This window comes from Castanea sativa, chromosome 12, assembly GCF_040712315.1.
Source record: "Castanea sativa cultivar Marrone di Chiusa Pesio chromosome 12, ASM4071231v1".
NCBI classification, from domain to species: domain Eukaryota; kingdom Viridiplantae; phylum Streptophyta; class Magnoliopsida; order Fagales; family Fagaceae; genus Castanea; species Castanea sativa.
Window position 1 is genome coordinate 12882718 of NC_134024.1, and position 71481 is coordinate 12954198.

The 71481-nt window shown below is 35.2% G+C and overlaps 5 protein-coding genes, 1 long non-coding RNA gene and 1 pseudogene across 10 annotated transcripts; 2 read left to right on the forward strand and 5 right to left on the reverse strand.

Moving 5' to 3' along the window:
• Positions 1-5077: 5077 nt before the first annotated feature.
• Positions 5078-13589, reverse strand: LOC142620939 (pentatricopeptide repeat-containing protein At3g60050-like). Of its 4 annotated transcripts, none has more exons than XR_012841665.1 (5): positions 11644-13589; positions 10082-10196; positions 6975-7232; positions 6385-6468; positions 5078-5984 (listed from the first exon to the last, which is right to left on the reverse strand). XR_012841665.1 is itself a non-coding variant. In XM_075794260.1 (1 exon), exon 1 carries the CDS (start codon positions 13223-13225, stop codon positions 11762-11764), a length of 1464 nt encoding a protein of 487 aa, XP_075650375.1. In that variant the 5' UTR covers positions 13226-13589; the 3' UTR covers positions 11543-11761. The 4 variants fall into 4 exon arrangements, 1 of the variants encoding a protein (XP_075650375.1); XR_012841666.1 differs by having other exon boundaries at positions 5079-5984; positions 10108-10196; XR_012841664.1 differs by lacking the exon at positions 10082-10196 and having other exon boundaries at positions 5081-5984.
• Positions 13590-15682: 2093 nt separating this feature from the next.
• On the reverse strand, positions 15683-22200 carry LOC142618521 (low-temperature-induced 65 kDa protein-like). The gene is made up of 5 exons (XM_075791468.1): positions 22047-22200; positions 21703-21927; positions 20842-21285; positions 16687-17658; positions 15683-16184 (listed from the first exon to the last, which is right to left on the reverse strand). Exons 1-5 carry the CDS (start codon positions 22078-22080, stop codon positions 16108-16110), a joined length of 1752 nt encoding a protein of 583 aa, XP_075647583.1. The 5' UTR covers positions 22081-22200; the 3' UTR covers positions 15683-16107.
• A 4362-nt stretch (positions 22201-26562) lies between these two features.
• LOC142619721 (protein SHORTAGE IN CHIASMATA 1) lies at positions 26563-37337 on the forward strand. Its single transcript, XM_075792966.1, has 9 exons — positions 26563-26877; positions 27405-27491; positions 27578-27646; positions 27744-27815; positions 29990-31950; positions 32644-32851; positions 33949-34437; positions 35452-37104; positions 37217-37337. Exons 1-9 carry the CDS (start codon positions 26563-26565, stop codon positions 37322-37324), a joined length of 4962 nt encoding a protein of 1653 aa, XP_075649081.1. The 3' UTR covers positions 37325-37337.
• LOC142619719 (uncharacterized) lies at positions 37176-42544 on the reverse strand. Of its 2 annotated transcripts, XR_012841546.1 has the most exons (8): positions 42090-42544; positions 41663-41863; positions 41460-41582; positions 41222-41259; positions 40985-41087; positions 38728-40823; positions 37864-38383; positions 37176-37294 (listed from the first exon to the last, which is right to left on the reverse strand). XR_012841546.1 is itself a non-coding variant. In XM_075792965.1 (7 exons), the coding sequence occupies exons 1-7, from the start codon at positions 42156-42158 to the stop codon at positions 38146-38148; spliced, it is 2868 nt and encodes a 955-aa protein (XP_075649080.1). In that variant the 5' UTR covers positions 42159-42544; the 3' UTR covers positions 37772-38145. The 2 variants fall into 2 exon arrangements, 1 of the variants encoding a protein (XP_075649080.1); XM_075792965.1 differs by lacking the exon at positions 37176-37294 and having other exon boundaries at positions 37772-38383.
• Positions 42545-55923: 13379 nt separating this feature from the next.
• On the forward strand, positions 55924-60414 carry LOC142619155 (transmembrane ascorbate ferrireductase 1). Its single transcript, XM_075792231.1, has 4 exons — positions 55924-56647; positions 58586-58634; positions 58749-58948; positions 59926-60414. The coding sequence occupies exons 1-4, from the start codon at positions 56504-56506 to the stop codon at positions 60223-60225; spliced, it is 693 nt and encodes a 230-aa protein (XP_075648346.1). The 5' UTR covers positions 55924-56503; the 3' UTR covers positions 60226-60414.
• A 5723-nt stretch (positions 60415-66137) lies between these two features.
• On the reverse strand, positions 66138-67951 carry LOC142618205 (uncharacterized). Its single transcript, XR_012841213.1, has 4 exons — positions 67687-67951; positions 67070-67509; positions 66374-66443; positions 66138-66265 (listed from the first exon to the last, which is right to left on the reverse strand). It is a non-coding gene; the product is annotated as an uncharacterized LOC142618205 (long non-coding RNA).
• A 200-nt stretch (positions 67952-68151) lies between these two features.
• LOC142620204 (calpain-type cysteine protease DEK1-like) overlaps positions 68152-71481 on the reverse strand; it is a 3825-nt pseudogene continuing 495 nt past the window's right edge.

Genomic DNA, 71481 nt, shown 5'->3' on the forward strand with positions numbered 1-71481 from the left:
ACTCTTATAGGTGTACTTTTCTCCAAAACATAGATAGACATCTCTTTCTTTCTCACAATCAATAAATCATTTATCATAAAGTTGAAATATAAAATAAAAAAAAATGAAAAAAAAATTGTTTTCATCATATGAATATATGAATAAATCCCTCAATACATCTCTGCTAATATATGATAAGGGTAAGAAACATTACAAATGAAATCATATAAAAAAAATGATAAAACCAATTAGTTATTATCATTATGGAGCAGTAGTCTACAATTGTACGTATATAAAGAAGTAAAATATATAGAGTTTATATATGTAAAAATTCACATTAAATAAATAATATATATATATATAAAGGTTTAAGAAAAAGTATATGCATAGTTTTTATTAACTTGAAAGATAATAAAAAACTAACTGTTAATAAATAATAACTAAAAAAATAATATTATCACGCGCAACGCGCGAGTATGCGACTAGTGTGAAATAATTCTAGAGACTAAAAATTGTATGTAAGCAAAGTAGACTAAAAGTAATTCTCAAGACACCCAATTTTATAATTTAGGGGCCGTTTGGTATGAAATTTTGGGTAACAATTTTCAGTTTTTAAACAATATTACATGTATTTTCACACATTTTTTCACCCACACGTATTTTCAAAAAATACAAACAACGTTATTAAAACAATGTTACCAGGGCCTTAATGATTTGTGCGATTGTGAGTAATTCATATTCTTTGCAACTCATCACTTTTTGTCAATCAATCGCAAGCATACAAATTTGTAAATTGTAAAATTAGGTATACGAATAGATGTTTCCTTGGTATTGCTTTTTTTTTTTTTTGGGTTAAATTCCTTGGTATTGTTGATAAACTTAAAACTAAACGAAAAAGCCTGTGTGACAAAAGGACGAATGTCCATTTACCTGCTTCTCATAATAATCAAATTTCCGTGGTGTGATCATAGTTGTCAAGATGGCCCAGGCATTATAAAAACTATTGGATGCATGGCTCACATCTCAAAATTGAGTTTGCCGACAGAGGCCCCTACAACCATTCGTACTGGTACTTGCTAAAATTGGGTATCACGGTTTTTTTTTTTGGGGGGGTGGGGGGTGTTAAATGTACGACGAATTCAAACATATAAAATCTTTATCTACTCTTCTCCTTTAAATTTAATTAACAATGAATAATCTAACTAGCTTAACAGAAAATTGACTAGTTGGTCAAAGAGAAGACACAGAAAAATAACAACAATAAAACACACTCAGTTTTATAACCAATTTACTGCGTTGTCAACTTAGGATGAAAGCAACATTTTTTTCACTTAAGTCCATCACTCACACAACTTATTATGCACTGTTCACAACTTGATATATTAGTTTTTTTTTTTTTTTTTTGGATAGAAAGACCGAATTCATATTAAATCAAACAACAGAAATTGCATCATTTGCGAGATTTTGTGCCTAGTATATTCTAAGAAACAAAGGCTCTCCTAAATCCAAGTTATATGGTGCTCAACATATTGACCATGTTAGTTGAATGTGAAATTAAGTGTTCCTAATCTTACTAGAAAAACAAACATGTTTGTCATCATTTTGTCTCATCAGGCATCAGAGTATTCCTTTAATATAAGAACAGTGGGCCAGTTAGACATCAATAAGAACAGTGGGCCACTTAGATAATGCCTAACTGCCCCCACTGTCATGTTAGGCAGCTCAGCTGGGGTGACTGGAATACCAATGTCTAAAGAGTAAAGACTCCTTTTCTGCATCATTCGAGTATTATCTCCAGCGTATGCTTATGCTAGCCAACAGTTCTATACCAGACAAAGCGTGCTGTTTCAGATTCCCAATCACATCAAAGCCAAATTTAAAAATCCAACAGAGTAGTAATGAATAACAATAATGAGACTCTAAAACATAGTACATGGTACATAGCCACTACTGGGAAAAATTATCATTTGAAGTTAGAGCAACTGTTGTCAAACCCTTCAAAAGAATAATGGAGTTTGTCCAACATTGCTTAGTAAAAGGCCTTCATCTAGAATTTCCCCTTCTTCAAGAATCTATGTTGTTATGATAGGGGTGCAACATGGGGAAGGTCTTAAGATCCTACCTAAAACATAGTACCTTGTACATACCATTAAGGGTTACATAAACTATACACGTTTGGTTTGATCCATGTCCAAGAAAGTTAATATTTTGAAATTTTTTATTTTGACCCACCTCTACATAATTTGAAGTTATACATCTGATAGCAGTAAGATTTATGGAAATGTCTCATGCATGTGTGAGAAAAGCCGTCGTTTATGACCACGAATAGTTTATTCAAGATTCTAGAAATCCATTTAAACTACCAGAATTGTGCAATGCATGCACCTATAAGTTCATAATTAATTAGAGCACTTGCAGCAGTGGAGCTAAATAACTATATAGTTATTTTAGCTCCACCAAAATACAAAAAAAGCGTAAAGAAGTGGAATTTAAATTTATATTTTTTAAATATTCTTGCACATCTATAGATAGATGTGCACTGTTCATAAGAGCTAAAAAAAATTAATTTTTTATTTTGTATTCACATTACCTTTTTATTGTGGTATTTTTATTGTAGTGAGATGTATTATTTTATTGTGGTAGATATATTATTTTATTGTGATGTTTATATTATTTTATTGTGTTGAAAGCTAAAATAGATCCACTGCTGCAGCATGTGTGTAGGTAAAATAGATAAAGTAACTTTTGGTGGAGCTAAATTGCTAAATTTTTAACTCCACTGCTGTAGATGCTCTATTAGGCTCCACAGCCAATACACAACAAAATTATACTTCCGTATTACCAATTAAAAAGAATTTCCCCCTGAAGCATCTCTATAGGGACAGGAAAGCTTTTAAGAGTCATATAAGAGAGAGAGGCTGTTCTTTGTTTTGTATTTTAATTTAGGCCTCACAATTAGGTTATTACTAGCCTAATGCTATTTCAGTCATAATGGATCTGGTTTTCAGTATGAAATGAACATGATTTATATTGTAACTCTATTTGAGAGAGAGAGAGCTGGTGTAAATATTTTACAATATTATATTACTCAATAACCTTCCATTGGATCATTAATTTTCCAAATGCACCATTAGATTACATAATCTTTACATGTTCATCATTTTTAAAGATTAAGGATCCGTTTGAATACCACTGATTTTGATGAAAACTGAAAACACTGTAACAAATAATTTTAAAACGCTAGCTGATTATTTTTGGGGCTGACTACTGTAGCTCAGCTAAAAGTATTAAGCACGAGTTTTTCTCTCTCTCTCTCTCTCTCTCTCTCTCTCTCTCTCTCTCTCTCTCTCTCTCTCTCTCTCTCTATTCATTCCTCTCCCACCCTAACGCCTGTGTCTTCAAGAAGAGAAGTCCACGCCCACCAGAGAAATCCACGAGGAAGACAACCCAGTGCAACGCTAGCAAAGATCGGGTTCCCTCTGGTGTACTCTTCCTTCCATAAACCCATTTCACCCTCTTCCCCAATTTCACTCCTCTCCCACCCATGGGCCATGGCAGTACTCCTTGAAACTTGAAATGAATGGCAGTTGGGAACTAGGACACATATGAAAGAGAAGCTGAATTAGCCTAAGCTCAAAAACCAAAAGCAAAAAAAAAAAAAAAGCGAAACCCACTTCCCTAAGGTGAGTGTTCTCAAAAAAAAAAAATTCACTATTTTCTATCCTGTTTTGTTCGAATTTCAGTTCTTGTTAATAGGTTTCTTTTCATTTGCTGGAATTTAGTTCATTTGATTTGATAGAGTGCAAGTTTAGTCCTCTCTATTCATTTGCTGGAATTTCAGTTCTTGTTAATGGGTTCATTTGATTTCTTTTTACAAAGTTTTGATCTTTAGGGCACATTTTGATTGATTGAATTGCTAATAGTCAGTCAGTCAGCAGTAGTAAATTGGATGTTGTGAATGTGAATCTATAGCCTAGCCAGGGGTTCAATTTCTAGGTGCTACACTTGAACTTTCTTGGTTACTGTTTTTGTCATTTTCTCCACTGAGCTGAGAGAAGGTACCCTTTGGTTTTTACTTTACCACTTTCTTGGAGAATGTTTGGTAAAATTCTGATTGAATATTTGATCTTTCAATCAAAAATTGAAATTGTTTGCTTGGGAAGTTGTTTGCTGTTGAATAAAATTAAGTACTCTAGCAATTTTGAACGTATCCCATCATTTTACCATGAATTTCTCTTGAGACTAATATTTATTAATGGTGAATTTGGAATGATTACATAATTTCAATGGGGGAATTCGTGGGAGAGTAAAGTTCAAATAAAATTTGAAAAGAGATGGGAGATTTTTGTAAATTGATGATAGATTAAATGAGATTGCTTATTAGGTTGATGTTATTTAGCTTTCTTATTTCTTCAATTATATTGAATACTTACATATGCACCTTACCTCTATTTTTCTTTTTCAAGAGAAAAATATGCCAATGTCGAAAATGAGTAACTATCTCTCTAGCTCTTATGGCCATTTTTGTGACGTTGACAACTGCATCATTAGGAATTCTCTGAAACTTCATACATTTGGTAGGAGGTTTTATAGTTGTCGCTATTGGTCGCAAATAAGTACCATATCCAAGTATTGACAAAATATTTGTGTTATCAAAAAATCTTTATCTTTACAGAAATTAGATTCTCCAATACTTTTAATATACATATACTATATAGTATTAGATTGTAAGGAGTTTGCCTTTCTATCTCATATACTTTATTCACTATTATAATTCAATTATTTTCCATCAAAGTATATTAATTATAGGGCACAGTCAAAATAGAAAAAATATAGCAGAAAGATGAGTATAATTTGTTTCTTGTTTTTGTTGCTATATAGTCCCTAAACATACAAACATACTTAGCCTTCATTTAAAATTTTATTTTAAATCTTGTAATTGAATTTAGTAATATAACTAATAAAAATAAGAAAAACAGAAAAGAACTTATATATTTTCCAATTTCAAATTTTAAGCATTTTGTAGTCAAGAAAACATAATTAATAATAAAAATTATTTTATATTTTGGAAATTAATCGAAAGACAGAGCATGGAGGGAGGGGGAACCCTGAGGTGCTGTTGACACCTGAAGGAGTTAAAAACACGTCTCTTATAATTGCTTCCACCCAAGGGTATAGGCAAGGTAATCAGACCCAAAAGAAGGTTACCCTTCCAAACTCTATCAACATCTGGCATATGCATCCAATGCCCATCTCTTAAACAGCATGAAAAAAACTCCATTCCAAAGGAAAACAAAACTTCTCTTTTTTGATAAATCAGTAAGATTTCATTAAAAAAAAAAAAAAACAGATCCGCCACAGTTGAAGACAAGGCTCAACAGACAATTCCGACACAATCAACTCAACTAACAAATATGCAAAAGAAGAAAACAATATCCAACTCACGACTCATTTTTCTGCTCTAAGAGCTGAGACTACACTTTTTTTTTTTTTTTTCACAGTATCCACCAACTTCATCACCAACTACCATGGGGTTATAGATTGCTTTTGGATTGAAGAAGGGAGAAAGGTGATCCCCAGATGGAGCAGAGGACTCTGTTTAAGGTTGAACAGTAATCTCCTCCAATATAGGAGCAACACAGTTTGCATTACCTAATCAGAATTGTTGTACTGAGAAATTAGCCGTTGGAGACGACAATCCAACGCGCGCCGTGTCGTTGTGATCAGAGCTTCTGTGTGTTTCGTGGGTGATGATGGGTGTAGTAATACCAAAACGCACCGTTCAGCCTCTTCTCAAGTAGCAACGCGTTTCTCCAACAGAATTGGGTCATGAACAGTACACACATGGTTTGTTTTATTGAAACGGTGCACTCAGGAAAAAAAGCTACACCTTTTTTCTTCAGTCTTGGCGTTTAATGCATTGCTACTGTAGCGTGGGTCCCACCGTTTGGAAACGCCTAATGCAAACGCATAGGGGAAACACTGTATCCAAACAGATACTAAAACTGCCTCATTTAGAAAATATTCAAAAATAAGTTTTTCTTGTAATATAAAAATCTACTAAATCTATGAATTTTAAATTGGATGGTAAATGATACTTATTATAAAAAAAAGGATGGTAAATGATATCCGATTAATGTAGACTTTTTCATGCATGATGAGCACATGAAAAGAATTTAATCCAACTGTAGACTTGACAAAATATTAATTCTAAACAAATTTTTTAATTGATTTAATATTACAAAGAGTCACATTAACTATAGCATGAACCCAACGCATATATGTGTTTGTGTGTCTGATCGTCTACATATATACGTCTGTATCTCGAAAACAATTTCAGCATATGTTTTGCAAGTAAATTCTAATCCATAGTTACTAATGTTCATTGGAGAAAATATTCCTGACCTTAAAACCACATTATTGCTGACTCAATGGCTCAAGTAGCTGCTTAGCCTTTTTTGCCTATATGTGAGAAAGTGAGGTCAAACACTGCACAAGCCAACAATCATGTAAATTCCTTCCATTAGGTCATGATGTAAAAAATAAAGAGAGCTCTGGATTGGAACTTAAGACATGCTAGTAACTCAGTGATAAGTACATATTATATAGACTTGAATGAATATACTAAGTCTTCCATGCTTTTCCAGGAGGGTATATAGCTCTACAAGACAAAACTCATTACAATTAAAACAATAACAGGACATGGTCACTGTAATAGTGGATTTGTATGGACATAAGATATCAACCTCACAGATGCTTATGGGTAAGGGGACAACTAGCCCATATTGTGTGGCCATTTGTTATACAACAAATACACCTTAGTTCCAAAATTTTGGGGTGTCAGCCATTTGATATATTTGAATTAAAGATACTTCTCAAAAAACAGCAACAACATGCCATGAGAACTCAAGCTGGCAAATGACTGAAGCCATTTGTTATCTTTGGATTAAAGAAACTACTCAAATAACAGCAACAACTTGCCATGAGAACTCAACCTGGTGAATGACTGGAGATTGTAGCGGTTCAATGATCATCTGGAATATTAGAAGTGGAAGAAATACACTCAGGAATCCTTGAGGTTACAGGGCAACAAAATGTGGTAGACATGCATATGCAAAGCAATAGCCAAAGGGTATCCCCATCCCAAATTTTCAGCCACAAATTTTAAGATTCTACAGAGTCAGATGCTTGATTCAGGATTGCAGTTCACCAATGATGACTGGGTTGATGCCACTGGAAAATAACGCATTGGCCTGAAATATCCCAGTTGATTTCAGTGTTAGTGGTAGCACATCTCATGTAAGAAATAGAGACTCACTGCACCTAATAATCTCTTACTTCTATTTTGGTCACATAAACTAGAGAAATTAAACAAAGGTAATACAAAAACAACAGCTTTAGAGATTTCCAATGCCATAGATATATATATCAATAATACAGGTTTAGTGTATCATACAATCCTCAGCCTTTAGTGGGAATGCTTTCTCTCTCTCTGACAAGATAAAGTTAGGAACTTTTATTGATCAACAACATGTTTTATGCTAGACATAGTTCGTACTTAGTAGCATCAATTTGTTGCATGAGTCCTGCAATTATTAGTATCATTTCCATTTGTTTCAAATGGAGAGGGATAATAATGGTAAAAATTTAGTCTTTTACAATATAAAGGTGTACATTATATGCTGCCACATTGCCCCATCATTTAAAAACAAATACCATCCTTATTGGGTGGAATGCAATTGTTAAATGACATGGCACATATACACCATCATGCATTGTCATCATCAGAAGTATCGACACCACATAACTTCCATCACTACCATATCATAACATGGTTCTCCACTACCAGCTCTAACTCAGACTCTGGTACCACTTAACTTCCATCACCACCTTATCATACCATGGTTCTCCACTACCAACTCTAACTCAGACTCTGATACCACTTAACTTCTATCACTACCTTATCATACCATGGCTCTCCACTACCACCAACTCTAACTCAGATTCTGACCACAACTGCCTCTGAATTACTATATTACACATAAAACCATAACTATTGCTTCACCTATGCTATGCCACTGATGCCACCATTTCTACATTAGAACCACCATGATGCACGCCACTACCACTACTAGTGGGACCAATCTTTGACACCATGCACCCCGCACCTTCATAACAAACTCCACTTTAATTCTATCACACTTTACCCCAACAACCAACAGCATCACCCTTATCCTACCCATGCTGCAAAACCAAAACAACCTTAATTGCTTTTCAGTTTACCTCTACGTAAGTATCATTACTAAAAAAATCTTAGAGAGAAGAAGAAGCAAAATCTCAATCTTTTAACTTGGGTCATCCAAGAAATTAAGACTTAGATATCACCAGTAAAGAGCAGGTGTGTATACAAATCATTGCACACAAGGATTTAAGGTCCTGGAGAGGACATTAATTCATGGAAGTTTGAGGAACATAAGCTCCAATTTGACTGAACCATGAAGTTAAACAAATTCATGAAGTCTAAAGAAACTTCATACAAACTAATTAAAGTTACAATCATTAGTAAGCAGGTAGATTCATAAAAACAAATCAAAGTATATCCAATTTACCAGCCAAGGCATTAATGGTGGGTAAATATCCCTTACAGATGACCAGCAAGAAAATGGTGTAATTTCTTCCTTTTGGGAGAACAAACTGGGGTATTTGAGTGGAAACTACCATCAGCAATTGATGCAGCCATAGAAGATTAATTTGTTACTACTTTTTAAATTCTTCTATTTACAACTTATTTTATGGGGCCCACATGTGAAGCCCAGTAGAAGTAAAAGTCTTGTAGTTTTAAAGGACTAGTTATATATGTCATAAGCTAACATTTTTTTTTTTAATTTTGGGTTTTATTTAACAAGTTATGGTAAATTATGTATTATGGGCAAGACCATATTTTCAACAATCCCTGTGAATTAAGGGTATTTAATAATTTGTTTGAGTCTAGAATTTGTTATCTCAAGTTTTATTTTCTTTGAGTCCAAGTTAGTATTTTATTAGCTATTACCTTATTAAAATTTTAATTTACTTGTCAAACTAGGATTCCTGACATTACAAATACAAGAAAGAGTCCTTATATATTTTTGGTGATGTGGAACCTCACCAAGGAATAGCCCTTTGGACCCACCCCTAGTGAGTAAACCTCAGATACAGAACCCCACCCATGATAATAGGTTGAGTCCTTATATACATGTTCAATGTTCTAGAAGAATAGATGGAGTTAATTATTCAAAATATTGTGTGTTTTGAGCATTGAGGCATGTTGGCCTTCGTGTGTTCTTTTCTCACTTTCTCCTCTCATGTCTTCTTCTCTTTCTTGTACTACCATTTGTGGATACTGTTCAGTGTTCATACAGCCCTTGAATGCCATCCATTACTCTCTTTTCCTTCATCCTCACAATCCCAAGTCAAGCCCTTTCTCTTGCCTATCAAAATCATAAAAACCACATATTTTCTCTACCAAATAACCATTAAAAAAATTAATCAAACCGTAGCCAATCTGAGCCTTAACCTTTTCTCTAGAACTCTAAACCCTTGATCTACAAATCCTCCTCAAGCCACCACAGATACATGTGGACAAATTCCCCATTTTGTCCTCAATCGAAAATTTTTGGGCTAGCTTTTTCTCAATTTTAACTTTTGAATACATAATCAGCTTTAGAAGATATTTCACCATCACATAAGAATGAAGGGAAAGCCAAAAGGTTCAAAAGATTTCCAACAATCCATGAAAAGTAAAGATCCTAAAGTAAGCGTCTTAAAATATATTCATTATAGCTACAAAGTGACACAAGACAAAAATGCATGAAGGTCAAAAGGAATGGCAGTCTAATTACACCAACACAACAAAGAGTAACAGAACTATACTAAGCAAAATGAGCAAACAAGAACAGACGGTACTAAATTTTCCAGAATAATACTTATAACTTGACACAAAAGGTGAAAAACAATAGTAATCACCTAGCTACCCACTAGACAACAAAAAGAAAACCAAACGGTATAAGACCCATGGAAAAAAAATGCAGAAATGGGAGAGGCATCGGGTGTCCAAGATTACCATTTAACAATATAACATCAACTTGCCTTCTGCTCTTCTCAAATGTCAATGGCCGTGTAATTGACTGAATGATGAGAGGCTATTCGGAGCAATTTTTGCTAGCATTGAACAGTAACTAAAGTTTGGAAACATAAGACAGAAGCATTAGTCAAATCAGCATAGCACCCACTTCAGTCAGATTTCCATGATTAGGTAACAACTGCTTCGCGTCAATACTTCTAAATGTTTCAGATACTTAACAATGATACGGTATTTCTTTAGATACTTCCATCACATCACATGCTTCATAACCTTGAAAATACTTTAAACAATGAATACATATGTGATACTTCAAGGAAAGTACGGCATAAGCATCAGGTACACCATGATTGGTAGGATGTGACCCATTCAGGCAAAGAAAAGGATATAATTGTAAGGAGAAAAAAAGGTATGAAAGGTTTAGAACACATGATTAGGCATGAAAAACTAGGGATGTTGCAGCTTAGAATATCACTTGCACAACAATAGTAAACCAAATTAAAATTTTAACAAAAGATTTACACACACACACACATATATAAAAGCTATGTTTTTCTTTTTATTGCTAAGCTACACTTGTGACGAGTCAATCTTGAACCCAGATTTTTATGGGGGGAGGAAGTGCTACTTGAGCTAGAGCTCATTGGCTTAAACTACATACTGTTTGTCACTAAATCCTTGCTTGTGAAAATAAAGCAATATTTTCATAATAGAAGATGAATATAGTTCTCATTAAGGCATTTTCACGGTTTCACAAGATGTATTAGTTGAGCTGCAGAAATGTTTTTTAACTATTTGAGCAAGTCAATTAAAATCCATACTACAAACATAGGTATTTGAGCCAGAAACTTTCGGGTGGAAGGATTTGTTTTTTCATAACAGAGTACCTCTTTTTTTTTTACAAGTAGTAGTAGAGACCTGAATTTTAACAACTGACTAGTAATAAATATTCTACCTAATAGACTCTGCATGCTTCAGACAAGCAGGTTGTTTCTAATTTTCCTTTTAATTGTTAGATTTAATGTTTCTTGTATTTTATGCGGAGAGATAGATAAGTGGACATAGTTAGAGAAATATAAAGTTATCACTTCATAAGAGTTGCTTCATTATTGGGATTCAAGCGCAAATCTTCCATCAATATCAGCTCTATTATTCAACTCCTCCCTAGAAAATGTTCATTATTTCATGCACTAATGATCAAACCTTAAACTGTAGCTATGGTCAAAGGATGAATGTTTATCTACAGCTCTTATTGACTCCTGATAATACCAGAAAAAACGTAAGTGATAAGGAAGAGTAATAACTGAAAATACATCTACAGTATGTATAGAACTTGAAGGAACTGCTGATTTTCAAAGACAATGAAGCATAAGAAATGAATGACTATTTCAACTCAGTATTGATCCAATCAATCACATGAAAAGAAAAAAAACTCACAAATTAAGAAAGCATGGACCTACTCGCTCTTTTTTATATATCAATCACTAAGCATGGAAAAGATAATCATAACAATATTAGGGGAAAAAAAGTTGTGCAAACTTTACTCTTTTTGCTTCTATGACTGAAATTGCCAACAGGTACATGGTGTCTAACTGAGCTGGATGAATAAGTTATGTTGCTATGAGGTTACATGAATAATCTCCAGATACATAGTTTGCCACTTTAGCATCTCCTGTATTTCTTGATCTTTGAGAGAAGATGGACATATTGTCCCTTGTCCACCATATGTCTTATTACTTGATGAGCTTCAGAAAGCTTTCCAGCATTTCGCAAATTACTCACTAGGGTACTGTACACAAGGAAATTTGGATTACAACCTCTAGATTCCATTTCCTTAAGCATTGAGCGCGCCTCTTCAAATTTTCCAGCCATACAAAAACCACGAATCATGGAATTGTATGTGAATACATTTGGAAGCTGTCCCTTGATTATCATCTCATCAAACATTTCTTGAGCTTTCTCTAGCTCCCCGGCCACAATATATCCTGTGATCATTACAGTGTAAGAAACCACATCTGGCATACACCCATTCTTTGTCATTTCATTAAAAAAATATCTGCAGGCATCCAAATTTCCAGCCCTGCTAAGTCCATCTATCAACGTGGTGAAGTGAAGAACACTAGGATCAAAACCTACTTCCTTCATGTGATTCAAAAGATTAAGAGCTGCAAGTGGCTTGTCACCTTTACCCAAGACATGAAGAAGAATATTATATGTATGAAAGTCTGGAGAAAAACCACTCCTACCCATTTCATCAAGCAGTCTATGAAACTGATCCAACTTCCCCAACCTATACTTTGCACACATGACAACATTATACGTTAGAATATCCGGAGAATGACCCTCAACTATCATCTGCTGATACACCCACTCAATCAACTTGTACTGGTTAACCGTAAGAAGGGAATGTAGAATCGCATTGTATGAATGTTTGAATGGCCTAAAGTTAAACGTCTTTGATTTAATGAACCTCTCCACAACCTTCCTAGCCAATCCCGCCCCACCACAAGTACATATAAGTATATTAAACGTACGAGCTGTAGTTGGGAACCCATTCTCAATCATCTCATCAACTAGCCTCCACATTGCCTTAAACTCCTCACAATCTGCAAATATCTTCATTATTAAATGGTAAGAGTTCGCCGTGTGCCTATAATTCTCCCTCTGACCAGACCACACGAAAAACTTATACCCCAATTTCGCACACCGCATCTTATTCGCATAATTTACATTCCTCAAAATTCCCAACAGAACTTCCCTCACAAGCAGCCCCGAAACCCTTATACACAACTCTTCTAGAGCCAATTTGGTATCGAACCCCGGCCCATCTTGCTCAAGAATATCAAGAACCCTATTAGCATCACTCTTTACATTATCAAAAAAACTCTGCCTAACCGAGAAATGTCCCCGGATGAAACTCCCATCCTCACTGGTATTGGGTTTTTCATCCAAAATGGGATCAGAATCCGAATATTTCCACATTGTTTTCAAGGATTCCTCAATGCATCCAAACCCATTATCAACCTTATCCCCATCAAAACCCCGGTCGCACAATTTCCTCGAAACGACCAAAAAACATGACAACTTGTGAACTAGTCTTGGACCAATTAGGAATATAGAGTTCATGAAAATTGAAAGTAGCCAACAAATCCAAGAAACCCAGTAACAGAAAAAGAATTCTTAGCATATAGAGCTCCAAAAAATGAGCGATAGCCATTAAAATGAAAAGACCCAGATACACAAATGGGGTTGAATCGAATAATAAGAAATGTTCATCGAGTGAAGCTCTTCCTTGTGAAGTATATGAGTTTGATTCGTTGAAAAAAAGAAAGTACAGGATTGAAGGCTGTGGCGGAGGACTTACTTGGAATTAAGCTACAGTCACTTCGAGCTGGCTCTAAAAGTCCCACCTGAGTTCTGAGGTTTTTGCTGGGTATAAGAGAAAGAGAGGAAATGGAACACTCTATTTGGGAGAGAAAGCAAAAATGCCCTTCGTGGCACGGGGAATGGGGAGGTGATTTTGGTATTTCAGCAAAATTACACTGTTTTAGACCCTGGTTTTACTTTTAACCGCAGTGTTAATTATGCACACACGCCTTACATTAGTGAATTTGAACTGAAATTGTGAGTTAAATGCACAATTTTTAATTATAGTTTTACCTCCAAAAACAGATAATTACACTCATTTTAAGAAATGTAATGTTATCACTGTATACTTTTGGCGTGATAATCACTCTATAAGTATAAGTGTATTTGTGAGGTGTGGAGTAAAGGTCAGGGTTCAAGTTTCTAAGGGAAAATTTCACACACATATATCCTTAGATGAGGCTAAATTAGAATTTCTATCTTATATAAAAAAATGTTATCTTCACAATATTTTCACAACAAATCTTACTCAGCATGTTGGTACTTAGTGTTACTATAGGTAAAAAAGTAATTTCAAAAGTGAGTTTAATTTAGAACAAATAATAACTTACTACTTAAAATTTGTTGCGAAAATATTGTGAACGTACTTCTCTTTACTTTTGGAAATGAAAAATTACACTCATATCCAATTTCACAATATAACATACTTGACTTTTTGGGTGTAAATTTGTGAATAGTGCACAATAGCTTTACTTTTTCACCAACTAATAGTACTAAACCCAAGTGTAATGAATCCAATTATAAATTAACACTCAAGAATGTTATAAATTAATCCAAGGTTTCTAAAAAAAAATCCAGGCAGCACTTATTTTTCTCCAACAATTGGCATCATTTCACTTTCGTGAATATACATTTAGTATCATTTTATTCTTTAATTATCAATTGTTAAATTTTTCCATCAATTTTAAAACTAATTAAGTTAATTTTAATCTTAATTAAGCTAATTTCTTAATATAAATTGACACAATTGAAAAATGAATTGACACAATTGAATGTATAGGGACAAAATTGAAACTATGACAAATATACCAAAATTAGAGTTTGACCTAAAATTAAAATTACGAGTTTTCTTTTAGAATCTGTTTTTTTTTTTTTTCATTTCAAAAACATTTGTGTGAATAATTTCTAATTATGTGATAATGATAAATGATTTTGGTACTAAATTACAGCTTATCATAATATGCATATTTATGAGAATTTGATCAAAATATTGGAGTATAATTATTTTCTTTGTTCATAATGAATAGTAATCTTAAATTTTTGGGACTAAAACATAGTTGTTGTTGTTGAAATAATTATCTTATATATTAAGTACATAAATTCCTCTTCTACAATTTGTAGGCCCCACAAGTGAGTTATAGATTTTCACAATGTGAGAGAAAATATGCATATATATATATATATGATAATACCTTATAGTTATTTTTCCAAAAAAAAGACTACTACTAATGAACTAACTTATAATTTCGAAGATTCATGATTGTGAATATATATTAGCAAAAATAGAATTCACACTATAAATTTGGTCAATAGTCATTTTATATCACTAAGTTTAAATATTGTCACTTGGGTACGTTTGGTATACTGTAATAGCTCCTGTCAGGGAATAGTTATTCATGTGTAATAGCAATTCGGTTATTTGGTTGTTCTTTATTATATGGATTAGTTATTACATTAGAATAATTATTCTTTAAATTGAAGAATAGTTATTCCTCTTTAAAATTGATGTAATAGTTATTTCTTAGTACATATAATAGGTTTCAAAATTAATATATTTTCAAAAATATAAAGTTTCCTTATACATCATCATTTACAAGCTTTCTATATGTAACAACCAAACTTATAAATAGTAATAGTTATGTCATTACAATGTTTTTTTTATTTCCAGTAATAAAGATGACTATTTCTAATGTAATCTACATTAAGTGTACCAAATGTAACCTTAGCCCATTAACTTTGACAACATAATCATTTTAGTCATTTCCTCCATTGTCATTAAATAAACTCCATTAAGTCTCTTAAAACAACGTTGTTCTGTGTTTGTAATATTCAAAAATAGGTTAACCCGAATCTCCCTTCCTATTCCAAGTCCTCTCCAAATCAAAGATCAGTAATTTATTGATTATTATTACTTAACTTACATTTGGAAAATGAAAGTGTTGTCAAAGCTCCTTAAAAATATCATAGTCAAACAATAAAATTCTCAAGTCTCATCAAAGCTCTAATAATCACGAATACAAATCCTACAGGAGATTTGTATTCAATAATCACAAGAGATGATGTTTGAACAGTATGTGAAGATACATTATTGGCTGCAAGGGAAATATGATCAACGAAATTTGTTAAACTCGACAAACACATGCACAACACACTCATCAAAATCCACATCTCAAACCGGATTCAGGAGTATTACACAATGCATACACAATTTTACAGAATCCAAATCCATTCATACATAAACTATAGCTGCTACAACTGCATTGTCCATAAACTTATTACTATTCCATGCACACCAAACCATACATTTGATTTTAAAAACAGACTTTTAAAGGTCAACTCTCTTCTCATCAGTTGCTCGACTCTTAGAGTCTTCTTCCCTCTGCCGCATGGCTATTGTATCCTACATTTCCAGTAGCAAAATTGGAAATACGATCAACACCTGTAATGAAACACAGAGGAAATCAAATTATCAAATTAACCGGCCAGTTCCAACTCCAAAACAAAAGAGCACTCAAGTGTGTTTATCTACATACATATTGCTTTAGTACCCAAGACTAATGTGATATTTTAGAAACACATTTCAAACATGCTGATTTCTCTCTCCTAATATTTTTGTACATGTCAATCTCACAAAACCAATTGTCAACAGCTTTGTTTGGATCCAAAAACGTAAAAGATTTAACCGAATTATCAAGGTTAAAAGGAAGAATGTCACTAAACTTCACCACTAGAATATACCACTAGAAAATGGAGAAAATGGAGGGCATTGATTCTTCTTGTTAGTGTACATTGTCTATGCATATCACTTATTTTACGTTTTAAATATGGACATGTAAAAATGGGTGCATGGTGAGTTAAATTATGGAAGCTATGCATATGAAATGTACAAAACGAGCATGAAACAATTCTTTCCGAGAAACAAAAATGTCTCAAATAATTACCATGCGACTGTTGAGGAGCTTGAGACTGGGGAACTTGAGATTGAGGATCTCCACTTAAGCCAAACCATGTACCAACAGCACCTCTAAGCCTGTCCACCACACTTCCTTGCGCCTGGTTATCCAAAAAACTCTCTTGCATGCTTTCCCCACAATTCTCATCCCTCTTTGTCTCCAACTGTCTCGACACCTCCTCTGACTCCGTCACCTTCCCCATAGGCCGCTTCTCCGCCTTCTCTGGTTCTTCATTTCGCTTATGCAAAGCATCTGAAATCACTTCAGAAAGCACCCTATCCTCATCACTAGGCCTAAACTTCTCCATAAAATAGTCCTTCACTGACACTCCTTTGTCTTGCCCTTCAACCACAGTAGTACTCTTTGATTCAACGACATTCCCAGTAGTACTGTCAGTGCCACCGCCATGCACTTTTGACATCACATTACTACCTGCTTCAGCCACCTTCTCATACACTGGGGTCAATTTCTCAGTATCTGTTTTAGCAATTTTCTTTCCATATTCCACTGGTGAAGCTGATTCTAATGATGACTTGGTATAATTTCCACTCTTATGAACTTCACTACTCATTTTGTTGTCTTTCTCACCGTATCCAAGCTTAGAAGCAACGACATTCTTTGCTGAGACTGCTTTGTTAGCAATGGCAGAGGTAGCAGAAGAGATTTTCTCAGTGTAGCTACTCTGGTTTGAGGGTTTCTCGTATATGTAGTCCTCTGGTTTGTTGGGGTCAAAGCTTTCTGGGAGTTGAGAATTGTCTTGGATGGATTGGGCCTCTGGGGGAACTGGTTCGGGAGAGAGCTGGTCATGGCTTCCAGTAGGCAAATTGGTGAACTGATTATGAGTTGTAGTGGTTAAGTTATGGTGTGTTCCAGCAGATTCTGGCTTCGGTTCATCATAGACTTTCATTTTGTCAAATGACTGAAGTATTGGGGTGATTCCTGCAGCTTCCTCACCACCTGATGCAATTGGCATATAATAATTCATTTAGTTAAGAACTTTAATCAAGTTCCCTAAGAAAAGGCAAATAAATTAACTACTGGAAATGCCCATCACCTGTGATCTAAGGCACACCATGACCAATGTCATTAACAAAGATAGCAAACCAAATGACAAAATATTGGTCTCTCGGTTATTAATAAAAATTCAAAAGAGGGGCAAGGCAGTATGTATGATCACTAGGAAAAGAATATGTTGTAGTCATATTTACAACATTGTTGCCTTTGAAGTCCAATTTAATCCAATTTCATATCAAATTAATAGCATATACCCCATTATTATTACACTTAACTTAAATGTTCCTATATATTTTTTTTTAATTGGATTAAGAAAAATTTGCCTTCTCATAATACGGCACAATGTTATATAAGAGATGAGATTTTAGTACTAATCATTAGGAAAGAGACAGTTTAAATTAAAGAACAATTTCTTGAAAATTTATTGTTGCAACTAGTATTGCAGTATAGAAAATGGTTTGACCTGTGCCTAGGGATGGCCATGGGTAGGGTATGGGTATACCCGATCCATACCCGACCCGAAAAACTTACCCATGGATACCCGAATATCAATATCCATTAATATCCATACCCGAATCTTACCCGAATTATTATCCATGGATATCCATACCCTACCCGAAACCCATTTATTATTATTTTTTTTATAATAATATCCATACCCGAAACTTACCCGAATCTTACCCGAATCATTTTAACTTAAAAACTAACCAATAGCTTTATCTTAAAAAAGAAAAAACTAATCAATAAAAAATTATTAAAAAAAATTAGCATAGACAGCAGGTCTCCTTATCTTAAACACCATGAGGCTATAGAAGTAAAGCTTGACACAATAAGTAATACTCTGTAACACATTGATACATCCAACAAATTGATTTCAAATCACACAACCAAGAAATTAAAAACAGAATATGGGCAAGTACAAATTATCAAACCCAACTGCAAGGACTATTAAAAAAATGCATAAAATCAAGATTTAAACTAAATCGGAGTCAACTCTATGGATCCAAAAACATGGAGTGGTTACATGTGAAGACTCTTCTGCTAATGTCATTCAGTGGTACAGGTGCAACCATCAGCACATTCAAAAAAGGCCTTGCTTGCTTTAGGCCCTTCAATCTTGGAGATGACACAACTCTTCACCACACTTGCAGAATGCACCTCCACTAAAGTTCTCTAGCTTTTGATTCACGTTCGAGTCCCCATGTACTGTCCCATCTCTGCTATCAAGAAATAAAGCATCAGTATTCATCTTGTGTAGGATTCACCTATATGCATATCTTGATCCAATTATTATGTATTTGCATACTTATATTCTACCCAAATCAGTGCTCAAACTTATATTCTAGAAATGTGACTTCAAAATGTAAGTAAGAAAATTAAGAAATATAACATACATTAATATAAAATGCTAAATCAAGGGGACAGGATGCTACACTGTGCAAAAGAAATTGAATAACAACTTAAAAAAAGTATAATCTACTTGAACAATTTTGATCAGAATTTTTTCCCCATTTGAGAAGTACTATACTTTTGTTTTACTGTGATCTGAAGGCCCTAACATACTGCCATTTGTACCACTTCTGTTTCACCATTTGTCACATTCAACTGACATGGGATTCCACTTGCCATTGACAAAAATTGCCCTCTGAAGATGACAACTCTGGCCTTAGGAAAATGACACACAGACCAACGGGCCTGAATTTTGAAAATTACACATATAAAAACAAGTTCGACATGCTCAAGGTTCTTTCTTGGACTATAATAATAGTACTATTCAAGGGAATGATTAAAATAACATAAAACATACTTGACTATCATAGTTAAACAATAGTAATGCAATAAAACAACAGGAAACAGCACCTAACACAAACATATAATAGTAACTCCATATACTAGATATTTATTGAACCCATGACGGGTGTGCCTATTAAGTTACAGAAATCATTTCCAAATTCAATATGTAAAGACATCCATCATCAATGATAAAATAACTGGGAGAACCTAAAGGTATGAACTATACACATACCCACCACCATGTACCATATAATACTCTTTATCACCATCAATAAATCTATGCTCTCTATACACAAAAAACCTGACCCAGCTATATCAAGCAGAAAGGGAATCAAGATGACAATAAGTACAGTCCTATTCTGCTCAAATATAGTATAATTATGCAAAGGGTGCAATCTAATCAAAGGCCACTTCAAAATATGAAAACGCAAGAAAATCTGCTCTGGCCTAAATACAAAAAAGTTAACAAAAAGAATAGGAAAAGGCCAAAATGATATCATATACTAAACATGACTGGTAGTTGGGGCAGGCAAAAATCTCAAAAGGGAATTGCCATCATCCAAAACTAAGTAACTAACGACAAATCCAAGAAACCATGCTAACAAAAATCAATCCGAGGTGATCCAAGCCTATACAATATCATGAAGAAAGGTATACTAACTTATACTAACCTATACTAACTTGTCACTATGACACCATAACTCAAAATCTGCGTACAATTGCTCAAAATCTCAGTAAAATCAAAATACACAGCTCATAGAGGCATTTCATCGAACAGTTAATTGATTGCATTTCAGTTAGACAAACCTTGAACTCTGAAAAACATAAAATCTCCAACCATTCCTTAACAAAACTAAACCAACCCAAGCACCAAACCTCGTTATTGACACTCCCAGCCTTACCAATAGATATAGACCCATATGGCCAAATCAAAACAAAACAAAATACCCATGAAAATTTCGACTACAGAATAGAAAATACAAAACCCATAGACAAAAAATTGCAATGTTGTTTTGAGAAGGCAGAAGGAAAAGAGGGCAGAGAGAGACAAACCTGAACCAGTGCGGTTGATGGTGGTATCGGCTTCAACAACACGGAGTCAGAACAGAGAGAGAGAGAGTGACGGTGAGAGAGAGTGACGGCAGAGAGAGTGTCTGAGTTAGAGTGAGACTGTGAGAGATAGAGATTTAGGGTTTTTTTTTTTTAAATACAGGTCGGGTATGAATATTATCCATACCCTACCCGAATAATTCGGGTAATATCCATATCCTACTCGATTAAGTTCTACCCATCAAGAACCGGGTATTACCCGAAATATTTGGATCGGGTAGGCTGTGCCCGTAGGATCAGTGACTTTGGTTTGATAATTTGGAGGAGTACAACCTTCAAGTCCGTCCTTCGGCGCATGAGGATCCTCCTCCAAGCCCATTGGTCTTTCCAAATTGACCTTACGTTGTCCCATCCTTACTTCTTGGCCAGGAATAAAGGTTTTGGTTGGGTCAGTGACTTTGGTCCCATTAACTCCAGGAGCAACAGGGGTATTCTGTGATGCGTGCGGTTCTTCTCCCAATGTCTTTCCAAAGTTGACCTTAGATTGCCCTGTATTTTCATCATGCCCAGGCACAGCAAAGACCATAATTGTCTCAGTGCCTTTGGTCACGCATCTCTCTTTTGGGGCTCGAGGGTCCTCTCTCATGGCTGTTGGTCTCTCAAGGTTGATCCCAGAGTGCCCTATATTCTCAACTTGGCCAGGGATAGCGCTCCGAACAGGACCAGACTCTGCACATATTCACAATAATTCTACTTAGATTCAATAAAACAAGGAAGTAAAAAACACACACACACACTCTTGATATATAGCCATTCCCAAAGCCATTCTCACATTTTTGTGAACTACGAGATATTCAAAAAAAAAAAAATTGGACATACAAAAATCTTAGTCTAAATCATTTAAACTTTCAACTTAAAAAAAACCCATTTGTTCACACTTACATGAATGCATGTGTACTAAATCCAAACTCCTAGGATAGTCCTATAGTCCAATTTTCCAATCAAATCCAGTAATTTCAAAGGTTAGCAATAAGCAAATAAGCAATAGAAAAATTAAATGGACCAATGGTTTAATTCCCGTTTTTTATTTTGGAAGTTTAATGCATATATATGATTAATTAATTCAAGCAAAAGTGCAAAACACACTTGCTGCACCATGAACTTCTGGATCTTCAGACATTTCTTCATCCTCCTCATAAAGATCATGATCATCAGGAATATGACGCTCATCACGATGATAATCATTATCATGATCATGGTCATGGTTGTGACCATGGCCAGTTATCGTTTCCTTGATCTTCCTGGCCTTTGCCTTCACCTTCTTCAACGCTGACTTCTTCTCATGGTGATGCTCATCTTCACCTTCCGCCACTGCAACAAAAAAAAAATTCACAAACACATTAACACAAAAATAAAACATAGAACACAAAAATAAACGAAGTACTTATGAGGAGGCAGGGCAACATTGTGGGGGTCATGCTCGTAAGTACCATGGCCATGAGGGTGTGATACTTGTGAATCCATAACTGAAAAATTAACTGTTTTTTTTTTTTGGGTCCTTATGTATGCTTATGCTTACTGTGAAATAAACCGATTGTGGAAGTGACAAATGAAGGAGGTTTATAGGGAGAGCCAAAGGGACAACGCTTTGCCACCTTTGCATGGCTATGTGCCTGTGGCGTTTATCAGTGAAGACACGTGTAGTATCACAGACACGCCTCTGTTGGTGACACGTTGTACCTATCCACTTGTACAGGTGGCAATGCCGTTTTTTTAGTGGATGATCTTATCGAAAGAGCATGGGGACACTGATTTGTGAATTTGTGATTAGACAGATAGCTGCTACTCGTCAGTCATTTGTGAACTGTGTTATTGAGTGAGTACGTTTTAGGGTGTCGAGAGGAACACGCGCCTACCAATTATAAACCAATCCGGCTTATTGAATAAAGTTATTACTAATTTTATAACTAATTTTTGTTCATAATATATTGAGATAATGCATTATGATTTGGGTTGTTATTGGGTACTCTGGAAGTATACTCCCTCCTTCTTACATAAGAATGGGTTTCGTCCACTTCTATATGAGTGAAGAAGTATACTCTCAGATTACCCAATAATTTTCCTATAATTTGGCCAATATCAAACTTTTGAAATAGTGGAAAGTACAAAGTAATCAATATTATTAAGAATGATTTGAAATAGTGCTAGAGTGAATTAGGGGTTGCAGTTTGGAGTCTTTGGACACTTTGATATGTGCCAATTGGTGTTTAGGAAGAATGATTTGTTTAGCCACAAATCAACTAAGAAAGATGACTCTCCTAGATGATTTTTTGACAACTTGTTAAAGTGATCAACTGTGAGTGATGAACAATACTTTCACACATATTCATTACTCGACAAATAATTTATGCACGTTATCTCTAGAATGTAACAGTCCAGTCACCTTGCTGATTATTCTTACAAGCCTACACAGCTTATAAGATATGAAACTCTCAAAATAGTACTTTATTTTACCTAGAAATATAGAGTAATAATGGATATTATATATATATATATATATATATATATATATCATAAATTAAGAGGAAAAAATAGCGCAAATATTTTTTGCTGCATGTAATGGTGACAATATAAAAAGATAAATTACAAAATTGGTCCCTATCCTTTACATAATATCTCAATTTGGTCCTAACCTTTCAATTGTATCAATTTGGTTACTAAGTTTTTAATGTTGTGTCAATTTAATCCATATCATTAATTATCTCTTGGATGAAAATTGCTAACGTAGCAAACGGTCCAAATAAAAAATTATTTATTTGAGTTTTTTTCAATAAAAGAAAAACAAATTATGAACAACTTAGGGGTGGAATGATGAAAAAGTTGGGTAACATATACAATATTTGTATTTGTATTTTTTTTAAAATTTATGTTTAGTAACGTAAATAGTGAATTTTTATTATGTCTTTATTATTGAAAGTAAGAAAGATAAAAAAGAAGAAGTAAAGACTATTTAATACTTTCCTTGTTTTAGTATTTTTAATACTTTCCTTGTTATTATCTTCTCTCTAGTTTGAAAGGAGAAAAAATGGTGGGAGTTGATGAAAATGTAATCAGATGGTGGAGTATTAACAATTTTTGTCAATTGTATTAAATGTTATTCGACACGTGCTTTGTTATGTAACTTAACGCTCTGTTTATTTCGAAGTATAATATTTTACACATTTTACCATGTTTGTTTGGGTGTAAAATCTAGTCAATTATAAAATATTTTATAGTCAAACTGTAAAATTAAGCCTCCCAAGTGTAAAATGTATTATGCTTGAATCAAGTGTAAAACATTTTACACTTGTCTCTCACAATAACTCTCCCTCTCACTCTCCAGTTATCTTTTCTCAATCACTATCATGTTCTATCTTCCCACAAACCAGAGCTACCAAGCCACCAAGGAGCTCATCGCTCTTAGGTTCATCGACCCTCTCACCATTCTCTCTTGCTCATCTCATACAGACAAAGAAAGTCACGAGGAGGATTCTTGGTGGAGAAATGTGATGTTGTTGGTGGTCAAGGTAGCTTTCCAGCATGATCTGGGTAGCTGCAATCAAAGGAAGTGTTGTGGTGGAGAGCTAGGTCTATGCAGGTTGGTTCTGAAATGGTTTTTGTAACTTTTGTTTGTTTGAAATGGAGACCTGATGACAGTGTTTAGGTTTTTGGATTTGTTTCGTCGATTTAAAATATTTTCATTTTCCAAGTGTTTGGTGTAACCTAAACATTTGAAAATGCAAACACCATATTTACATGCATTTAAAAATATTTTACTCCAAAACAAATGGAGTGTTAACAACGAGATTGCCTTCCTCGCCTATTCAAGGGTGTGTGGTGTCAAACCCAATCCCCGAATTCATGGTTTAGGAAAAATCTTATAATACCCTTAATGTGGCGTTTGGTACGGGAAAATCCACATTACTCTTGGCATCTAAATTCCTAGGAATGTAGCTATTCCTATGTTTGGTTTCATTGGGAATATCTTAAGATTCCTAGGAATGTGAGATGATAATGCTTGGTTTATTCTCAGGAATCTTAAATGAATTATTTATTTTCCTATTCTATCCTTAGATTTGAATGTGAACTACCAAGTTCTTAAAAAAAAAAAATCTTCCTCTAAATAAATAATGAAAAACCAAATATAAACTATTAATTATGAAAAATTCATTAAAATTATAGTCCAACATTTCAAAATGACAGGTACAATACAAAAATAACTATTTAAATTCTTAAATGCTTTTATTCTTAATAATAATTTTAAAAGAGTTTAATCCATAGTAATTTGTTTTATATTTTATCTTAATTGCTTAAATGATAATGAAAAAGGGTTAAAATTGTCAATTTATAAAAAATACAATTTCCTTTAAGTTTGGGAATTTGGATTCCTACCTGTTTTAAAGGGAATCCACATTCCTACTGAAAGGGGAATCCAGATTCCCCTGGCATCTGATTCCTTAGCGTGATTTGCAACCAAACATAGGAATCTTTAAACATTCCTGAGAATACTAAAATATTACCCTGTACCAAACGCCATATAAATGGGTCTTATTTACCAATGCCATATTCCAACCGAAATATAAGAGAATTCAAATACACTTACTTTGTCAAAGTTTCTTGTCATCTATTTGGAATTTTGGATATAACTTTGACCATTGGATCACATCCGACTAGCTTTCTTGGTTGGTCTTAGTTATAGTTAGTGAGTTTCGATTTGTCCATGTTCACCCATAAGTTTTTAATTTTTTATTTGATAGAGTTTACCAACAAATTTTAATATAATTAGGATGTACTAAGTTTTAATATATTCCAACTCCCTTCTTTTTTTACTTAAGAGTTTTATGGTCTAATGGCATGTGCTAATTCTCTCCCTAAGGAGAATGTTGGTATAAATTTTTCTTTAGGGTCTATTTGGATTGAAAGGGGAGGGAGTGAGAGTGGAAGAGAGTAGAGTAGAGTTAACTGAAAATTGACTAATTTTAGGCTAATTCTACTCTACTCCCCTAAGTCCCCTCTACTCTCCTTCAATATAAACGGACCATTAATTATTTACTACAAACATTAATGGAATTAACTTGGGGTCCACTTGGTAATGTTGTTCCAGTTATATTGTTTGTATTTTTTGGAAATACATGTAGGTGAAAAAGTGCGAAAATAAATGTTATGTTATTTAAATACTGAAAACTGTTGTTTAAATAATGGTAACAAATGGGCCCTTGGTTTTTGGTGCACTAAACACATTGAAATGTGGAAATTTGTCAAATACTAGTGACATGTCCACATTTCATTGGATTCAATACTCATGCACATTAGACCCAATCATGACCCAAATTTAATTAAAAAAATAAAATAGTTTTTTAGAAATTTCCCCCCAAAATCAAAATTGGTAATGAGGGTGTTTTTTTGTTTTTTGTTTTCTATACTACTATCTAAGGGGCTTCTCTTGTTTGGACAGAACTTTTTTTTTTGTTCTAAAATACCCCTACATCCCTATGTTTAAGTAGAGACAAAACTAAAGGACAATTTAGTAAAAATACAACCCTAACTTCCACTAAAATATTACCTAAAATATAAGGCACTCTCCTATTGATTTTCAAATTTATTTATTTACTTATAAATTAGATTCTCAAAATAAAAATTATATATATAATAAAAAACATAGATATTTTTTTTGCTATTATCACTAAAAAAAAAAAAATTCATCGCAAGCACAAAACGCATGTGACGAGGTTAGTTAATAATAAAAACACTTAAAAAAAAAAAAATTCTCTACTTCTGGTACGGAAAATTACAACACCCAATTGTGCGCACCCACAGCGCAACTTAGCAAGACCCCCACGATCCCCATCCATATAAATATGCCCAAATTTATAAAGCGCCAAAATTCAATTCAATTTCAATTCATTCCAAAAACCGTTACTCCTCTCTCTCTCTCTCTTCGCTTTTCGCTCTCTCAGTCTCTCTGAAATGCGAACTCGGTTCCTGAACATCGACTACTTCTCTCCGATCCAAGCCCTAGAACCCCAATCCTTCCTCCACCTCCCAGTCCCTCACCTCCCTCCTCCTCCTCTTCCTCCTCCTTCTCTCTCCTCCTTCGACGACCTCTTCACCTCCTTCGCTTCGCCTCTCCACGTTTCCTCCGCTCTCCACGACCTCCCTCTCGATTCCGCGCTCTCCGATTTCTTCTCCGCCGTTCTCCCTCACCGCATCGACCACGCCGGTACCGAAGACTCCGATGCTGCCGCTCCAACGCCTTGCTTCCGCGAGACTCGGCTATCGCAGGTAAAAACAGTATCTCTCTCACTCTCTTCTGTGAATATTTTTGAATTGTGAAGAGTTTCTTCGTGTTTAGGGTTTGGTCTTTGTGCTGAAACGTAAGCTTGATTTAACCGATTCTGTTTTTGGTGTTTTGAGTGTGTTTCTCAATCTGGTTAGTTCTGTTTTGAAATTTGAGCTCAAATTTTAAACTATGAAATAGTAAGTTTGATCAGATCCAGAGTAATTTGAATGTAGTCGATTATTTCTTGATTACTGATTTTCCTTTTGAATTTTAGTACTTTGATTTTTTTTTGGATGATAAATTTTAGTTTTATGATTTAATGCGATATTGAAGGTTAAGACATTGAGCTTAGTTTAATCATTAGATGCAAGGAATTAATTTCTTATATTCTGCTTTGAAATTTGAGTGAAAATTAGGTGTAATCACTAATCAGAGTATAATCTGATGTATTCAGTTGAAAGTATATTGAAATACCTGTGAATTTAGCTCATCTTTGTGCTATTTTAGTGTAAATAGTGTTAACTTGCAGCAAGAAGCTGAGGTTCTGTATGAAGAGAAGGAAGGGGAGAGTCAAGGAACTTGTGGAACTGAAACTCTAGAGATTGCACTGCCAAATGTATAATCACTATGGATTTCTCATTAGCTCTATTTTTTTTGGTCAATTTAGGGATTTTTGTTAATGTATAACTTGTTTCTTTGCAGAAGGATAATGGGGATGCAAGCAGATATGAAGTAATCCAATTTGAAACACCAGAACCGAACGTGTTCTTGGTAAAAAGAATAGAAATGTGGATAATTTGGTTTCTATGTCTATTTGAAACTTCTTGGGTTATGATCTTGGTTCGGTGATATGGCCTGTAATTTGCAGGAAGATGCCTGCTTTTTTGAGAAATATGAAATACAAAATCTGTCTGAAGATCCAGACAATGAAAATAATCAGGTATTTATCTTGACCATACTACAACTCATGGTATTTAGATAATATGTTAGAAATTTAGTTATCTTCGGTTTTGTTTTCCTTGGCCTTTCTTCATAGTTGATGCAGGTAATTTGTCCCAAGAAATTTCAATATTGAGTGGATAATGTTTATAATTTTAGCATTGGAACCACGCCCCCTAGTTTTAAAGGCTGTAAGAGTAAACTATTTACAGTTACCATATCCATAGGGTGATTTGATATGTGTGTGTGTACTTGCTAGAGCTAGTTGATTCCAAAATTGCCTAAGGGAGACATCATTTTGCATCTCCCTTGTTTTGGTTTTCTTTTTATTTCTTTGGTTTCTCTCTCTCTCTCTCTCTCTCTCTCTCTCTCTCTCTCTCTCTCTCTCTCTCTCTCTCTCTCTCTCTTGTAGATATCAATATACATGCTACGTCTATCATCTATAGAGTCTTCTTTTATTGGCATTATCTAAAGTTCAAAATATTATAAAGCAAAATGAGAGTTAATTACTATATAATAACTTGTAGTTGAACTTCCTGTATATCTACTTGAATTTCAGGTACAGGTTAGGGGTCTTTATGGATGACATAGCAATTTATGTTCACATGTCGTGTTTGTGTTGTGTCCAAGTATGAGTATTTTACTAAATGAGTTGACACAAACACGTCTCATTTAATAATCGTGTCAAAATCCATCAACCTTAAATGACATGTTCCTTAAATATATTGACGAGTCACACATAATTGCCTATGTAACATGCTTAATAAACAGGTTATATTAGGTTGGTACAGACACCCCCTCTTTTATGACGTGAAACCTTATAAGGTAAGACCCTTTGGACTCACTCCTAAGGAGTAAACCATGGATGTATGACCCCACTTGCCAAAACCATGTATTAGGTAATCCGGGGTTGCTTCTAGTGGGGATCGAATCCATGATGTTTGGGTCTACAACTCATCTCAAGCCTTCAACCACTAGGTTGCATCATGAAGGGTTGATATAGACATAATCCATTTCAATCCATTTAATAAACAAGTTGTGTTATGTAAGGAGACGATCAATTTTAACCTATTTAATAAACATAGCCCCAAATTTTCTATGATTAACATATTTTTGTATTTTATAAGCACATACATTATAATAATTCTAAAAAATAAACTCCATGCAAATTATTTTTAATAATAATGTCAATTAAAATACTAATAGCATACAAGAAAAATAAATTTACTTTTCTTAGAAATACATTATATAAGAAAAATAGATTTAAATGTGTTTTTTTTTTCTTCATTTTGGTTTAAAGGGTCAGGGATTTTAGGGTAAAATGAAAGAATGTATCAATATAACCATTAAAATCCTTTTAATTACTCAATTCTATATTTAAAACACAAATTTATGTTGGATAAACATGACATTTATTGATATGGGTTAAATGGATTACATTTCAAAATATGTCTATCATTCAAATTGATTGCAAATTAAGTAGGTCAACACGAATTTGACCCATTTATTAATCGTGTCAAAGCATGTCAACCTGTTTTAACACTAACCCATTTACAGAATACATTAAAAAAAGTTATGCCCAGTGCAAAAAGCTCCCACTAAATATTAACTTGCAAAAAATTGTGTTGTGTTTGCTGGTTGTGTCAAACATTGCCACTCTTATTGTTAAAATCATTTGGGATTGATCACTCTTGCTGTTCGTTGTTGTTTCATATATGATGTGAAACAAAAGAGATAAAATATGATTTTTAGATATGAATAGGATTTGGTACCAACACTGACATTTTTTAGTTTCCTTGCATTTGTTCCCTCTCTATCCATCTCTCTCTCTCTCTCTCTCTCTCTCTCTATATATATATATATATATATATATATATATATGATTAGGATTTTTTGCTTGTGCATGAACACTTTTATGATTGGTTCATCACAAGAAGGCAACATAAGAGAGCTGTCGTATTCATTCAAAGAATTTTTCTAGTTACTTTGTTATATTTAATCTTTTGATGGTAGCTTGTTTTTTATAGCTGCCTTATAGTGTTAATGTATGATTTTTCTGTATGGAGTCTAACAGTGTCCAGGGGGCCATTTATGTTCTCGTAAGTTGTCGTCTGTTTAGGATTCCTAAAATTATAAGTTACAAATATATCTTTTTTTATCTGGTCTTTCTTGCAGGAAATGCTTAGGCAAGCACTTACAATGCAATGTCCTTATGAGGTTCAAGAATTGATTTATTCAGTTGAAAATGTTGCTTCGGAGTACTACATGGAGCAAAACATTTATGTCTTGGAAGATGACGGTTCTGTTCAGGATCAAATGTGCTTTGGCCGAAGCATATTTCCTTCTCTAGAAGTTGATGAAACAAGTCTGGGAACTTTGACATGCTTGTCTATAATGGAAGAACTTCTTTTACATCTTGAAAACACTGAGCGCCAATGTTGGCTTCATAAGGATGACTTGGTCAATGACAGTGAGGAACTTTTGGGCTCAAGGGGATGTGATATCTCACAGTTTCTTTCAGATCATTTTCTATCTCAGCAATGCCTGGAATCTGAACTGGCATCTGTGGACATGTTCCCAGAAATGGACTTCATAAGCATGGTGGAAACTTTACAGATTGAAGGAAACTCCTCTGTGAGGGTGAGCCCTGTTATTTTTGAGGAATTCCAGTTCCTTGATATGGATTCATCTCAATTTTTTGTTGTCTTCTTTAAGACACAGACCACTGATGAACCAGAAACATGTGACTGCATGTTTAGGGGAGACATTAACTTTAAGAATTTTAATGAATTGATTGTTAGTCATGAATTAGCCTTGGTAGATAGCATATTCAAATCATTGCCTGTTCCTCTTTTCTCTGATCATGAAAAGATAAGGTCCCCATCCTCCATTGCTGAAGAAATACTAGCTGACTTAAAGCCACAGCCCCTATCTGCATCTGATGGGATATACTTGGATTGGCATCTTTTGGATGAAGATAAATGCAACTCAAGAATCTATTCTTCCTATCAGAGTATGTTGGAGGAGGTAGATTCACATAGCTTTGATTTTGATTTGGAAGATTTTGATAATGGCAAGTTGGTATTTGACTTTGTCTTGTCAGATAATGCTTTGAATGGGCCAAACACAGAAGAAAAAAAGGAATCACGAAAGTTTCTTTCTGATGACATTTCTGTGCCTAATGGTGATATTGTGGGAGGGACTTCAAACAAATTGTTGGATGATCAATATCCAGAACCAGGAAATGGAGAACATTTAGCTGAAAAAAGTGCTGAGAGGGCTTTGTTGTTCAAGTCTACGTCACAATTCAATGATCTTGATTTTTTCTTGAATCCTCGGAAAGCTAATTCTGGGGATGTTGACTCTACTATTAACACTGTTGACACTAATGCTATGATTCCTGATGTTCCATCCAATCACTCAAAGGCAGCATGTTTGTCCACTGGAGTACAGTTGCAGAGTTGGGAAATTGTGTTGTATCGAGTTAAGCTTTCTGATGCTATTATGGTCATCATGGACAACTTTGAAAAGAGCTATCTAGCTGTCCTGCAAAATGAAAGAGAGCTGATAAAGACAGATCTCCCATTTCTAACAGCAGATAACCATAAATTGCTCAGCCTTCCAAAACAAAAATTGATGGACTGCATTAAGAAAATAAATGCACAAAGAACCACTTCTCACGGAGATGAAAACATTATGGAACTTGTTACCTTATGTGCAATTAAACAGATGGCTTGGTTCATGTGTTTTTATGGCATCCTTCCAGTGCATCTTTATGTAGACAAGTTATGTCAAAGCTTGGAATGCTTGAAATCAAGACTTGGCATCCTACAGTCCTTGATTGAAGATGCACACAAGAAGATTGACAGAGCAATATGTAGCTTACATCCCTCACTGACTGTTATTCAGGAGATTTTACGTTCAAACACAACCAAGAGTAACTTAAAAGTATTGATTGTGGCTGAAAAAATATTCTGGTGGTCGTTGAAGAGTTTGTTGATGTCGCTGGGATTATCATTTAGTGAGTTCCAAAATTACTATCCACATGCAAGGCAACCAGATCTGTGTAAAACAGACTTCAAGTTTACTAGAACAGATACCCTGCCCGTTCCAGAGTGCCTGTTGGCATCCCATGAGTAAGTTTTAGTCTCATAAGATTTGGTACTTTATGGTATTCCCATGAGTAAGAAATGTGTCTTTAATACAATACTAGCCTTGTAAGATGTTCTCACCATTGATAGATTGTAGAGCTCTGCATTTGAGTTTAGTTAGTTTAGTATAACAATACGTATCTAATTTTTTTCAGTTCTGAACAATATTATGAATGTCTCTATATCTATTATAGTTTCCAATACATCTAGGTGTTTTCTTTTCCTTTTTACTATGAAAAGGGTTCTTAAGCATATTGAGCCTGTGCAGTGCTTCCTGCTTGAACAAATGTTTGATTTATGTCATCCCTGTCCTTTTCTTGAAAGTCATCATTAAATGAGAGAAGCACTATTTATTAATTTATATCCAATTTATCCCTCTATGGATGATTTCCTTTGCCTCATTAATATCTTGATCTCTTTTCCCCCTTAAACTAAAATTTACACTATTGAACTTGAAATTATGCCATTCTTGCATATTATTTCTTTAACTCTATTATGTATCTATTTTGTGATAGTTATGGCTTTTATGTTTCTAGAATATCCGCTTTTGTGTCATCATAAATCAGTCTTGTGTTTAGTGGAGAACAGCACAGTACACTTCAAAGGTCTATTGTAAGCTATACTTATTGTTAAGGATTTCCAAAGCTGTAAATAATAATTGGTTTCATTTTCCTGAAGGCATATTTCTGCATCATTTCCTTTCAACAAATTCAACATAATCTTGGAATATGGAGGTTCGTATGGCATATCTAGAATATCGTCTTTTTCCCCAAATCTGGTTGGATTGCCTCCTATTCACTTCTTGAAAGTGGAACTGGATAAATCTAGCGCTTGCGAAGCACTGTGTGAAGGTGTTGATATGCCCTGTTATAGTGAAACGACAATGGTAACTCTTTGCCCTTTTTTGTAAAGACACATTTCTTATCTGTCTATTTGTCAAATTACATGCACATCTTTCAGTAATGAACATTACATGCCACTCACGTGTAAAAATCTTCGTAGTCATAATTATCAACGGTTATGTGTCACAATATTGAGTGCAAATGCAATATTATTAGACGAGTTGAGTGTTACATACTTACATGTTAATTTTTCCATGGGAATATGTTCGGCTTGACTTGCATGTGTCTATGAAGATGCATGTACACACATGTGCCCAAGACTAATTTCTCTTAAAAGACTGGAGTTCAATATCAAGTTAAAGGTCGATATATATTTTCCAATTTGAACAAATGGAACAACATAGTTTGCAAAACAGAAAAATGAATATGACACTTGAGCAGAAGGCCATCACTTGGTGTTGGTCCTGCCAGACCAAGTCCTGGGAGGGGAGACACAAGCCTTGCTTGTCCAAATATATGTCTTCACAATGTGTTTTTGTGTGTAAAGTTACACTAAATTATGTTCCATTTTTTTCAGTGGAAAACATTTTCCAAAAAAAATCGAGGTCGCTGTTGACAGTTAAATGCTTACAGCTGATAATATTGAGTCCAATAGAAGGTAGAAAAGGTGGGAGTGCGGGAAAAAAAATTGAGGGGCATATGGAAACATTGAGAAGTGAGTTTTAAAATATAAAAAAAAATTGTGATTTCCTTTTTTTTTTTTTTTTTTTTCAACAAGATAAATTATCGTGGGACAAACCAGTGACATAAGAGTTGGACTTTATATTATTTTCAAGTTTTAAGACAATAACAACAAAGCGTCCGAAAATGTTGGGGTCAGCTATGGATCCTTGACAGATATGGCTTTATTGCATGAAACTTGGATAACGTCAAACTTGAGATCATTTTCCTATCATGGATTATGAGTTCATGATACTGATCTTTTAAAGGGATGTTATACTTCTATGATTTCTATCTCTTTATTGGAATTAGCTGTCTAATTCTAATTTTACGGTCAATTCTTGGTTCATGTCATTAACTTCTCAGTTTGTAAGAATATTTAAATCTATAGACAACTATGCTAACACCAATTCTATTTTAGCAAGAGGATGGGAATATCAAGAAGTTGGAGAAACTGCTAAACTTTTTACCCATTGAGGACATGTTTGCAATGGGATCTTCAGGAGCTGCAGATGAAGCAGAAGCTTGCTGTATGCCTCTGCCACTTCCCACCATGCCATTTGCAACGAAATCAGAGAATATTTCACAAAGCATGGTGTCTTCCCCTGAAACAGTCATCACTGTGAACACTCAAAATTTTGACAAGCAAATGATAGTATCCAGAAGAAGTACCTACCAAAAAATTCTTGCCATGGAGAAAGAAGGAGCACAAGTTGTGGAACGAGATTCAGATTTGCCTGTGGATGTTATAATGAGTTCTGCTATATGCTTAGCATGGTACGATTGCAGAAACATTGGAAAGAAAGCAACTGCATTAGATGAAGCTTCTTCATCCATGCCTATGTGTGTTGAGAATATTGCTACAAATGTTTTAACATTGCTGAGTTTTGCGTTCAGTGGCTGCATTCTGGTAATTTCTATATCCAAGTGATTTAACTATAGCCATATTTGATCTTTGTTAACCAGTTCTATGGAGAAATACTGCCTTCTATAGTAGGCTGTAAGGTAAACTTAGCTACTTAAGCTTCTCTTGAGATGGTCCTAGCAAAGTGGTTGTTAGAGGATCTTTTGCTCAGATTCTAAAAAGAATAAGCTGATATTGGGCAGCCCAAAATTTGACTTTACTTCACTTGAGATTGCTCTTAAGATAAATGTGCAAAGCTTGAGCAGCCTAGTACTCAACTCAATTAGCTCTTTTTTGCCCTTGTCTCAAAGGGCAAAATAATGTGTGCACGCATTTTTTTAGAACATCTTTTTGAGGTTCTTGGGATACTTTGGATAAGAATGATTAAGCTTTCTTTGAATTCATTGATATGCTACAGCTGGAAAAGAGGGGGAAAAACATTGGTATGTGGGCTTATTTTACCATCAGCATTTCATGACGACTTCTACATATTATGAATTTAATCTCTTCCATTTCATCCATGTATAAGTGATATTTTTTTTGCAAATGCTTTGATAGTTTATGGTCATGAAATGAAAATGATTAGAAAGTCACTTCATAATGATTTATTCTGAGATGGATTCATTTAAATTGTATTGATTTGTTCGATCAGTGCTTCTCTTCTATACCTTCCATGTAAGGTTGAATTATTCTGGCATTTGCTTTTTATAAATTTTGGTTGTGATTTTTTTAAAGATGTTGATATGTTCTAATTTATGATAGTTTTGGTATGCTTGGCCTGGCCAGGTTTTAGCTGATTTGATGAATTATAAATAGAACCTCGAAATCTTGCATCTGCTTGCAAGAGAAATGAGATCTAGAATAAGGCACAAACTTGAAAACTTTTTTTATTTGCTTCTGCACAATAAGGTGGAATAATGTAGAATGGTTGGTTAAATGATGAAAGCTATTATTGATGATTTTATTGACAGTTATGCACTAAACTTATTTTAATTCTTTATTTACGTATCTTTCTTTCAGGTCTTTGAGGGAGATGTCGACTTCCTTTCCACTGTAATGGAATCCTCAGATGGATTCTATGCTGCAGCAGCAAGCCTGGGAATTGATTTGCAGATCTTTTGCTCCTATTCATCTGAGTTGACGGATGATATTATATTGAGCTGCATCAGTTATGCGATTAAGTTGACTAGAGGCCTATACCCTAAAATGCCCGAGTCAGAAACTCTTGCCGAATCATTTCTTACCAAATTTCCTTCCATTAATCCTTTGACAGCTCATGCAATACTGTCTTCAGGAGGTATTCTCGTTGAATTTCTTGAAGGGTCACATGAACGCAGGATCCATGCAATCAAAAAATACCTTGTTTCTGATGAGAGCGTCACCCTGTTTAGTGCTTTGTGCAAATATGGTGAGCGGGATGATTCTAAATCTATAATGACTGACTGCTCTTCCTCAGTATCTTCTGGTCCTGACTCAGAGAGGTGTCGTTTTAATGTGGATTCTGGAAGAAAAAGACGAAAATACAGTGACAGCCCTCACAAAATTGACATAGATATGGATGACTTACTGTGTTTCGAGCCATTAAACCAAATCACTGATGACAACTTGGATCCTTCTACAGTATCCAAGCCATATAATCAGTGGATGTCGAAAGATTATGAGATATTTGATGAGTTCAGAACACCAAGTTTAACTTCAAATGGTTTATTTGGTCAAAAACAGGGATTGGATATGGGTATGATGATAAAGCCCTCCAGTGTTACCAAGCCATATGATTCTCAGTTCTCTAAAAGTCCTCCCATATCAAATGAGATAAAAAAGCCTTATTTCTCTTTGAGTGACAAAAGGTTTGGTCAAAATCAGGGATCGGATTTGGCTATGATGAACAATTTGGATTGGCTTAGTGTCAAGAAACCTGAGAATCTGCAGGACCTTATAGGTGAAGTTATTGACCTAACCGATAGTCCTGTATCAGGTAAGGACTTGTCTTCTTTTGATAATTCCCCGAAGTTCTCATTTTGGGTGCCTGAGATGGATAGTGACTCCTCAAGAAAATTTAAAATTGCAAGAAGATTGTCATTTGATGAAGGCGGTCACCCTACTTGCTCAATGGCTGTGGAGATGAATTCAAATTCAGATATCTGGACTTTTAAGAAAGATCAGAGGCAAACTGTGCCAGGAGTCAATGATTACCCAGATACAAATTTCAATGATATTTTTCCTGTAAAACACCGTGGAATGCCCGACAAAGGCTTAACACAGAGATCTGCAGAAAATTCAAAGGAATTATCATTCCAAGAGAAGGAGATGTCATCTTATGGTGGAACACCGCTCTCAAATGCTCTCCGTTCAGCCCATCCGCAACAAAACTCACCTTGGACGATAGAGTTTCTTAACAGAATCAGGGAAAAGAGCAGAATGCATCACCAGTCCCTTCCATGTGATGCAGTTGCTCCTTGTTTTGAGTATCCAGGGAATGTATCAAAAGTTTCCAAGAGAAGAAGTCCCTCTATTCTTGAATTTTTCAAGTACCAAGGGGGCAGCACTCCTAAAAAGGCACCAGAACAAAAGAGGCAGAAGCGATCTATAAAGCCATCAAGCTCATCTAAAAATGAGAAGATTTCATCCTCTGTTCTTCCCACATCAACACCAGCTGATAAGAGAGCAAGACAGGTGTTGTATACACCCTCTTTTCATATCATTAATAGTTTCCTTTCTAATCTATACAAATTTACAGAAGTTAAAAAAAAAAATATTAATACAACCTAAGATCAATCAACTTCAGACTCTATCTTTTGCAATGAATGGAAGTGGAGGCCAAACTAAGCTGGTTTGGAGTGATGGTCCTGATGGAGCTCGCAATCTGAACAAAAGGTTTCAAAATCAAATATAAGATAGCAGAAAAGTGTTTCTGCAAAGTGTATTAAGTTAGGATTATATTGACAAAATTTCAGGTTTGTTCTGAAATCTTGCACATAACAACAGTATCTTTTCTCAATCTAAACATAGAAATGATAAAATAAGTGTTATAAATCTCATCTAACTTGGTCATTCTGTGCAGCTGTCATGTGTGAACCTGTTGTAATTAGCATCAACATGACAGAGAGTTTTTGAAGCATATGTATTAGTGGCTTCTTGATGACAAGCTACATCACATCTGTTTTCTTGGCCATGCTAGAGGTAGAATTTGGCAACACCTTCAGAGTTTTTTATTATGAAAAAAAAAGAAAAGAAAAAAAGAGGAAGAGATTATAAACCATTTAAAAAATTTTTTTACTGTCATTTTAGGCAATTTAAACCTTTTCTTTGTCAAATTCCAGGGATTTGACAGTGTTTCATATGAGTAAAACCCTCTAGATGAATATCATAAATGAGTGAATAAGGTCTGCATGACACCAAAAAAAAAAGTGTTGATAATAATAGATGTAATACATTTTCTTAATTAGATCTACTTGCTTGCAAACTTGGATCTGTCACTAAGCATATGAGCTCAATTGGTTGATTTTCTGGTAATCTTGTACTGCCCCTCATGTGGAAATGAGCAATAACGCATGAGGACATGCTACTTGATGCATTTGATATCATTTTATTGATGATACTGCAATGAAAGTAGTGATCACACCTGGTTGGTTTAGTTGCTCAATTGCTAAACATATCCTGCTACTCCATCAATGCATAGTTCCCAGTCTCAGATCTTCAGTGCATTATAGAATGCTAATTCTTCTTAGCATTCTTGAGGTTCCGTACAGTCATTACTAGTTGTTGCCTTTCACCTTCTACCTCTGCGAATTTGAGACTTATCTCCGAATATCTCTCTTCCATTTCTTTCAGTTCTTTTTCCATACATGTGTTCCTTTCCTTTAGTAATGTCACTTCAGATAACAAGTTGGTATTGTTACACTGATTCTTGGTAGAGACTTCAAGATCTTTCTTTGTGTGAGTTTCTACTGTCCTGTTAAAACATAATTAAAACAAATAAATAAATGAAAAAAAAAAGAGTAAAAGAAACTAATTGTGAATATAAACTCAACTACGTCACTACTAGGTGCTCTTTTGTTCGCCAACGACAAAAGTGCACTTAGTACAAATTAAATGTTGGACTCAGCTTAAATGCTAAATGTATTGATAACAGATAATACTTGTAAAGGAGCAAACAACAAATGTGCACCTAGTGCCAATTAAATAATTGACTCAGCTCAAAAGTAAAATGTATTGATAACAGATATTACTTGTAAAGGAGTAATGATTGAGCTAAAAAGATATGAACTTGAAATTCACCTAATTGAATGTGTTTACCTTTCACATGGTGCTTCGCCAACTCCTTTCTGGATTAACGTGCCATTAGTGCCCATTTTAGAAAGCATTGGGTTCTCCTTGACCTTTTTGCTTTCTTTAGACCGCCCATTGCAATTCATGAGCTTTTTCTCAATACTGGCGATTTCTTCTTCCTTCTTCTTTAGTTGATGCTCTAGTTGAAATATCTGTTTCCTTAAGTTTTCTTTCTCCAATTCTTCCTTATAAAATCCATGTTTTAATTCATCACGGCAGGCTCTAAGGTTTTCCACTTCTGACAGAAGCTCTTTATTTATTGTTTCCTTCTCATCTTTTAAGGACTTAATTCTAATAAATTCTTCATGTCTTTTTTCTGCTTCCTCCTCTGCTGAAGCTAATTTTTTCTCCAGAGCATCCCTTTCTTTGTTCCATATTTGCATGAGCATCTCTTTTTCACCAACTGATGTCTTAATTTGTCCGTTTTCTGCCTGCTTAGAGAACTCATACTTCTCTTTTGTGAGCCTTTCTACCTCTGCTTTAAGCATTTGCATCTCCATCGAGAAAGCCCCATGATGTTCTGTCTCATGCTTTTGTACATATTCAAGTTGCTTGGACTTTTGGTGTAGCTCCAATGACATCTTCTCTATTTGCTTTTCATTTAAATGTATTTGGTTCAAAAGCTCTTGCTGTTTTACTTCATTCTGATCTTTAATCAATCCAAGCTCTTCGTTGGCTTTCTGGAGCATTTCTTCTAGAGTTCTTTTCTGCAGGCGCAATTCATTAGCTTCTGTCAGTGCTTCCATGGCCTGCTTCTCATTCTCATCAAGTTTAGATGCCATTTCCACAGAAAGACTTCTAAACTCCTCCTGGACACGCTCAACTGTAGCAGCATTATTCCACCTTGTCTTCCTCAAGGCCTCCTCTGATCGGATGGCTCTCTGTTCCTGCTTAGTCTTGGCAATTGTCATGGCATTTAGATCTTCTTCAAATCCCAGTGCCTGCTTTTCCAGTTCTTTCTCTAATCCCTTAACTTGAGCTTCAAGTTCATTGATGGAGATCAAAGATTCTGAGAATTCTTCTGCCTGCATCTTGATTTTTTCTTCTAATCTCTCTACATGGGATTCAAGTTCTTTTATAGTAGCCAAAGAAGCTGAGCATTCGTTTTGTGTCATCTGTTGTTGTACTTGGATTTCCTCTAACTTTAATGACATATCATGGTTTTCCTGCTTTAAAAACTCATAGTCTGAGGTGAGCTGTTTTGTATGCATATCTAGCTCTTCCTTGTGTTTCTTGTAAAATTCTATTTCACCATTCAGGTCGCTGATGTTCTGCTTCAACAAGTCTACTTCCTTGGCATCATTGTGCTCTGTAGCCAGTTCCCTATTTTTTATCTCCAGCATTTCTTCAAGGTCTCTCACTGCATGAATTAACTCTGAGTTCAAGTCTTGTGTTTTCTGCAGCTGTAACTGAAGATCATTACTTATTTTCCTTTCATAATTAAGCTCTTGCCTTGTTGCTTCTAACTGAACCCTTGTATCCTTAATCTCAGACTGCAATTTGTTTGTAGCTTCAGCATCATCAATGCATTTCTGCTGTGACTTGAGTTGTCCACATTCTATTTTGAGTGCATTTTTCTCCTCTTTAAGGCTAATAATTTGTCTTGATAGATTTTCTCCCTGTTTCTTCTCCTTCACATTTTGTCTCCGAAGGGACTGTATTTCCATTTCCGATAAATCTGCTTGTCTTTTTAGAGTAGCAATTTCATTTTTGAGATTTTCAAGGGAATCTTCTGACGCCTCTTGTAACTTTTCTCTTGGAAGATTGTCCTCCAGGCTGTTTATTGAGTCAACTAAACTTGCATCTGAAGCTGAATCCACTGACCAATCTGTGTTTGATCTCCGATGTGCATTCTTTTTTGTGGTGATAGCATCAAATGTTCCCTTAGGCATGGAGTTTTGTCTGTTATGTGTGTGGAAGCTGGTGGGTTCCTGATGAATGCTAGTACTTTGTGTAGAATTGATATCCCAACATGATGCTAATGTAGCATTAGAGCCTGTAGGTGCTCTAAAGATGCCATTTTGATCAGCAATCTGAGATGTGGCTTCTTTCAGATTCATATCCTGTGCAACAATTAAGAGATAGTTCAACAATTACTTTTCAGATATGACATTTGTCTCTACTGTTTTGATGGTTTGAGTTGAAGCTTATTGATGTTGTTGTCCTACTCTTGAACTTTTTTTTATGGAAAAGGTACAAAAATTTGTATGATATGAGACCTTACTTCAGCAAAATTGTAAAAGTTTTCATCTGCACTGCAATTGCTTGGTTGACTCATCATGCTTTCATCACGTGAAAGTAATTGAGCTCCATACTCTTCACCATCTCTGAATTTAGAATCTTAATTGTGTAAATGTAACTTCCTAAAGCAGGGGTAGTAAAACAACAACAAAAGAATAGGAGAAGAAAAAAGAAGTTATGGTGAATAAATTGAAGTTAATGTTCATTGCTTCCTACTTACTTTTGATCAGTATCTTCCTCCATCCTCTGAATTGTCACCTGTTTTAAAAATTATGTCAAATATGATGAATCACAGAAGTTTTTTACAAGCAAATGATGCTGAAAGTTGTATTAATTTTGATATTCATAGTTAGAACTCAAACACAGGACTCAATTCCTGGGAAACTTCAACCATTAGATTCCTAACATGTATGTGTGTGTGTGTTTGTGTGTATGAGAGGAGAGAGAAAGAGAGTTACATGCAGAACTGCGCCAGAGTTTGCAAACTTAAGGGGCAGAGAAACAGTTAATGGTTTAGTCTCTGCCTCAAAATCTGCAAAATCAATTGAAGCTTCTCCAAGATAACCAGATTTTGATGACCCCTGCAAGAACACAGGAGTTTTTTGAGAAAACCCAACCAGAATGAGGAGAAATAGAATGAGAAGCTTTGACCATTCCTTACAGTTGAAACAATGAAGTGGTAAATTTTCTCATTGAGTTTTCCTGTTTTTGATTCCCTAATGAGTTTCACTGTCTCATAGATAGGATTCTCCCATGTGCAGGTTCCATCCAGAACTGCAGCTTTCTCTAGTCTCACTGTTGGCTTTCCAACATCCTCTGGCACCAAAGATATCATCAATGTTGATTTTTTCAGTTTTGGCACCTGAAAATGGAGATGCAGAACCAGGTAAGATCTTGTCAGTTTTTGGTATCCTCTATCAGATTATTCACACTATATGTATGTTTGTGAGATAAGCATATCTGAATTGAATATATAAAAAAATTGAGACATTTGGTGCAACTCAAACCAATTAGCCAAACTAAACAAACCCATCTTCATATAGTAACAGAAAGAGAAATTGTTTTCTTTTGCTTTGTCAAACTGATACCTGAGTGGCCTGAAACTCCAATTTGAATACAACTTTGACCTTCTTCTTCCTGCTCCATGACTTGAACATTTTTTTTTTTTTTGGTCTTATATGAATCTTGGATCTCAAAAAATATTCATCACAAGTCTCACTCGCCTCACTGGGATTTTGGCAGACAATGTTGTTTTGTTGCTGTTAGAACTAAAGCAGTTTGGTTTCTCTTCCACTGTACTATTGCAAGAATACTGAAAACAAACAAATACATGCGGTCCTTTCAAATCTAATTTCTAGCTTAAGACACTCAAATTCTGTAGAGTTTTAGAAGCGAGAAGTTGAAGATGACTAGGAAAAACAAATGGCAATATTGCAGTATAGAAAAGGAAGTTTCTCTGTTCATAGTTTAACCAATCCACATGTATTATTGTAATTAAGAAGCATGACTGGTTATTCTCAAAAAAAGAAGAAGCATGACTGGAATCACGCATTATGGTTTACTTTTTGCTTACATAAACCACGAGCGTTGGAGACTTTAAATGACATAAATGACCCTATACTTCAATGATACGTCGTCATCACTCATACGAAAGTAATATTTTTCTAGGTCAGGGTTTCAATGCGGCCTTTTAAATTATTGGCTTGTTCCCTAATTAGCAGGAGTTATACTTATACCAGATCCCCTAATTTTTATTACTTTATATATATATAAAAAGAAGAAGAAGAATTGTTGGTATAGAAATTGAATGCATGTGAAAGGCATTTTTGCTATGGAAATAAGGTAACAAATCTCCCTCAAAGAATGAGTTTCATTTTGCATTATATTATTCTAGGAGATGGTAGGATGATCAATATCATTAACTTGGGTTCTTTAGCCAAAAAAGAATTACTATTGGGATCTGCTCTCAATAAATAGATTCATGTTCCTCACGGCCAATGGTTACTAACCACTGACTGTTACAACGTCGTGTGACTTTAAAGTCCAATCTAAGGACATGAACCATGAATTCAAAACATTCTAGTAATAAATAGACAAAATTGTAGTAGTAGTTATTTTTCTATTTGCAAAATACAAATCTTACAAAAGCTACGTATTACTAAACAAGACTAATTGGTGGATTTATTTCCTAGGCATAATATTATTTTGTAAAAGCTTTTTGATATTTTTCTATCATTATTTTTTAAAAATATATGGTTAAAATCCTTATTTTTCACAATCATATATTTTTTCCATCATAATTTATACATTTTAGCTTGAATGGTATAATTATTAGTGAAATGGTAAAATTACTTTTTTTAAACCAAAGTTTACCCACTTGAATGTTTTCCCCCCAATAAAATACCTGACTTTTTATTTTGCCATTTTAAATCTCATACCTTATAAACCAGATAATCTATATGCTTAAAACCAGTAACATAGAATCTAGTTTTTGTATTCATTACTTCAATTCCCCTCTCTTAAAATCGTTTTCAGCTTTAAAGAGAACACGATAAACACTCAAAGTAAAACGGTGTTATTAAGTTTAAGTATATTAGTTGCTATTCAAAATCTTTCTTCCACATAGATAGGTTGATTTGCTAATTATTTTTAATAGATATAGGCTAAGTTTTTATATATTATTATGGTTTATAAAGTATGCGCTTTAATAAAGATACAATTAAAAACATCAGGATTTTTCACAATTTGGACTTTTTTCTATAATGCACCTATCTCTCTATATTGTTTTTATCTCCTCTCTCTCTCTTTGAGTTGCACTTTCAATCCTCCCAATTCGCCCTCTTCTCTTTTAGAAAGTACTGAATCAAAAACATGATTTCATTTGACTAAAATTGTAGAGCATCGCGAAGTATAATAAAGGCACAGCTAGAGTCATATATGTTGCCTTAGAATAAATCAATTATGAGACAATGGTGGACCAAAGCATATTGGCTTCCACAAATTTGCTCCAAAATATAAAAACAATATCATATCCTTTCCAACATAGCATGATACATAAAGTGCCCGCAATTATTTATTTTTTTGGTGCCAAGTTGGGTCATATATACTAATATGGTCTGTAAATGTGTAAAAACACGTGGGAACATGTGCTCTCTCTCTCTCCCTCCAATTCTTGAAGTAGATCATTATTCATTAATTGTTAAGGGTGTAGCTAGCTGTTATTTCTGCATTTTTCAATTGAAAACAAATATAGGTTAGGGCAATCATGGATCACTAAACTAAACAAATCCTTGTGGATACGATTATATTACTTTCATAATTTAATCAGTTCAAAAAATTAATAAAAAACCCTTAATTTGTCAGTTTTTTTAAAAAAAAAATTTAAGTTATGTGTTCGCTTCTGATGGTAGTTCTTTATCATTAGACCAAGACACCAATCAATTTTGGTATAGACGGAGATTGAACTCCAAATCTCTTATATAACTATCAAAGACTTTACCAGTTGAGCTAACTAAAACTTACTTAATTTGTCAGTTAATTAAGTTTTTATTTGAATCTCAAACATTTATTTATTTTTGTTTACAAATCTGAGTACAAACTTTCCTTGAAGGCGTGAAGCAATAAATGGATAAGAATTTGTGTTAAATTCAAGGGAATTGCTTCGGTGAAATACTGAATTGACTTGGACTGATTACTATTAGCATTTGCCCTTTATGATTTTTTTTGAAGATTTGTAGTAGTTGGGTTGCTAGCTACGTGTTCTACACGGTACCCTTTGTCAGTCATTAAATTGGACTTCTGATACACTTTTTCTCTATGTTTTAAAATGACTTTCTTATTAAAAGTCAGTCTTAAAGCGTATCTTTGGGTCTCGGATCTGTTTCAAGTCACGCGGTTCTTAACCTCCTATTGAAGTAGCCAAAAGAGAACTTTATTCTTTTCTTCAGGTAAATAAAAGAACTTTGGTTCATCTTTGAGAATGTACAACATCCTCTCGTAATTAAGAAAATTATTACTCTCCATCAGGTACATATTATTTTCCTCGATTCAATATTGTCGGTGCAATATTATTATTATTGGACCATAGGTATTAAAAAAAAAAAAAAAAAACTTGACCTTGTCATCCCAACCCATGCTGTTACCATCATTCCAACTGTTGATACCAAATATAGGTCATGAATCTTAATTCGGTGCTCTTTCCATGCGTTGGTGCCGTATATGTGGTTCATGAACGTCAAATTGGTGCCTTTCTATGCGTTGGTACCATGTATGGATCATAAGCGTTAGTTAGGTGCCTTTCATTGCTCTACGTGAGGCTTAAGGACCACTATTTGGAAGGCAAAAGGCCAATTCAACATTCTGTCTGAGAGGAACATTTTCGTTTAGTCAGCAAGTCGTGATCTTTTCCTAGCCAACTAAATGTGATGCCCAAGATTTGTCTGATTTTGGGTGTATTTGACATGTGAGAATGTTGTGAGAGCTGATGTTGAATTGCGTCGGGTGTTCACTTAGTTGATTTAGACCATACAAACAATTATAATGAGTCTTAATTAATTGAAACTTAATTAATTTTTTTTTTTAAGGTATGACGCAAATGTGTCAGCTTGTGTTAAATCTCTCGATAGTTGGCATTTTTAGGGGAAGGAGGGATGTTGAATGTCTATGCCCAAAACTCACTTCCCCTAATGTCTCGAGCCCCACACCAATGCTCTCTTCTCTTCAAATGGAATCTTCTTCCTTTATCTTGTTAGTTCTTTTCCAGTTGATTATTCATTATTGCATTCCTGCTTTTTCCGAAGGTTTCCTTAATCGTCTTGGCATGCAAAAAGGGTCAGTCGTCTTCAGATCATGCTACTCCTGATACTGCCATCGGCCTCCAAACAATTATGTGGAGTTTAATTAAGACTTGACTGCCCTTTTAGAGTATAGTACAAAAATCACTAGTGATTTTCCTCAAATCTTGACAAATGGTACCTAAAACAATCTGACAATGACAAGTGGTTGAGAGGAAGAAAAATGAGGGTAGACAAAGAAAGAGAATCCTATCTAATATGTATGAGTGGACCATATATTACCTTTCTAAAAAGGAACTTTTTGCTCAAGAGCTAAGCTAATGGAGTACTACACTAGTAGTTTAGCTAGTCCTTTCTAAAAAAACAAAAAAACAAGATGCAGTCTATGGGCTTGCCAAACGAGTTCTAGTGTACTTCATTTCTTTAAAAGAGGAATATAAATGGTGAGATTGTGAGTACAAGACCTTACCATAAAAAAGTAAAATGCTTTAAAAAAATTATTTCGACATTTAAGATATGAAATCATACTAAAGATAAAGAAGTTTTAAAGAATGTCATGAACTAAAACATGAGAATCAGACACTGTTTGAACTTTGAATAGGTGTTCCCAAAAAAATGGTTACTCCATTGTTTGGTTTGACTTCATAATTGCAGTGGACAAGTCAATTAATGCGAACAGAAGTGGGTGCGGAGGTTTGGGAAGTCACAATAAATAGACTCACAATAAGGATTCCAAAAAAAAAAAAAATACTAACAATAAATATGTATACTGTTTCAAGTTTAAATTTCTTTAACAGAAAAGAACACATAGAACTTATAAATAACTCAAAAGTGTATAAATATATATATATATTAAACAATATGGATTCCATACAAAGTTACAAACTGACTATATATTGTATATAGATGTCAGAGGGGAAAAAAAAGTTTACATAGCTGGCAGAAGAACTATTAATAGTGACTGATATATATATATATATATATATTTTTTTTTTTTTTTTTTTTTTTGAGGAACAAATTAATAGTGACTGATATGAGTGAAAACAAAAGCCCTCAAAACTGAAAAGCTTCAGCAATCTTGATCTATTATTATGACTGGATGACTTTTTTGCCTATGTCAAAACATTATTATTAAATGGTTGATGCAGACTTCAATGGTTTTTATAAGGAATCATCAAGTTTTCTTGTGGGCTTAGAACTGTTTTGACCATTGCTCAAAAAAAGAAAGAAAAGAAAAAGAATGGGTTTCTAATAGCCAGTACAAGTAGTAGTATTACCCAAACCTTGGGGCAATTAGGTAGTGTAGAATCTCAAGCCCATATATAAGGCCCCAGAATATCTTGTCTTGAACTTCGGCTTGTTGTTCTTTGTGATCTCAATGAATTGTACATTGGGCTTAGAATGTCGGCCTATTTGGAACCGGTCCTTTCCACGCCTGAAACTTTTAGGCCCGGCTCTGCAGAGTGGTACTGGCTTCGAATAGTAGTGAATTAATAGGTCATTAGTTTCACTTTTATTTTTATCCATTTTATGACTTGGATTTACCAAACTTCGAAACTCTGATCACAAAAGAGAAAGGAAAAAAAAAAAAACATGACTGGCGAAGGTGGGTCTAGACTATTGTAGATAAAAAAGTTCAATGGGAAAAAATGGCAACATGCTCTCTCGCTCGCTTTCTCTCTCGTGAGAAAGAAGAGGAAATGGCTAGGAGTAATAAGAAAGTTAAAAATGGTCGATATGGGAACTTTAATGAAGCCAACGCTCTGGGTAATAGGGAGGAATGCTCTTCGCCGAAAGCTTCCTTTAAAGACAAACTGGTCGGGATTATCCCTAGGGCGTATACCTAAGCATTCAACTTCTCGGTAGGGATGGAGGAAGATTCGGATTCTGACGACGAAGTCCAGGAACTAAGGGAAGGATTAGCAGCTAAAAAGTTGTCGAAGGTTGAGAAACAACATATCAGAGCCCCGGGGGGCAAGACTCTAATAGTTAAGGTATTTGGCAGGATTGTTGGATTCACCTTTCTTCAAGCTAGACTCCTTGCTCTGTGGAAGCTGGTGGGGAGAATAGATATTGTTGATTTGAGTAAAGAGTTTTTTTAGTCCGTTTTCACTCGGAGAAGGATCACGATGTTGTTTTGGATAAGGGACCTTGGTTCATTGGCGAGAACTTCCTCTCCATATGCCCCTGGGACCCAAACTTGAAGCCATCCACTGCCACTGTTTCATCCATTGCTGTATGGGCTAGACTTAATGAACTGCCAATAGAATATTATGAAGCAAATACTCTCAAGCGCGTTGGCTCTGCTATCAGGAATGTCTTAAGAATTGATGGCCATACAGTGGTGGAGGCGCGAGGGAGATATGCTAGAATCTGTGTTTAGGTGGATGTTAATAAACCTTTCATCACGTCCATTCTCATCGGTGAATTTGAACAGTTGGTCAGCTACGAAGGGATTCAAAAAGTGTGCTTTGCTTGTGGGCGCATTGGGCATCAGAAGGAATCCTGTCCATATTCAGTTCAAGCTTCAGTCCCTTCACCATGAGAAGCATTGGAACGTACTAGGACCCAATGGATGACTCATGCAAATCGCATAAAGGTGATGTGGTAGATGATGGTAAGGCTAGTACCATGGATGATAAGGAGTCAACATATGGCCCGTGGCTGGTTGTGACACGTAGAAGGAATGGTAATAAGCCAACTAAGAAGGAGTGGTCTGCTAAGGATGCTGAGTACAATCCTAGAAACACGGGTAGTGCGAAGGCAAATTCTGTTTTGTCATCTCCCAAGCTTAGATGGGCCGAAGAACAGCAAAAGATAAGGGGTTTTGGGCCAGGATGATTTGGGCTTTGTTAGGAATTCTAGCCCAACCTGCCTACCAGTTGGGCTTTTTGATTATAAGGGGGGGTGCCAAATCAAGTAATGGTTTGGTTCTCCTTAGTGAAAACCACTCGGCCCTAATTAAAGTTTCACTGTATTGTGTTAAGGGTAAAAAAGAACTAGCACGAGCTAGACCTCACTTCAATCACGTTAAAGCGCCACTGGTGAATCTAGTGGTCTTCAATCCTTTTTTCCCAAATCCATTGCTAAATTTTCCTTCCTACCTAATGAATCTGTAGAGAGGGAAAATTCCCGACCTATCACAAGCTGACACATCATACTACCAAGTCCACAAAATACAACCAATTACAAAGCGCCACGTACTGCTGCTAGGTTTTGCCATCATTATTCAGATTCCAATAGAAATTTGCCAAGTGTCATTGAAATAAAGGCATGAAACTGCATCAGCACGTGTAAGCGATGACACAAGCAGCCCTACACGTGTAAGCGATGACACAAGCAATCCAGCACGTGTAAGCGATGACATAAGCGGACCAATCAGGCTGTGACAAGTGTCACCAATCAGACTTTGCCACGTGTCGCTCACCCACCCCTAAACTCCTATAAATAGAAGCCTTCCTAAGACATTTAAGAGGACAGAGAAAAGGAAGAAGATATCTTGAGTTCAGAAATCCAGAAGCTCTGCCGGAATCAAACCCAAAGCCTTCAAGAATTTCAAGAACTTCAACCTCGAATACAGACAACATTCGAAGCAAAATTATCCAAACTACTCGTCCAGATCTCAAAGTTCACTAGAATCAAGCTCAAAAGCCTCCAAAAATCTCAACAAACCATAAATCAACGAAGCTCTACGGAATCAAGTCTCTAAAGCACCGAAGAATTTCCACCACAAACCTTCAAACACGAAGAACACACGAAGAACACGAAGAACAAAGAATTTCTAACAAGCTTATAGCCAGAGATTCATTGTAATTCCGTTTCAAAGATCTTCGATCTATTCCTCAGCTAAATTGAAGAATATCTTATGTTCAAATCAAAATCACATTACCACAATTCCAATCAATAAATCTTTCAAGGAGATCGAATCAGAGGATCACTCTTTTGTAATTACAGAGAATTGTACCACATATTTATCAATACAAATTTGTATTTGTGAAACTATTTTGCTTGTTTGATTTATTTCGAACTAAGAAATTTAGTCGTCTATAGAATCCTCTAATTCTGATGGCTTATTCCTCTTCTCAAGCACGTCTCCAACCTCGATGGGCAATCACTGTAGAAGGGATAATCGTGGAAATTCCGAAAGTGGTCTTAGAGGAGATCCGAGCATAACCCATTCACAAAATGGGGTGGTTCAGTCCTCTCAGCTTGAGAAGGCATGGAAGCTGATTTTCTCTTGAATGGAGGTGAGTGCAAAGTTGAGCTTCCTTCCCCTGTTCGATTCGAGTTGGGGGGAAATGCTAAACCTTTGGTGGCACTTCATGATGGACAGTCCGAGACCATAGAGAGGGATGCAATTGATATGAATTTTGGCTCCACGGAAGGACCAATCTCTGGAAAGGATGAAACGAGTGGGATGGATTTTGATGGAGGAGGTGAAGCTGCTGCATTCCTTCGATGAGTGCCCCACCCCAAATCATCAATTAATAATGAATATCATTGCTTGGAATTGCCGAGGCGCACTGAAGCCTGGTTTTTAAGATCACCTTCGAGGTTTAGTTCAGAATCACAATCCTGCTATTTTTGTGGTCATGAAAACTCGCATTGGGTGTGAAAGAGCTAAAGAAATTATGGATCACCTGCCTTTTGATGGCACTATTCACACAGACACAATTGGGTACGCGGGTGGCCTTTGGTTGTTGTGGGATTCAGACCGAGTGGAGGTATCGCTCTTGGCCAAGACTGAGCAAGAGATTCACATCACTGTAAAGGTGTGTTCTTCTAATCTTAGCTGGTTATTTTTCGCAATTTATGCAAGTCCTCGTTTAGCCGAAAGGCATGTGCTTTGGAATAACTTATCAAGCTTATCTGAGCTCCATAATATGCCCTAGGTTTGTGCTGGTGATTTCAATGAGCCGCTCACGGATAATGATAAGCTTGGGGGGAGGCCTGTTAATTTCTCAAGATCCTTGGATTTTAAGGATTGCTTAAATAGGTTCAATATGCTTGATTTGGGGGTTTCGGGTCCAAGATTCACTTGGAAAAATAAAAGAGATGTTGGTGCTCTAATTCAAGAGAGAATTGACAGGTTCTTCGTTAATCTGGGGTGGTGCATTCTGTATCTGGAGGCTAGAGTTTCTCACTTAACTCGTTGCCATTCGGATCATTGCCCAGTGTTGCTTGAGCTTAAGCCTCACGACTCTATTGGCCTTCCTAGACCTTTTAGGTTTCAAAATTGCTGGCTGTCGGATTTGGATTTTCCTAAAGTGGTGGATAAGGTTTGGAGGCATGAAAATCAACTTGAGGAGACCATTAATAGATTTGAAAAAGAAGCTTCTAATTGGAAAAGTTTCACTTTGGAAATGTTTTTGTGAAAAAGAAGAATTTGATGGTGAGGCTGAACGGAATTCAAAGAAGTTTGGCCACTTACCCTTTAACTTTCCTTATTGCACTGGAAAAAAAATCTTCAAAAGGAGCTTTTAGATCAGGAAAGGGATCTTTGGGCTATGAAGTCTAGAATTAATTGGTTGGTGCAAGGAGAGAGAAATATGACTTTTTACCATACTTCAGCATTAGTTCGAAGGAAGAGGAATCGCATTTTTGCTATTCAAAACAATGTGGGTGATTGAATTGTTGAGGAGAGGGATGTGATGGACTTTATTAGGAAAGGGTTTGAGGGTTTGTTCACCTCCTCAAAGAGCTTTTCCTACATTACGGCCTCCCCTCCTTCCAGATGGCAAATAAGCCTTTCGGACCTGAACCGTGAGTCCCTTGCTACCCCTGTTTTAGAAGAAGAGGTCAAGGCAACCCTATGGTCAATGAAGGGTTTCAAATATCCTAGCCCGAATGGCCTCCATGCAAGGTTTTTTCAATATTTTTGGCCCACGGTTGGCCCTAAAGTGGTGCATGAAGTAAAGATAATTTTTTTGTCAAGGAGCCGGGTTACCTCAACAGAGCCCTTGTCCCCAAAATCCAAGGCCTAGAAACTCTTAGGCATTATCGCCCAATCAGTTTATGTAACACTATTTACAAGGCAGTCACCAAGGTTGTTGTTAATCGGTTTAGACCTTTCCTGGACAGTCTTATATCTCCTATGCAGACGGCTTTTGTGCTAGGAAGAGAAGGGATAGATAATGCGATTATTGTTCAAGAGTTAGTTCATACCATCAGTAGAGCAAGAGGCCGAGAGGGTTACATGGCCATTAAAATTGATCTGGAGAAAGCCTACGATAAATTAGAGTGGTGCTTCATTAGAGAAAGATTAAGCCATATAAAAATGCCTGAGGAGCTCATTGACATTATAATGAGTTGTGTATCATCTGTGTCTGCATCAATTCTTTATAATAGAGGTACTTTAGATCCTATCTACCCCTTAAGAGGCATTAGACAAGGTGACCCCCTCTCACCCTATTTGTTCATTCCTTATATGAATTGGTTGGGACAACTCATAGAGAGTAAGTGTGCTGATTAGATTTGGAAACCTGTGAAAGCATCGAGAAATGGCCCTTCTTTCTCCCATTTGTTCTTTGCCGATGACTTGGTCTTGTTTGCTAAAGCAAACCATGCTAGCTGTAGTGCCATCCGGGAAGTGTTGGATGTTTTTTGTGAAAAATCTGCGCAAATTGTTAGTGAAGCTAAGTCGAGGGTATATTTCTTTCCAAATGTGGATGCAGATATGAGAGACTCTCTTTGTGATGTTTTGGGTTTCCAATCTACACCATCTATTGGGAAATACCTCAGTATTCCAATTAAGCATCCAGGCCACTCCTCGAATGATTTCAAATTTATTCTTGATAGGATGAAGTTGAAACTTGCTGAGTGGAAAGCAAAACTCCTCTCCATGGCTAGTTGAACTGTTCTTATACAATCCTCGCTTTCTACAATTCCTGCTTATGTAATGCAATGTGTCCCTATTTTGAGTAAGGTGTTGGACAATATTGATAAGATTAGTAGAAATTTCCTTTGGGGATCATCGGAAATAGCCAAGAAACTCCACTGGGTGGGTTGGCAGAAGGTCACTAGATCAAAAAAGGAAAAGGGTTTCGGTTTATAGACAACTAAAGGGAGAAACACGACCTTTCTTGCCAAGCTGAATTGGCGTTTTCACACGGAGCAAGATTCGTACTGGTCTACTGTTTTAAGAAGGAAGTATTGCAATCATCAAAGATTAAATGCTCGGAATCAATATAAGCTTCCTTGTTCCCGTGTATAGAAAGGGTTAAAAAAGGGTATGGGCACCTTCCAAAAAGATGCTAAATGGACTTTCGGTAAACACCTTAAGCCTTTGGCATGATAGATGGGCTAATTTTGGAACTCTAAGGAGTATCATTCTAGGACCACTTACTCAGGAAGAGGAAGGAATTAGAGTCGGGGATGTTGTTTCGGATAGGGGGTGGGATTGGTCAAAAATTTCAATATCTATCCCTTTACATATTAAATTAGAAATCCAAGCAATCCCCCAGGCTTATACTAATCTGAGACCTAATATGCTTGCCTGGGCTTAAAATACTTAAGGAGTATTTGATCTAAAAAGTGCCTATGATTTAACTACAGACAATATCCATGCCCCTTTTAAGGGAAAGTGGATTTGGAAACTTCATACTCTCCCAAAAATCCAATTTTTTGTGTGTGGAAGTGCCTACATAATATCATTGGTGTGAAATCTTGTCTAGCCAAGAGAGGCATTAACTCATATCTTCTCTGCTCGGTTTGTAAGCAAGAAACGGAGACTACACTCCACATCCTTTGTGATTGTGAGGTGATCAAGCGGGTCTGGTGGAGGTTGGGCATCAATAGTAATGATAATGCCTTTTTTAGTGGTGATTTGTTGAGCTGGTTTGTGGCAAATGTTAAGGTTAAGGATGGGAATATCAGAGTTCAACCTGACTGGAGTTCCACCTTCTTATTTGCTGTGTGGTGTGTTTGGCTCAATATAAATGTGTTGGTGTTGCATAACAAACCTTCCCCCTTATGCTGCATGTCGAGATTCGCCAAAGAGTGAGAGAGTTTCTCTACTGTGCAGTGAATTGGAAAGCACCAACCCGTATGTTCATAAGCAAATTAGGTGGGAAAAAACCCCCAAGGGGATGGATTAAACTCATTACAGATGGTTTTGCTTCGGGAAATCCTAGGTTAGCAGGTGGAGGTGGAATCTTTCGCAATGAGAATGGAGAATGGATCCTTGGTTTCTCCAGACACATCGGCATCACTACTGGGTTCATGACAAAGCTTTGGGCAATCTGAGATAGTTTGCTGCTGTGTGTTGAGAGGAATTTCCAAGCTGTAGATATTGAAATGGATGCAAAAGCAGTCTGTGATGTCCTGTGTAATCCTATGCAATCTAACTTGATTATTTTGCCTATTGTGGACGATTGCAGGTAGCTGGTCTTGAGGGTTCCCAAGTCAGATTTAAACATTGCTTTAGGGAGACTAACAGATGTGCTGATAGACTCGCCAGGATGGAAGGACAATAAGCAGCGGACTTTATTGTTTATGACTGTCCACCTGTGGAAATTCAATCTTTGTTTAATTGTGATATTAGTGGAATGTTTTTAAATAGGCGTTGAATTGAACCTATTCCTTAGTTTTAAAACTTTTAATAGAATCGTTTGTTTACCCAAAAAAAAAAAAACTCTGATCACTGCTGGACTGTCTTAGCAAAATCTTGATAGATATGATCTTGGTAGATATGGGCTCATATTACTGATGTGAGATAGTTGGGCTGTGTCGTATATGCAGGGTCTGATCCTCATGATCCTACAATAAATGATCTTTTTTTTTCTTTTTTCTTTTTTTGAGGAAGACGATCTTGGTTTATATAATTCTAAAAATTAAAAAAATTAAAAAAAAAAACTCTTTCTGATTTAAACCTAACTTTTTGTCAAGTCATGGGGGAATGTGAATGGCTCTAATGTCACTTACGAGTGAGAATCAGCTACAACCTCATCCAATGAGGGTTCTTTTAAAGACAGGAAGTGATGAAGTTAACATTACACGTCAAAATTATGGTCGTGAAAAATTCCAATTTAAAGTTTTATTCACCATCGGAACAAATATAAGAAGCTTTGCTTAACACTTAGTTTTTGAATTTTGATATATACAAATTGTAATAATAAGCTTACAGAAAGTTTTTTTTTTTCCCCTACCCTAAAATATACAAAGTAATTATCTTCTGACAATAAAATTTAGATAAAATTTGACTACAGACTTAATTGTAATCTAAATACACAACTTAAAAAGAAAAATATTACTACATATTTTGAAAATTTAATCGTTAAATTACATGTTCTTTACCCATTTAACAAGCATATCAAATTATATGCCAATTAAATGTTATTTACTATATAATTCATAAACTTATTTTCATGCATAATTTTAAATTATAAAAACTTACAATTTAAAAAATTAATTAATAATATAGTTTTTGATCTTTCATCTTAAGAAAATTTTGCAAGTATAAAGGATATAAAAAAAAAATATAATTCAAATGTAAATTTATGAAAATTTACATCCAATAAAATGATATTGAGTAAAATTATAGTTTTAAACTAAAATCAATTTTTTTTAAAGAAAAAACTAAAACCAAGTTTATAACTAAACTTTTTTCATAAAATCTTCCAACTCACAATAATCACTAAATACTAATCTCTTGATCTGCACTAGGCACTAAAATTCAACGATGCCAATCCATATGTTTGGCTCCAATCTCTTAAATGATAGTCAGGGTTGGGTTGAGTTGAGTCTCTGAGTGGGGCCTATTACCTCAAGAGGCTCGTGCCATTCCACAAGATAATAAGAAATCACCATCATTAATCTCACAGCCAACTGCCAATGCTAAGAACAAAGGATGATTGTCATTTAACAATTGATAAGCCCCCACTACTTTTCAAAAACTATGACGTCACAGATGACATAAGCTACTAGTCTTTGCGGTCCAAATTGTGTCTAGGTTCACAATTATATATATGAGTTACCTACCTCCTCCACGTATATTATTAATTATTTAAAAAAAATTTACTTTTTTTTTTTCACTAACCCAAGTATCCGATGTAAGACTTAACACAAATCTATACAATGCGACACTTCACACGATTCAATACAATATCAAATCAATATAATTACGTAAAATGAGTCAAACTTATTGTTAAAAAAAAAAAAAACCTCATTTTCTTTTTCAATATAAACCAAGTAAGGAACCAATTTCCATCCAACATGAGAATGTTTAGTTGTTTACCAAATAAAGAGAAAACGACCAAACACAAACAAAAAGAGTGTCGGAAGAAGTATTGAAGTCTTAGGTATGAGTAGAAACACAATATAGTTTCTCCCATTCATCAGAAAGTTAACAATAATAATAGCACAATAATATCCCAGATGAAATCTATGCAAAACATTGAAAGTTAAGTAAACAACCGGGGGTTGAAGAAAAGACACGAAGTTGTGGGGTACACCCTAGACCCCAAACACCAACAGTACTCTCCCAATCAGAGAAACCAACGTGGCAGCAATCATCCAATAATGATCAAAAGATTTTCATCGGACGGTCAAATCACCTAAAAATAACTATAGTAGGAAAAGGCAAGCAATTAAAAGACGTTACCACCAGAATATATTTAGCCATAACAGATTGCTTTCACTTCCGTCTATAGCTATCGTTCAAAGATTTAGGGGATAGAGGGGATAAGAGTTTTTTTTTGGTTCAGAGAAACATGGTACTTGGTGTAAGGGCTATTCCTTTCACGTTTGTGGCACACGTGCTGGCAATTTTGGGTCTGGTTTTTGTGTTGGTTTGGACCTTGCATTTCAGAGGAGGTTTAGCATGGGAAGCTACCGATAAGAGCCTCATCTTCAATGTAAGTTTTTCTAACTTTCTCTCTCTCTTTCTCTTTTTGCTTTTTGGGTCGGTGGTTTTTGTTGGATTTCTTGAAGGGTTTTAACTTTTTATCATGTATATACATATACACTGGTTATGATTTCCAGTATTAGGTTTTGTTTGGTTGTAATTTGTGGGGTTTTGTAGAATTGTAGAAGCTCTCTTTCCCTATCTCTCTCTTTCTCTCTTCTGGGTTCTGTAATTTTCGTTTGGTTTTTGGGTGTTTTCCTTTGAGGTTGACCATGTCTATCAAAGTTGGTGTTTGTTTGTTTGTTTCTTTCTTTTGTGTGTGCGTGTATGTATGGCTTAGTAGGAAATGACGAAATGTTGTGTTTCTTGGTTTATCTGGGCGCCCCTTATTTTGGATAATGGATGAAAACTCAAGGATATTAACAAGTTTAGTACTAAATTTGATTTTTTTGATATTTTTCAGTTAATGAATATTATCTTATTATTTTACTTTTACTTTAAGTTATGGTTTAATGGGTGACCTAGGTTTTATTCCTCATGTTTATTGGTATTTGGAATTTTTCTTGATTCTCTCTCACTGTGAATATGGTATCGGATGCCACTCCAATTGGCTTGGACTGTTTCAAACTTTTTTAATTTTATTATTATTTCTTTTTTTGTAGTAACAAGCTGTTTAATATCAGTAACTAAATGGACTGGACAGCTAAGCCAAGCACTATTTTTTGTTTTTTTTTTTTGTCCGTAATGTCAATATTTTGAAATTTAGCTAGCTTCTAGTAAAGCGGTTCACACTTAAACTAAGTATGATAGGTTGATTCTTAATCAACAAGACCAACTCTTTTAGATAATAAAAAATTAGTACGAACTTGATGAAATGAAAAGGCTTTCTCTCTTGAACTAGGGTTATATTTTCTAATAAATAGAATATTACTTGTTGCGATGTTAACATTGAATTTACCTATAGCTAAAACCAGTTAAAATCCAAGCTGTTTGTTTGGTAGTACTGTAGTAGTGATAGTTAGTTGCCTAGTTTGGTAGCACGCACCTACTCTTCAAATAATACCTACCTTTCTAATTGTCTTTCTTTTCTTTTTTTTCTTTTTTTTTTAAAAATTAATAGTTTTTATTCGAATAAAATGAGTATCATACGTCTCCACAAAATTATTATACATCTTGACTCTTATACAAGTAAAATTTACCTAAAACCTTTGCTATTATTTTTTTAAATAAATAGTAATTTATAAAGTACCCATGTGAGCGTCATTATTTATTTATATTATATTTACAACATAATATAATATAAATAAATAATTAATGAAGTTTCGAATTCCTTCCTCACATGAGCTGTGTGAGTGTGAGTTTTGTGCTTATCCTATTATCTATTTTAGAGTGATTCTGAACACTCATGTACTGTAACATGCGTGTGGTGCCAAATTAATGTTTATTTATAGACTTACCTAGACGTGTATTCGTGATATATTCTTTGGAAGATTTAAAAAATTATTTTGGCATTTTTTTTATTTTTTTATTTCACATACCAATACTTTGCATAATTTCAAATCCTACAGAAATTTTGTGGCCGAAAATTTTTATGTTCTTTTTCTCAGTCTATAAATTCTTATATTTTTTCGATGGACTGAAATTCATGTACAATCATGATCATATTGGTGGTAAATCACAATCAATTATCATAAATATGCATATCATTTCCTTCCAGCCAAACAAATACTAAATAAGAAAGGAAAATGGGTAAAGTATCACTTATGTAAGAGTGCAAACAGATTCCCAAATTTGCTAAATCATTGATTATTTCTTTAAAAAATTTGTGGCTGATCAACTAAAACTTTAATTTTATGCAAAGTATACCTTTTCGCTTGACTTGATTTTTATGTACGTTTGCAATTTCTATCAAGCAAAAAAAGCATCACATGTCCATTTCTCTTTACAGCTACATCCTTTGCTGATGTTGGTAGGCTTCATTATCATAGGGGGTGAAGGTAATTTACAAATCATTTTATATAGAATAAGGTTGCTTTCTAAGATTCTCCTTCATATATACATAAATAGTAATTAATTTCTCATTAATTAATTTCCCATTAATTAAAATGCAGCCATTATTAGTTACAAGTCACTTCCTTTGAGGAAAGACGTGAAGAAGTTGATACATCTGGTCCTTCATGCTATTGCTCTGGCACTTGGTATTCTGGGAATTTATACTGCATTCAAGTATCATAATGAGAGCGGGATTGCCAATCTCTACAGCTTGCATTCCTGGCTTGGAATTGGGATTATTGTTATCTATGGTATTCAGGTAATATATAGGACAATCCTTAGGAACTAAAGTAGTAATTAAACCTTTTATTTATTATCATCCATAAGTTACGTGCTTCTTAAAAGGTGGTAAAAATTTTATTGGGAAAAGTTAACGAATTCCCTAAAAACATTAATTTATGAAATATTTTTTTAAACATTTTATGGAAAAATAAAAAGAAATAAATTTTTTTTAAATGCTTTTTATATTTCCTATAAAAACAATGTCAAATTTTTTCTAAAATAATGTATTTATAATTTGACAATTACCAAGACATCCGTTAGTAGGACCCAATATTGTAAAGTTTTGGACCTTCTTACTTAGATTTTCTTTTTGGTAAATTACATTTTTGGTCACTAAAATTAAGTGTTGGTTTGATTTTGATCCTTTATACTTAAAAAATTTGGGTTTGATATGTAATTTAAAAAGGAGAACAATTAGATCGATTCATATATTTTTTTGTTTATGTGTCTAATGGGATACTAAGACACCCCATCTTTTACGGACAAAATTGAGCAAACCATATTTGGAGGATCAAAATCGAATTATCCTAATTTCGAAAACTAAATTACTATATTTTTGAAATTTGAAGAACTAAATCTAAAGTTTTTAATATTGAAGAACCAAAATCAAAATTTTCTTCAATTTTAAGACCACAAGTATAATTTTCCGATTTTCTTTCCTGAGAGGAAAAGAGAAAAGATACTTGTTGGTATCTGATATACATGTTGTACCTAAAAGGCAAAGAAACGTTCTTGGGCTTGGAGTGTAGGCTCCAGTATTTAACTTTATCCACAGGGCCATGTTTTAAGCAGGGCCCATCATAAACTTTTTCGTTAAGTGGGCTCACCTGGTCTAATTGTAACACACGGCATAATTCAAGAAAAACTCATACAAATCGAGTTGTGTTTAATGTAAATTTCATAAATTTTCTTCATGAAAACCAGCATAACAACATTGAGAAAATTCATTTGCAGTGGATATATGGGTTCCTGGTCTTCTTCTATCCTGGAGGGACTCCTGAGATTAGGAGCGTGTGTATTCCTTGGCATGTGGTAATTGGACTTACAGTGTTCACATTGGCTGTGGGCAATGCTGCAATAGGATTCTTAGAGAAACTTACTTTCCTTGAAAATACAGGACTTGCAAAGTATGGCTCAGAGGCCTTACTTGTCAACTTCACTGCAGTTATTACGATATTATATGGAGCCTTTGTTATATTATCTGTTCTTTCTCAGTCTCCAACAGAGGATGAAAATAGCTACTCTCCTATCTAATAAGATGTTTTTATATATTCCTAAGCAAAAAAACCTTATCAAAAAAAGATGTTTTTATATATTTGATGTATGGATTATTTTGTGATGTATGGATTATTTTCCAGTGACTGGATATTGTATGGAACAAGGTTGTTTGGTATCTGTATTTTCTGGACATAAAGATTGTACCAATAAATTATTGTAGTTTATCCACTTATGGATTTTGTAATTAAGGATTGATTTAAAAAATTAAATTATTTTACTACTAAAATGTAATTATATTGTTTGTTACAAAGGAATTTATTCATTTTTGAATAATCAAACTAACCAATTAATTAGAGTTTGATGACAACTGATCGATTAAGTGATTGATGAATCAAAAGGTGTATGGTAGCACAACAAATAAGACTTTTTGCAAGAAAAGTAATGAGGTCATTCCCAATTTGAAGACAGAAAAACAAGATAGACTTCTTGGTATTACATCATATCAACTTAAATCTGAATGTCATTCTTAAAAAACAAAATTTAATATTTTTTTTGAGCCAAAAAAAAAAAAAAAAAACTCAAGTCTGAATGTTGTCTTTAGCTTGTAATCTTTTTGGTTCTTTTGATATTGGTAACACCCCCCCCCCAACCCCTTTTTTTTCGTTATTCGGGTGAGGCTTTTTTAACTGTGTAGTTTGTTTTCTCTCTTTATAAAACTTCCAGTTCAGGCCAAATCGGCCCAATACCACCCTTTCTAAAAAAATTTAGGCAGAGACCACTGTTTCGGAACTAATTGGGGATGTACAACTTTTTCCAGTACTCGAGTTTGGTGAACTCGAGTACTGGATTTTACAATTCCACCGTGGCATGCCAGCGTGGAATATCAATGTTAAAAAAATGTCCCCAAGTACTCGAGTTTAATAAACTCGAGTACTGTACGATCTGGTACCCGAGTTTAGGAAACTCGGTTACCAATCTGGATTGACACTGGAACTGTTGTGGGTTATGCCGAGTAAGACTCGAGCTTCATGTGCTCGAGTACTGTGAACAGTACCCGAGTTTTTGATGCGCGAGTACTAATCTGGATTGGTCTGATTTGGTCTAATTTGGTCCATTCAGTCCACTTTGTTCCATTTTGGTCAGTTTCGATCCATCTTTGTGTACTTACATATATAATTGGAGACAACAAGTTTAGGTTGAGAGCCCTTATTCAAAATCTAAATTTATTAAAACAAATTCTCGAGTTTGGGGGTCAGCTGTCCACCATTGCTACACTGATATTCATAGTGCTACATGTGCTGCTCAATAGCTCGGCACTGTTGAACCCTATCTAGTCATATCATTCACACTCACATCAATACACAGATCTGCATCATTTTGCAATGCACTGTTTTCAAGGATGCAGAAGACCCCTGAAAAGTTTATGATGCATTTAACACAACTCGGTATTGTCTTGTCAAGTTCATGTCAGATGAAACACAAGCATGCTAAATACTCTTCACATGAATACTTGTCAGCTGAATAGTCATGGCAGGACACCGCAACTACGCGAGAATAAGAGAATCTCACTATGACATTGGGAACATTTGAACAAAAAATTCGTATCGTGGTTTTCCAGCCTGTATTGACATGACAAGCCTGAATATGTTAAATTTTATTATTGAATACACAGTGGAATGAGGTTATAAATGTACCACAATTCTTTTCTTATTCCTACACCACTAACTTTGTAGGTTGAGTAAGCTATGAGTCGCAACACCTCAACATCATCTCGTACACGTAGAAACAAGTTTCAATCTACTTCAACAAATGAATTATCACAAGTTCCAGCAGATCAACAACTACAAACATACACAGACCACTATGGAGGGAAATAGGTTGGAAAGAAGAGAGATTTCGTTAACATGCCAATATACACGTACGAGAGTCTTGGAAGCGTTGGCCACATCATGGTCGGCAAACCTACAAAACTAAGTACAGATACCACCGCAATGGAGTTCACCGTAGCAGAACCACCATTGTCAACCCTATACGAGAAGAGGTGTGAGTTGGAGGTGTATTGTCGATGGCACGGGTTACGAGTTCCTAAGGCACGCTCAGCCGAGTTACCTAGAGATGAGCCTGCCAACATACTTGCTCGCCTTGAACAAGAGAACAATCAAATGCAAAGGCGGTTAGACCGTTTTCATGCAGTCCAAAAAGCTAGGAAGCATCTAAAGGGGAAGGCGCAAGAGCGAGCCATGAAGTCTATTAATGAAATTACTGCGTTAGATGATGAAAGTGACATTTCAGACTTCTCAGATTCAAGCAATGATGACTTCCAAAAATTTCTACCTACGAACATTCAACGTTGTTGTTGATGTCTACATGTTTTGTGCAATACAAAATGTTGTTGATCATGAGGGCAAATGATCCTATTGTACGTGCACCTTTTGCAAATCTAAAGATGAATTGTTCATTACTTTTGGCTAAGTTTATAGGAAATCACTTGCTCATTTTTTCCCTGTTGTTCGTTGTTGGTATGTTACGAAAAGATGTACTTGTATTAGTGTTTGGTGAGAATTATAAGTGCTTGGTGAAAATTATGGTCTAAACTCAATATTCCGTGAGTAAAACTCGCTTTTCTAACGTAATACTGAATGTCATTATTTAAATTCTTTGAAATCAATTCGTCCATCTCCATTGTCATCAAAGACTCTGATCATCCTTTGGCATTCCACTTCCAAAGGTTCCATGAGCCCCACTGAACAGATCTAACATTTGAAACAACTAAACCACCGAGCTTTTTTTCTCAAATCAAATAATTTCCTACACGTCACGCCTTAACTCTCTGCTTTTGTTTCTTTTTTTTCTTTTTCTTTTTCTTGTAAATTTTAAATAAGATACAAATTTTAACCTTAGCATATCAATAAACTTCCCTATTTGACAACAATTGATTTGAAATGACTGGTGGCAATATTTATCCCATATTTTAAATTCATGGTTGAAATCTTTTTAGATCCTTTAGTTGAAAATCCACCGAAATTATTGATTAATTATCAATTTATCTCAATTTTGTCTTCCGCAAGATTGTGATTATTAACCACCAATTGGCAATGCACCCAATGATAAAGTAGAAAAAACATCTCCAAAAGAAAAACCATTGCGAGCCCGATTAAGGCAATTTATACTATATAAGGAGTTTACAAATTATAAAAGTAAAAAATAAAATCTTTGTAACTAGTCTCTATAACCGAAACACCCCGCAGATAACTCATTGATGTCATCATGGAAATTTAACCAAATGTGAGATTATCAACCAAGAGCTTTGTGGCTCAATGAATATGCTCGGTCTCTTTTACGAGGAGAACCTAGATTTGAATCCCCCTTTCCCTCACTTGTTTTAAGCAAACTAAAAAAAAAGTGAGATCAACAATTGAACAAAATTTCAAACCACAAACCATATAAAATCTAGAAGGGCAAGCCCCTGCTTCTCCCTTCTTGTTGAAGTTATGTGATGAGAGGAAACAGTAGTTGGAAAATTATTTTGTGATGTCAAGTATTCTAAAATCTGACTCAGGACACTTTTTGAGACATTAGCTCTTTCACATGCAACATAACATGCTATAAACTCAAACATATGGCCTATGTCTTTCTTAGAAGGCCATTCTTCGACCAATCCACTGACATCTTCACTATCTGACCTCTCTGTCTGGGAAATGTCCCTATTAAGCATACAAATAAGAGAGTTCACTGTATCTTGGACCAATATATTTTGACATCTATTGTGGGAGCAAGTAGGAACAGTATGATTCTGACTCTGACAAGGCTTATGAGGATGAGAAAACTGGATACCTTGTAGCTTCATGGCCACAAGTCATTTTCTAATCAACACCACGTTGCAACACCGCAAACATGAGCAAGGTATTCAACTATCAGACGCAGAAGATCCAAAGCTGATACTGAATTTGAAGCTAATGCAGGTCAACAGTTGATTGTTACCATCCTCCAGTGTCATCTTGAGAGTGTAAGAGCCCTGTGAATACCACAAACCATCAGTTGGTTGATGCGAAACACTAGAGTAAAAAAAATAAAAATAAATGATAGATTAAATTGTTATATTGGACTGACAATGAAAGAAGGAATGGAAATTACTGATTTGCAAGTTTGGCTTCTCTTAGCCATGCATATGAATCCACATGAAAGAGGATACTTATATCATTACTTCTCTTAGCCATGCATATGAATCCACATGAAAACTAATCTGTACGAAGCTCTAAGACATAATAATTGATGAAGTGACTCTTACCTGGCCAGCTTCAATTTCAGTTTGAAATTTCCTTGCAGCTACACCAGATGTAGTAAATATAGAAGCCCCATTGCCATATCTGTTCCAGAAGTACAAGTCACATACAAATCACATGTAATACTTCTTTAAGAGAATTAGAAAAAGTATGGTAATATATACAACAAGAGAAGAAAATTTAAGGAAGTACTTGTTTATGTTAACAATATTTATGGCCTCTTCGAAATTGTCAGCCTGATGTTGAGAGGGACAGAAAAATTGTATGTTAATATCTCCATACTAGGCAATCAATAACCTGATTGATAAAAACAATGGAGTAATGAACACACCTCCATGCAAATAAGAACTGGGCCAAAAATTTCCTCTTGCAAATGCGGAGGTAGAAAAATGTCAGCATTGTTCTGAAGTCACAGTTCAGCTCTTTTTATCCAATTGGAAAAAAGCAAATGCAAATGCAATAGGATCAGAAGAAGAAAAAGAACATAAAGTTACCTTCAGGTGAATCAAAATTGAATTTCCTAGAGCAAACAATAGTTATATATGGCTTCATTGCCTTCTTCTTCTTCTTCTCATCCTCTCCACTCCGGGTAGTAACATCGCACTCTTCCCCCTCTTCCATGACACGAAACTCTTCAATCACTGAGACAAGAAATCCGCACACTTTTGCATTCATCAATCTCCTAAATGTATAGCACTAACCAAGAAAATTAGCAAACAAATTTCAAACCTAAAACATAAGGCCAGAAATTATATGAGTTGAAAACTGGTTAATTGCCTAGCTCACCTTTCATCTACCACCATATAATATGGATTGCACATGATATGTTCCATGATGCACATCCTTGCTTCCATTATGAAATGATAGAGGACCTGCTTCTGTGGCCCTTTCTCAAATGCCCATCCATATGTGAAAATTTGATTCATCACAAAATGTACATCCCTAGATATTAGCATCAGATGTTTGGTTCAAATGAAGCCAAAAAGAATTATATATTTAACATGCGATTATCAAGGATGGACAAAATGATAAGGAAAAACAGACAAATGATTAAGAAGAAAATATCAAGATATATCTCAGAGTAGAGGAGAAAATGATCCAACTAACAAAGCCAAGGTATATGTAGTTTCTTCTTCTTTCCTGCTGTTATCGAAATAAGCATATGATATACCTCATGTAATGAAATACTTCAGACTCCAAAACAATAAAGAAGCATATGATATTTCTTTATGACTTGACAAATAGCAATTACCTAACCCTATAACTTCTGTACTTGATAATTAACAAAAACATTTTAAAGCCTTGAGGGCTCCTCTCTTTCTTCTTAAGACTAGAGTTACATAGATTTCATTTCATGTGTCAGCAACTTGGATTGACTACAAAAGAAAGCCAACATGTAAAGTTAAAATTTGAGTAACATTCATTCAGATTTTTTTTTCTTTTCTTTTGAATAGAGAATCTTCCACACATTCTGCTAAAGCTTCATATAGTGAGCGTACCAGATTGAACCATTCATGTCAGTGTCTATATAAGTTTGGCCAAAATCTTAAATTAATCTACCAAAGTTGTGATTATTATATTTTTGAAGGAATTTTTAAGGGATGAGTACGATAATTAATTGCAACTTTGGTGAAATAAAAGAAGTTGATGAAGAAGAAGGTGTTACCCATGACTGGATCAGAATTGCAAAGCCTAATCAAGCCGATGCTGAACTTGCTGACACACACACATACGCCAATAATTTTTCACCATCATCATCCAAAAATCTGAACTTGTAGCTAAATTTATGAACTCTGAAAAAGGGGAATTTCTCGTCTTTTTTATACCCAAACAAAAATTCTATAAATCAATATCATAATATTTTGCTTGAAATTGATTAATTGTAAATTGAATAAACTCACAATAACAATGATTGTGAAGAGACCAGAACTTTTCAACCAGTGACACATTGGGAAACTAAAAAACTGGAACCTGAAAATGCATTGCATAAGATCAGAACATAATGTTAAGCAAATGGTACCACATCAGCACTTCATTTCACCAGAAGGGGAAATTAACTAACATCATGAAAATGATCAATGTGGACAGAAGTACTGCTTCAAACTTTACATGAACTGAGAATTAACAATTACTGAAGTACATGTTTTAAATCATTAGGTTTATCTTCGCTGAAGTCAGATCAATGTGGACAGAACCTCAATTTGTTTATAGAGTCACTCAACAAATTTATAGAGATTAAGATATCCTATTAAAGCATTAACAACTTTAAAAATGTACTCGAAAGGACCTATTTGTAGTTATTTCCATATAAAAGGTCATTGATCTTACAATTGACAGGACATTTTAAAATATTATAAATGAAGTGTGATCAGGAGTTGTTATTTAATACGTATATCAAAAGCACACACAAAAGAGAACATAGGATTGAGCCATTGGTGTCGGTGTCTTTGAGATTTTGGCCAAAATCTTATAAATTTAGCTTCCAATGGGTTTTTTTTTTATAGGGAATTTTTGACAGATGAGTAGGATAATTAATCAATATTTAGTTCTAATAATAAAAAAAAAGACGAAGCAGAAGAAAAGTTTAAAGAAGCTACCCATGAATGGATTTTAGACTTGCATCACTGAATCAAGCCAAGAATGAACTTTGCCCATGCAAACAAATCATCTCACACCATTGCCATCCAAAAATCTTTGTTTGAACCTAGAAACACAGAAATCATAGGTCCTCTTCTTCGGTGTGCTCTTCTTCATCATGCTCTTCACTGTGTTCGTCATCCTCTTCACTGTCTTCATCATCTGATGAGCTTGAAAGAATCTACATGCCCAAAAGAAAACCTTATGAGTAATTTCAAATTAGTCTACATGCCCAAACTGAAGGAAATTAACAAGAGCAATTGGAGTTGTTTTCTCTATATGCAAATGAGTAAGATTTGCTACCATGATCATTTTTTATTAGTCTAAACAATTTTAGATCCTCTTCTTCCTCAACCTCTTCTTCCTCATCCTCTTCTTCCTCATCATAGCTCTGAAAATCCTACATGCCCAAAAGAAAACCATATGAGTTATTTCAGTTTAGTCAATAACAGCAGGAAATTAGCGAGAGCAATTGGAGTTGTTTTATCTATATGCAAATTTTTATTAATTTAATATTGATATATTGCAAAATAAAAGAAGAAGCCCAACGAAAAGAAGAAGTGTCCGAAGAAGTTACCTTGGCTCTGGCATAAATTCTTGACTGCCTCGCACATACTTGTAATCAATGATGATGTTAGGGATGTGGGAAATCTTGGGCCAGTCCTCTCCTGTCCCTCTTTTGAAGCATTTCTCCAGAATTGGACATGTTGAGATCTCTAGTTTCTGTAATGGAGTTGTATGAAGGAAGTTCGGCACCAACTTTAACTTTGTGCAAACAAGGATTTCCAAGTTTTGAAGACGTGGCATTATAGTGAATCTTCTGATACAGTCTTCTTCTTCTCCTCCAAGTTTTGGAACACAGACTTTTCTGTTGAGCTAATTAAAACACCAATTACATAACCCCAGTGAAACAACATAATTAACAAATAAAATATAATTTCAAACGTTGTGACAAGCTAGAGATAAATTTAACTGCAAACTATTGGGCAAATAAATATAGTAAACGTCGCTTCAGAGCTAGTAAAAAGTGTAAAATTACCATTCAAATACCATATAAGTACCACTCAAACACAAGAAGTTCACTTATATCTACATGACATACATTAAGAAATAAAAAGCAAGAGTATACAGCATCTTAACCATCCTGTACCAGCAGAAAACATGAAAAAGATTGCCCCATAGTAATATAGTTCCCAGTAAGAGTCTTGATGCTAATCAGTGAACAGGGTGGGAGGGGTTTTTTAGTTGCACCTTTTTTTGTACAGTGGGAGGGATGGCAGTAGGGTTCATTTCTGCCATGAGATGTGGTGCACAGAGACATACTGAAGAGTTTAGTTTACAAATCCTTCTCCTTGGCAGACAAGGACACTACAGTGGTAAACAAGATAGCTTGTCTGCAGGGGTTTTGCATAGGTGTCCTAATTTTTGAAATACCTCTACAAGATTGAGAGGTGCACACCATGTTAATTTATTTTGAGCTCTTGCAGGGAGCTAAGGTGCGGGGGGTTTGAGAAGATACATGAGGTTGGCAGAACAGTAGTACTAATTATTTGCGGTTAGCTTTTTAAAATAAGGCCTTTCTTGGCTGCCGCAAACATGTTGCTTGGAATGAAATTTGGTGAACTCACACTTCCACTGAGGAGCTTTTCATTGTTTGTAAAGAAGCCCTCCAGAAAATCCTCAAGGGGGGTTATTAAAAGAAATTGGGATTAATGATACCTAGTGTAAAAGGAATGAGGAGTATGCAAAGTTTGATGAAAGAGGTTAGCCTGGAATGTGTTTATGTGGAGTATTATGCTGGAATAAGATAAACCTACAAAAGTATTATGTGGAGTATTAGTCGAAGGAAGAGAGATCCCACTACCTGTTGGTGTGTAGCATTAATGATTTTGATGGTCTTTGGACAAAAAATTGCCACAATGATTGTTTCAAGGATGAAGACAAAACTAAAAAGAACCCACGCTCGCTCTGGAGTACCTGCTACATGGTGTAATACAAGTCTAGACAATTGAAGCCACTTTTCAAGCCCATGAAGTCTCAGCTCTTCTGACAAAGAAATTTGGTTGGGCATAGCATTGTCAACACTGTTTGAGTCAATTACAGTGATATCAGTGTTGTCACGATGATCCGTATCTACATCCAAACTACTCCTCTGTAGCAATGCTAATATAGTTAGATCCAAGTTCTTCTCCTTCAACATCATGGCAAAATTAGGATCCAATCCTTTATCTTGCAATAAGTTAGTCAATTCTAGGTCACCTTGCCTTGCCCTTCTTTTCAACATAGATGTAATCCTAGGGTCATTCAGCCTTTCTTGGAAGGCAAGAGCTAAATAGTCTAACGCTTGTTGATTTGCAGAAGTTGAAGCACTAGACTCACATCCTTGGCTTTCGAGCCCACTACTAGAACAAACCATCAAGGAGCTAGTGTGATCAACATTTTTGTCAGCACACAACGTCCCTATCTCAGCCTCTTGAATGACAGAACGACAGGAACTGCTACGCAATGCTAAACTTGGCCTTCCACTATCTATGCTCTTATCACTGTTTATTCCCTCTTGTGAACTAGCTGTTCGACAGAGGACAACATTATTCCAGGAACCACCATCAACCGTGCATTGTGCCATACTTCGCCACTTGCTTCAATTACATTACCAAGGTGACTGCTTCAACACTACTACTGCGTTTCATACTTGAGCCGCAACCTTCGAGAAGAGCTAGATGAGCGTTCGTTCCTTTTTACGAAATCCCTCTCTTAGACGAATCAACGTGCTACGTAAGGCATCCCTCCTAGCTGCCAATGGATTCGTAGGCGATAAATGACGAGAAACCGCAGCCCCCAATAGAACAGATGCTACAACGGCATAACTAACACAATGCCCCAAGTACCTAAAATGAAGAAGAAAATACAATGATCGTGACAACAATGACATAAACCGGTGACATTACAATTGATGTTTGAGATCGAAAGTTTATAACAAACCGGTAATGCACTCCAAAGCAAATTAGAAAAACCCGAGATGTGCCGGCTACAAACAATGCTGCAACACGACTGTTAAGAAGCTTAAAGCCATACAGGCATGCACCCATATTCCAATCTACATGACAACAAATGCATTTGAATAAATTAGCACCATAATAAGTAATAACATTGCTGTCGAAGCAAAGACAGCAATACAAACTGCCAATTACATACTAATAGAGTGATTAAAAACATACCAAGAATGATAACTTGGTGATGTAATGGCTCCCAGCCAATGTGCCTCCTTTGCTGTTACACCATATAAGATGGAGTACACAAGAAGTACCATAAGCGAGCCGAGGTAGAGAAGTCCGAGATGTGAAGCCCTATAAATACAAAGCAACAAAAATTAAAATATGGAAGACAATGGAACAAGATTCAAGAGGAAGAATAAAATTCAGATATATCAAATATGCACCATAATTGTCAAGTAGAAATTGAAGCAAGGTTAAACTGCATATTCAGTCTTCAATATTTGATCTTTGTTAAAATCATCCTTATTCTTTAAAAATTGTTTAAATTTAGTCCCTATACTTTCAAAATTGTTTCAAAAAGGTCATTATCGTCATTTGATTGATGGAAATGCTGATGTGACAAAGAAAATTCATGCCATGTCATCAAAGTGATCACAGTTTCACAAATTCTGTTTGTTACGTCAGCATTTTCCATCCATCAAATGATGGTAAGGACCTTTTTTTTATAAGTAATGATGGTAAGGACCTTGTTAAAACATTTTAAAGTATAAGGATGATTTTGAAACAAATGTCAAAGGTTGAGGACCAAATATGCAATTTAAGCTTTAAACAGGGAAAAATCTAACAAGAAAATAAATCATACTTGCTGCATTGAATGAAAAGAAAGCCAATTGTTCTCCAAAATTTTATTAAAAATCGCTTGGCAAATTTCCGTCTGTTGTGGGGTTGAGGTACGCCCAAATTTATCAAAACTTATACTGAACTAGTCATAGACTTCCTTATGAATAGCATGGTATCTGTAAATGCAGAACACATAAGATGGACTGATGCATGTACATATCGAGTAGTCAAAAAATGTTTGTACTCTGTACGTTCAATAATTAGAAGGATGCCACGGTTCAAACTTAGCGTACCTAGTCCGTGAGACCACCAGTCGCCGGGGCCTCATTCCGCTTAGGGCATGTTCTTCGATTATGCCCCTCTTGGTCACACAACCCGCATTGCACCTTCCTCCCGCCCTCCTTCCATGGTGTGGTTCTAGGCCGTTTCCCACCCTCGTCCATCTCATTCCTGATTCGTGTTGAGACAGGGCGACCTTTCTCTCGAATCAATTGGGGGTTAGGGAGGACCCTTCGAGTTTCTTCAGGATCTGGCCA

Excerpts from the sequence above, each read along its gene's own strand:
- LOC142619721 (XM_075792966.1), top strand. The coding sequence starts at position 26,563 with ATGCGAACTCGGTTCCTGAACATCGACTACTTCTCTCCGATCCAAGCC. Across the intron at positions 27,647-27,743 it reads CAGAACCGAACGTGTTCTTG|GAAGATGCCTGCTTTTTTGA; the intron begins GTAAAAAGAATA and ends TGTAATTTGCAG. Across the intron at positions 27,816-29,989 it reads CAGACAATGAAAATAATCAG|GAAATGCTTAGGCAAGCACT; the intron begins GTATTTATCTTG and ends TCTTTCTTGCAG.
- LOC142619719 (XM_075792965.1), bottom strand. The coding sequence starts at position 42,158 with ATGTTCAAGTCATGGAGCAGGAAGAAGAAGGTCAAAGTTGTATTCAAA. Across the intron at positions 41,583-41,662 it reads ACCACTTCATTGTTTCAACT|GGGTCATCAAAATCTGGTTA; the intron begins GTAAGGAATGGT and ends GTGTTCTTGCAG. Across the intron at positions 41,088-41,221 it reads GAGGAAGATACTGATCAAAA|AGATGGTGAAGAGTATGGAG; the intron begins GTAAGTAGGAAG and ends TTCTAAATTCAG.
- LOC142619155 (XM_075792231.1), top strand. The coding sequence starts at position 56,504 with ATGGTACTTGGTGTAAGGGCTATTCCTTTCACGTTTGTGGCACACGTG. Across the intron at positions 58,635-58,748 it reads CATTATCATAGGGGGTGAAG|CCATTATTAGTTACAAGTCA; the intron begins GTAATTTACAAA and ends ATTAAAATGCAG. Across the intron at positions 58,949-59,925 it reads TTGTTATCTATGGTATTCAG|TGGATATATGGGTTCCTGGT; the intron begins GTAATATATAGG and ends ATTCATTTGCAG.
- LOC142618521 (XM_075791468.1), bottom strand. The coding sequence starts at position 22,080 with ATGGATTCACAAGTATCACACCCTCATGGCCATG. Across the intron at positions 21,928-22,046 it reads ATCACACCCTCATGGCCATG|TGGCGGAAGGTGAAGATGAG; the intron begins GTACTTACGAGC and ends TTTTTGTTGCAG. Across the intron at positions 17,659-20,841 it reads AGTCACTGATCCTACGGGCA|CAGGTGGTGAGGAAGCTGCA; the intron begins CAGCCTACCCGA and ends TGCCAATTGCAT.
- LOC142620939 (XM_075794260.1), bottom strand. The coding sequence starts at position 13,225 with ATGAACTCTATATTCCTAATTGGTCCAAGACTAGTTCACAAGTTGTCA.